The 72,089-nt window shown below is 43.9% G+C and overlaps 1 protein-coding gene across 7 annotated transcripts; it reads right to left on the bottom strand.

Annotated features, from left to right (window-relative positions):
* Window positions 1-24,382: 24,382 nt before the first annotated feature.
* LOC120394305 (butyrophilin subfamily 1 member A1-like) lies at window positions 24,383-59,813 on the bottom strand. 7 transcript variants are annotated; one of them, XM_039518556.1, is made up of 16 exons: window positions 59,700-59,813; window positions 49,096-49,128; window positions 48,480-48,563; window positions 47,086-47,187; window positions 43,103-43,219; window positions 39,129-39,149; window positions 38,385-38,420; window positions 37,771-37,854; window positions 35,820-35,840; window positions 34,660-34,773; window positions 32,753-32,773; window positions 32,324-32,344; window positions 30,528-30,548; window positions 30,061-30,081; window positions 27,126-27,152; window positions 24,383-25,449 (listed from the first exon to the last, which is right to left on the bottom strand). In XM_039518556.1, exons 2-16 carry the CDS (start codon window positions 49,097-49,099, stop codon window positions 24,920-24,922), a joined length of 1,224 nt encoding a protein of 407 aa, XP_039374490.1. In that variant the 5' UTR covers window positions 49,100-49,128; window positions 59,700-59,813; the 3' UTR covers window positions 24,383-24,919. The 7 variants fall into 7 exon arrangements, with proteins under 7 accessions (XP_039374490.1, XP_039374493.1, XP_039374492.1 ...); XM_039518559.1 differs by lacking the exon at window positions 27,126-27,152; XM_039518558.1 differs by lacking the exon at window positions 32,753-32,773.
* Between the last annotated feature and the right edge of the window lie 12,276 nt (window positions 59,814-72,089).

The following is a 72,089-nucleotide window of genomic DNA, read 5'->3' as shown; positions in this document are numbered from 1 at the left end:
TGCGGTCCGTTGTTGCTCACAAGTTGTTCTGGCAGACCAAAACGACTAAAGAGTCCTCGTAGTTTTTGGATAGTACTCTCTGCAGAAGTGGACTGCATTATAGAGACTTCTGGCCATTTAGAATGGGCATCTATTGCCACCAAGAACATGCTTCCTTCAAGGGGGCCAGCAAAGTCAACGTGAATACGTTGCCACGGGTTTTCAGGCCAGTCCCATGGGTGTAGGGGTGCCCACTGGGGTGCATTCCTCACACCCTGACATGACATACAAGCTTTTGCCTTCTCTTCAATAGCGCTGTCCAATCCAGGCCACCAAAAATAGCTTCGTGCAAATTCCTTCATGCGCACTATTCCACAGTGACCGGAATGTAGCTGTTCTAACATCTGTGATCTCAGCGGTGGTGGAATAATGACACGTCTCCCCCACAACAAACAACCAGATTGGACCGATAACTCCATCCGTTTGGACATGTAGGGAACAAGGTCGGATGAGACCGGAGAGGTTTGTCGAGATTTTCCATGCATCACCAGGTCCATAACTTGGGACAATACTGGGTCAACGCGAGTTGCCTTCTTTATCTGAGTAGCAGTGATGGGTGTATTCTCTACCTGTTCAAAGTAAAAGATTTCCTTTTGGGCACTATCTTGATGTTTGACCGGCAAAGGCAACCTTGAGAGGCCATCTGCATTGCCGTGCAGAGTGGATTTCCGATATTTGATTTCATATGTGTGTGCTGAAAGTAACAATGCCCAACGTTGCATATGACTAGCAGCTAATGGGGGAATGCCTGTGTAGGGTCCAAAAATTGACGTCAGAGGTCGATGGTCTGTAAGAAAAGTAAACTTTCGCCCAAAGAGGTACTGATGAAACTTCCGAATTCCAAAAACAATTCCTAATGCCTCACGTTCGATTTGGGCGTAGTTAGTTTCTGCTTTGCTTAGAGTGCGTGAAGCAAAAGCAATAGGTCTCTCTTCTCCCAAAGGCATAATGTGTGACACGACTGCTCCCACTCCATAAGGGGAGGCATCGCAGGCCAATTGCAGGGGTAAGTATGGATCAAAGTGCGTTAGAACTTCAAATTTAACAATGCATCCTTAGCTTTGTTAAATGCAACATCACAGGCTTCAGTCCACTTCCAGGCCTTGTTCTGCCCAAGGAGCTCGTGAAGTGGTTTTAGCAGTGTGGCTAACTGTGAGATGAACTTTCCATAATAGTTCAGTAGTCCTAGAAACGAGCGCAGCTGGCTTACATTTCGTGGTGGGGGAGCCTCCACAATAGCTTTAACTTTTGCAGGGGCCTTATGAAGACCTGCAGAATCGATGATGTGTCCCAAATATTCAACAGAGGGCTTGAAGAATTCACACTTGTCTTTGCGAACTCGTAGGCCATACTCTTCCAAACTTTGTAGGGTAGCCTCTAAATTCTTTAAGTGATCCTCTTCATTTCTTCCAGTGACCAGGATGTCATCCAGATAGCACTGAACTCCTGACAAGCCACACAAGATCTGGTCCATAGCTCTCTGGAACAGGGCGGGAGCCGATGTTATTCCGAAGGGTAGGCGGCAGTATCGATAAAGCCCCTTATGAGTCACAATAGTCAACAGCTCTTGGGACTTTTCATCGACGTGCATCTGTAAATATGCTTGACTCAGATCAATCTTACTGAACTTTTGTCCCCCAGCCAGGCCTGCGAAGAGGTCATCGATGCGGGGAAGCGGGTATTGCTCTGCACACAACACTGGGTTGACAGTGACTTTAAAATCCCCGCAAATCCGGAGAGAGCCATCTTTCTTCACTATTGGAACGATAGGAGTGGCCCATGAGCTATTGGTAACTGGTATTAGGACTCCATTGGTGACCAGGCGCTCCAGGTCTGCTTCAACCTTTGGCCTGATGGCATATGGCACAGTTCGGGCTTTCAGATATTTTGGTGGACTGCCAGGTTTAATGTTCAATGTCACAGTGATTCCCTTCATACTTCCCAAATCATCTCCAAAAACAGCAACATGTTTCCTTAGTATAGGGGTTAGACTGGTTTCTTCTTTAGTCATCCGGTGCACTTCTGCCCAGTTCAGTTGAATCTTCCCAAGCCAAGACCTACCCATTAAGGCTGGGTAGTTACCTCTCACCACAAACAGTGGCAATCTAGCGGCCTGTCCATTGAGCTCCACCTTAACATCAATAGTGCCCACCATGGGCACAGCTTCTCCCGTATACGTCTTCAGAACAGTTTTTGTTGCCTTAAGCGGAAGATGCTGTAGCTTTTCTTTATACACAGTCTCAGAGACCAGCGAGACAGCTGCACCGCTGTCCAGTTCCATGCGTATAGGTTTGCCCTCCAATAAGGGGGTTACCCAGTATTCATGTGAGCCCGCTGCCAAAGACAAAACATGCAGTGGCACTTCCTCTTGTGATGAGGTGTCTCCTTGATCATCCTGGGTCTGCTCTAGAGTATGCAAGGTTCCTCTTTTTGTCGGCCAGACCACAGGCCTCTTTTTCTTTTGTTTACAGGCACACTCAATGTGTCCCTTTTTGCCACAGTGTCGACACACCAGGTCCTTACACCAGCATTCTGATGCCTGGTGACCCAGCTTACCACAGCGGTAACATTCTTGACTCTGCACAGTTTTGTGGGTCGGTTCTTGTGACACTTTTTGCACCCCAGGGGGTGCACCGATGTATTGTGCCTCCCTTGTAGCCAGTTCCATGGAGACAGCAATATCAACAGCCTTCTGTAAGGTAAGCTGAGCCTCTGTCAGTAGGCGCTTCCGTATAGCTTCACTGTACAGGCCACACACTAACCTGTCACGCAGGGCATCATTTAACATTTCTTTAAATTCACAGTGTTCTGCTAGCTTTTTTAGAATGGCTACAAATTGTACAACTGTTTCATCTTCCTTTTGGCCTCTTTTGTGGAACCTATATCTTTCAGCAATTACCAGTGGTTTTGGGGAAAAATGGGACCCCAGGAGTTCCACAGTGTCACTGTAAGATTTAGTTGCTGGCTTAACAGGGTGTAGTAAGCTGTGTAGCAGGGAGTAGGTTTTAGCCCCTACAACACTTAAGAATATTGGCACCTTCTTCGCTTCTGTAATGTCATTTGCAATAAAAAAAGCTCGAAACGCTCAGTGTACACATGCCACTGCTCTATATTCTCATCAAAAGGCTCCAGGGGCCTGGTCAGAGTAGCCATGATTTTTAGTTTCACTTTCACAGTCAGTGCAAAGAAGCAGCTTTTTTTCTTTGTTTGGTCTTTACCTTGACTTCTACTTCCTTCTGTTACTGGAGCAGCACCAGGATCCCACCCTCGTCGCCAGTGTTATATCCTTGGGGCAGCCAGAGTAGGAAGCAATCACTTGAGGCCAGAGAGCAGACAGCTAACCAAAACCTCCATTTTATTTACAGATCATAATACTATAACTCAGTTGCCATAGCAGCAAAAACCATGACAACCAAATACACAACAGAGTTCAAATAATAGAGAATGTTGATTCACTTAGCTACTGAATGCTCTCAGTGTGCGTGTGCCAGCAAGACCCAAAATCCCTGATCTGCTTGCCCCAGCTGTCTGTTGTGCAGAGACGGAACCGGTAGACCAGTTCAGAGCAGGCCTACCAGATTGAGCCCCACAGCTGAGACAGAGTGAGTCTGAGAACTCACCAGGGCTTCAAGCAACTACTTAATTGTAACTCAGCAATAGAACTTAGGTAGCTTTGTACATACCTTCCAGCAGAAACCGAGGTACCCAGTGAACTTCAGTTGCCCGCAGAATTAGGTGGCAGTTGAACAGTGGTTTTGAGAATGTCAATGGCACCTAAATATGTAACATTTAGAGATACAAAGACTTATGACTAAGAATATGATTTGGTCACAGAGGTCATGAAGTCCTGGATTCCATGACTTTACCAGAAGTCTGTGATTTCTTCAGCTTTAGCTGTCAGCGGCTGCGGCCAGGGCCAACACTGGGGCTGTGTGCCTGTCCATGACTACAGATGGAGCCGGGGCTCTGCACCCCCTCATGCCTGCGGCTCCAGCTGGGGCAGTGCGCCTCCACAGCTGCAACTGGAGCCAGGGCTGTGCACCCTTGTCTGGTGGCTTTGGCCAGGACCGGAGCTGGGGCTGTGCGAGTCTGACCTGGGCTGGAGCCGGGGCTGTGTGCATCCCTGTTCTGTAGCTTTAGCTGGGGCTGTGTGCCCCCCCGTCCATGGCAGTGGGGGTCAGGCTGTCAGTCCCTCCTGCATAGGTCTCCAGCTGTCATTTCTCCCCGCCTCCCCCAGCCCTTCCCTCCTGGATATTTTTAGTAAAAGTCAGAGACAGGTTATGGGTTCCCATGAATTTTTGTTTATTGCCCATGACCCATCCAGGACTTTTACTAAAAAGAATTAAGACAAAATCTTAACTTTACTTATGACTAATCCCCATTGCTTATGGCATGTGACACAACTCAATATAATAGTTTCCATGCTTCCAAGGTCACACATCTGTTATACTTGCTGTCTAGTGAAATGCAGAAGAGAGTGCATTTCCTACATAGCTGACCTGTGCCCCCAATTGATGGGCCAGAGATAGGTGGCTGCCTCTGCTTGGGATTCTGAGCTAAGAATCCTTCCATGGAGTCAGGGCCTTTAAGCCAGGTCAGCCACTTAGGTGTCCAACTGGCTGATTTCCATCTTGTAATTTTGTTTTTCACATTTGTCTTCTGTATGTCAGTTTTGCATTGTAAACATCATTCTTCCAATCCCCTAAAATTTAAATATGGGGACTGTTAGTAACTTGAGTTGCCCCAGATATAAACTGGAAGTCAGTACAGACTGCAGAGCAAAAAATATAATACATAGGCACAGAAGGGGTGCTGCAGCACCCCCAGGCTTTGTGTGGGGTCCCGGCTGCAGGACCTACACCTGGGGCTCTGCACCTGGGCCTGAATGCAGGGTCCCTGTTGTGTATTTGGTTGTCGTGGTTTTTGTTGATGTAAGCAGAGTCAGGATGAGCTCTACCCTGACATCTGGTGGTGAATTATGGTGAGTGTGGAAAAGAACTTCAGGGGCTGATCTTGTTTGCATAGGCACACCCACCCCGCCTAGCATGAGCCCACGGCAGCCCAAAATGGTCACTTTGGCAGCTGTGGGATCCCCAGTTTCTCTGTTATTGGGGCAGGAGGAATAAAGTGTTGTTACCCTGATTATGTGAATCAAAGACAATGAAACTCTTCTATGACAGAGGGTCTCACTATCACCTAAGTAGCACTCGCTAGACAAGGGACATGGGTTTCAAAACCCAGTGAATTGAGAGAGGTGGAGAATAGATATGTATATCTGATGGTATGGAACTTTTTGAGGGCCTGGAACACCACTGTAACTGCTTCCTCTTTCCACTGTTGAATAGCAAAGCTACATTTGGCTTCATTAAGAATCTAGCTAGAGATTGCTGAGTTGAATTCTCTCTGAGCCAATGGTGCATTAGCACTGGGGCTCTCCTACTACAAGCTGAAATCACTAAAAGAGATAAAATTACTGAGCTGATATCACTGAGTGTTGTGTTAACTAGTGGGGGAGCCTGAAGATATTGCTAAGCAGCTGGCAGAGTGGAGCAGTTTGCAGGATGATTGGAGTGGAACGCGGAGCAGAGCAGAGCTGAACAGTTTGCAGGGACAGCTGGAGCGGTTCATGGGATGACTGGTGGAGTGGAGCAGCTGGCAGTGCGGAGCAGTTTGTGGGACGGTTGGAGTGGCACACGGAACAGCGAGCAGAGCGGAGCAGTTTGTGGGAGGAGCAGCTGGTAGAGTGAAGCCGTTCGTGGTGAAGGCTGCAGCAGAACTCCACGGAGAGGTGGGGCAGTCGACCCCCAGACCACATAAGGTGTCCCTTAACACCCCATGTGCCCCCCCCCCATTTCCACCCAGGCTGGGTGGGGGGAAAACTCTGCAGATAAACTTTTGAACTCTGGGGTGGCACTGACCAGAGACAGAGACTTTTGGGTTGTTGGACTTTGGGGTGATTGGACTTAAGACCCTGAGGGGAAAAGGACACTGCCAAATTTACTTGGGGGTGGGTCTTTTGCTCATGGTTTGTGTTATGAATCCTGTTTGTGGTATTTCCCCAACATAATGCCACATTGTTTCTCTTCCTTTATTAAAAGGATTTTGCTACACTCAGACTCCATGTTTGTCAGAGGGGAAGTATTGCCTCCTAGAGGTGCCCGGGGGGATGGTATGTAATTGTCCCAGGTCACTGGGTGGGGGCTCAAGCCAGTGTTGCATTGCGTTATTGAAATGGAACCCCTAGATACTGAACCCGGCCCTTGTTGCTGACAACTCAGAGGGGCAGAAGGGTTACATTCCTACAGCAACTAAGTTAAATTATTAGGGGATAGCCCAGCCAGCTTTGGCTGGTTAGGCCAGCTTTGTGTCTGTAAATAAATGGTTGCTTTGTTAGCTTGCTGCTCTCTGGCCTCAAGTAATTTGCTGCTCTCTGGCCTAAACCAGCAGGATTCTAGTGCTGCTCCAGCAACAAAAAAAAGTAAAGGTCAAGGTAAAAAAAACAAAAATGAACAAATAAACACTAACCATAAATCTAAAACTAAAACCATGGCTACACTAACAAGGCCACTGGAAACTTTTGATAAAAATATAGAGCAGTGGTATGTGTATTCTAAGCGTTTTAAGCTTTTTGTTATTGCAAATACCATTACAAAAACAAAAAAGGTGCCAATATTCTTAAGTGTTGCAGGTGCTAAAACCTACTCCCTGCTACGCAGCTTACTACACCATGTTAAGCCTAAAACCAAATCTTACAGTAACATTGTAAAAATCCTGGGGTCCCATTTTTCCTCAAACCACTAATAATTGCTAAAAAATATATAGGTTCCACAAAATAAATAAATAAATAAATAAAACAGTTGTACAATTTGTAGCAACTTTAAAAAAGCTTGCAAAACACTGTAAATTTAAAAAAATGTTAAATAATGCCCCGCATAACGGGTTAGTGTGGGGCCTGTACAGTAAAGCTATACAAAAAAGGCGCAATAATCGGTGCATACCCTAGGGTGCATAAAGTGTCACATAAAAACCTACCCACAAAACTGTGCAAAGTCAAAAATGTTACCGCTGTGGTAAGCCGGGTCACCAGGCATCAAAATGCTGGTGTAAAAACCTGGTGTGTCAACACTGTGGCCAAAAAAAAAAAAAACTACATCTAGTCTACCACCACTAAAATCACAAATGTTAAAACAGCTACATTCCAGTCACTGTAAAATAGTGCACATAAAAAAAATTGCACAGAGCTATTTTTGGTGGCCTGGATTGAACAGTGCTATTGAAGAGAAGGCAAAAGCTTGTATATCATGTCAGGGTATAAAAAATGCACTCCAGTGGGCATCCCTACACCCATGAAACTGGCCTAAAAACCTGTGGCAATGTATTCATATTGACTTCGCTGGCCCCCTTAAAGAAAACGGTCACTTTGGTGGTAGTAAATGCCCATTCTAAATGGCCAGAAGTCTCTCTAATGCAGTCCACTACTGCAAAAAGTACTATCCAACAACTACAGGGACTCTTTAGTCGTTTGGTCTGCCAAAACAACTTGTGAGTGACAATGGACCACAGTTCATTTCTCAAAAGTTTCAAAATTTTATAAAGGCAAATAAAATACACCATATCACTTCAGCACCATATCATCCATCCACCAATAAATTCGCTAAAAAAAATTGTGCAAACAATAAAGCCAGCTTTAAAATCAGCAAGGGGACAACACTCCATTCAAAAGCATCTAAATACCTTCTTACTTTCCTACAAAAACACACCTTATGCTACAGCCAAGGCATCCCCAGCCTTTCTAATAATGGAACGACAGCTGCACACTTGCTTTAATCTGCTAAAACCTGACAAATTGTGCAATGTCAGCAGCAACATCAAGTTATCAGATGGGCACCCAGAGCAAAAAAACTAACCTTTAGCTCGGGACAGCCAGTTTTATCTCAGAATTATACTTCTGGAACTAAATGAGTCCCTGCCACGATCATCACTTCCTACAGGACCTGTTTCCTACACCGTCTAGACTGCAGAGAATCTCACCTGGTGGCAACATGTAAATCAGCTGTTGCCAGGTCATGCCAGTCCTCAGGACACATCTTCAGTTGAGTTCTCTGACTTCACTTCTTCTGGCAAAACACGAAATCAAAAATCACCTGTTCCTAACTGTTCTCCTCCATTACTGCCGGTGGCTAAAATACCCCTTTGGCTGGCACAAGCTAATATCACCTCCTCACCCATTCATGCTGCGAACCCTAAGCCCATTGTTAGGCCTGTGCACATGGCACTTTCGGTGCAACAACACCAAAAGTTTGCTGTAATCCACTTAAAAACAGAAGACCTCCTCAATGGCTGAATCTTTAGCTAGGGCGAACCCACGGTCATGGGGCAAAATAATCCCCAGGGTTTAGCCAAAAATGAAGGCAGTCTACCCTCCTTCTCTAGTCTAGTGTGTGTTTTATTTAGGAAATGTTCTTATTAAGGGGGGAGGAATATGTTGTGTATTTGGTTGTCGTGGGTTTTATTCCTATGGCAACGAAGTTAAATTATTAGGGGATAGCCCAGCCAGCTTCACTGGTTAGGCCAGCTCCATGTCTGTAAATAAATGGTAGCTTTGTTAGCTTGCTGCTTTCTGGCCTCAAGTAATTTCTTCCTAAACCGGTGGCCCCCAAGAATATAAAAGTCCCGGCTGCCGGCCCCACACCTAGGGCTCTGCTCCTGCCTGCAGCTGTGGTCCCGGCCTCAGCCCCCTTACCCATCTGTGTCTCTCCTCCCTGTCCCCAGTCATGGCCTGGTCCTGGCCCCAGCTTTGGGGAGAGGAGGCACAGTGGTAGTGTGAGGTAAAAATTTTGGGGACCACTGGCTTTCAGCACCCAAACTTTAAAAGTGTTCCAGTGCCACTGATGTAATATGCTGCCAGTGGAAAACACCACTAGATAAGTTTCACAGATGTAGTTTATAATGTACAAAGCATTTAGTCCGATATAGTCAGATATAACCCTGTATGGAATGTATTACACAACTGAGTCTGTAGGTGACAAAGGGTAGGAAGACTGTGGTAAGGCTCCATATACGATAGGAAAAGTCACAAGTTCCTTACAAGCCCTAAATGAAAATAATCACTCTTACCTACTTGATCATAAAAAAGCAGAAGAGGTTCCATTAGGAGCCCAGATTATTTACCTTACTAACAAAATTGGGCAAAGCCTCTTTACAGCAGATCAGCCTCAATCCTGTTATCTCTTCCAGGTATTTTTCCCAGACAAATAGCATGACTGGCACGTTGCATGGATTGAGCTTCAGCGAGCTACACTAACCTTTGTGTGGAGCTGTAACTGTAAAAGCCTCTGGCAAGGGCTAGTTGGAACAGGTTGTAATGTTATGCAGAGGCTGATGTTACACATGCTGATCAGCTGGAACTCAGACCCTGAAAGAAGCTGATCTCCGTCAGACTCCTCAGTGCAGAGTGATCACTGAACACCATGGCCTTCATCCAAGTCCCAGTCTCAGGATATTTCTACACTGTACACTCCTTTCAGCAGTGGGTAGAGAACACACACAGCTTATCCCACTACCACAGGTATAAACTAGGTTTGCCAGTTTTGGCTGAATGTATTCCTGGCAGTTTCATCACATGATATAATCTTTAGCTAAAGATAAATTTTTAGTTCCTGGGGACTCCAGAGTAATCCTGGAGGGTTGGTAATCTATGTAGACAGTGAGACGTTGCTTAGGCGAGGGAAGACACTACTGCACCCTGTGGTTACGTACCTGGGTACATAACCTACAGGCCTCTCTACTTGCCCAAGCAGTGCCTCCCTGTCTACCCTGTTATTTTTAGCAGTGGAGGGTCCCGCAGCCTCCCCGCTGCTGGAGTCTTTCCTATGGCAGGGAAAGGCTACAGCAGCAGTGGGAAAAGACATTGGCAATGGGGAGGCAGCAGAAAAAGACTCCAACAGCTCCCCACAGCTGGAGCCTTTCCCTGCTACAGGGAAAGACTCCTGTAATGGGGAGCTGCCAGAGCCTTCTCCTACCAGAGGGAAAGACTCCTGCAACTGAGGGTGCCTGCAGCAGGGAAAGACTCTGGCAGGAAGGAGGCAGCAGGCAGAGTCTCCGGCACCTCCCTGTTGCCAACCCTTTCCCCGCTGCCTCCCACCTGCCAGAGCCTTTCATTGACACGTGTAGCTACATGCCACAGTGCGGCTGCAGCCTGCCTTTCACTGTCAAGGGCAGCCAGGGGCGGCTCTAGCTATTCCACTGCCCCAAGCATGGCAGGCAGGCTGCCTTCAGCGGCTTATCTGCAGGAGGTCCCCGGTCCCGCGGATTTGGCGGCACGCCTACGGGAGGTCCTCCGGTCCCACGGCTTCAGCATACCTGCCGCCAAATTGCCGCCGAAGCCACGGGACTGGCGGACATCCTGCAGGCATGCTGCTGAAGGCAGCCTGACTGCCGCCCTCGCAGGGACCGGCAGGGCGCCCCCCATGGCTTGCCGCTCCAGGCATGTGCTTGGAGTGCTGGTGCCTGGAGCCGCCACTGTGTGCAGCTACACTTACCCTACATGCTGCTGCCAAAGGTGTGCAGTGTAGATGTAGCCTCAGTCAACTCTGGCAAGCTGAGAATCCCCACACCACCCAGACTGGAAGAAAGGGGGATGTTTAACCAGCATATTGGTGGCACTACAGCCCAAACTTTCTTGCTGTGGGTCTGACCCAGCTCCCACTGACAGCATCAGCAGTGTCAATAGGAGTGGGACACACAACTGTCTTTTGTACTTTTGACAATCTCCCTCATATTGAATCAATGATAATTTACAAAATCAGATTTGTATGAAGATGATACCAAGAAAGCTGCTGTATTCTTGTTCTGCATAAACTAATTAAAATAGAAGGGTTTTGAGACTAAATAAATATACAGCATTGCAATATTATAAATAATGTGGAAAAAACTATATCAAGAAGGAGGGAAATAAAATGTTAATAATTAAATCTAAAATAAATGTCTTTCTTAATCAATGTGCAAAGTAAAGCATCTAATGGAAAGTGCTAAGTTTCATATATCAAAAACTTTAATAACGTTTATTAAAAATAAAGCTATATTTAGGGAAGCAGGATCCCAGGAAGTTCCACACAACTTTTGCAGTGTTAGGCCCCAGTTTTGCAAGCTCATTAACATACAACTATCTTCAAACATGTGAATAGTCCTATTGGCCCCCATTCTTCAAAACATTTACACCCACTGACTTAAGTCACAATGTGCAAGTGTAAGCTTGTACATAAATCTTTGCAGGATCAGAGTCTAATGCTGCAGCCATAAAGGCCAGATCCAATCAGTGGAAACTCTCTCACTGACTTTTATTAGGCCATAAAACTGTATAAGGAAATGGCCATCTCTTTGGCAGCAGATGCTCTGGAAAGAAAGAGTGGTAATATTCTTCAAAATGGCCGTCTCAGAGACCGTTTTTTCTTGCTAGAAAAGTAAAATAATTGCAAGCTTGAATTTGTTTTGTTTTGTTTTGACAAAAAATATGAAGAGAACATTCAGAGAAGATGGAGAAGGAAAGGATGCAAAGTACCAGATAGAAAAGCTGAAGAGAAGTGAATACTTTATCTCTAACATGCCTGTGATAAAATCTAAACTGAAATCTCCTTTCCAGAAAACATGTGATGCAGAGGCAATAACTAACTCTGGCCTGACATCTACTGGCAATGTGTGAAAATGCATTTATCATTATGTAAAAGCAGCAAAGAATCCTGTGGCACCTTATAGACTAACAGACGTTTTGCAGCATGAGCTTTCGTGGGTGAATGCCCACTTCGTCGGATGCAACACCCACGAAAGCTCATGCTGCAAAACGTCTGTTAGTCTATAAGGTGCCACAGGATTCTTTGCTGCTTTTACAGAACCAGACTAACACAGCTACCTCTCTGATACTTTATCATTATGTCATCAATTGATAAACTATTCTTATTTTATTCAGAAATATCTTATTCCACACTTCATCCCAGTATAGACACATCATGCAGTTGATAGGTGCTGACTGTAATAAAACTATTGGGGAACAATTGATCAAATTAGAAACCAAATCCCATGTTAACATGTTCATGTTTTCATGTTCATAAGTATTTATGCCTAAAGGAGGAAACTTTCAAAGGCACAAATGGCAGTTAGGCATCTAATTCTCACTGAAATTCTATGGGATTTAGGCGACTAATAGCCATTTGTGTCTTTGAAAATCTTCCCCAGCATGTTAACAAAATCTGACTTCTAGGTCTAGTTTTGTCTATGACTGCAGGATAGAACCTATGTTGGCACTGCTATGCCAGCATAACCCTGTAGTGCAGATGCAGAGTACACCAAAAGAAGCAGTTTTTTCTGCCGGTATGACACCACCACCTACCAAATGACTTTAGTTAAGCTGACAGTAACGCTGTTCTGCTGGCATAGCTGCATCCCCACTGGGGTTACTGTGGCATAGCTACGTAGGTCAGGAGTGTGGGATTTTTTTTCCACACCTGTGACCTATGTAGCTATGCCAGCATACGTTTTAAGTGTAGACTAAACCATCATCAACGGTCCCTTAAAACTAAAGCATAAATGGGCTATTCCCATTCAGCCATTTGCAGTTCCGTTGGCTTTGCATACATATTGAACAGGACCACTGTATACCAGCAATATATATTACTAAATAGTTTCAAGGATTCAAGTTGAAGAACTATTGTTCACTTTGTAGGGCTTACCTTATGTAACACACAAGAACTCCCTATCCTGAGTTTAATCATCATTAGATATTCAATTTCTCCCTTTTCCTTTGTTAATTAAAAGGCCCGTTGGGCTTTATTGCTTTAATCTCCAGGACCTTTGGACTAGCAAACATGTTAAGAGCCTGAACACCTATTCATACTCTTATAGAAAATGTAATGTGTTTTTATTGCTTTCTGTAATATATATTTTAATATATATTCTTTCACCCTTTTCTCCCCAGCAGGCCCCTTTACAAATTTTCTTCACAAAGAACAAAATGATGGAGAAATTTTAATAAACAGCTATGGTGTATTTAAAAATGTATTTGCAAAATACATTTCATTGGAACAAAATAATGATTGCCACAGAACCTGTATTTTAAATTCTAGTTGCTGGATATATTAGAGTTTTGCCATGCCTATATGTTACAAACAAAGTTAAGTGAGTAGTGACTTTTGGTGCTTCCGTTTTTGGGCACCCAATCTGAGACACTTTAAAGGGGCATGACTTTGAGAAAGTGTTTAGCACTCCCCACCTGAAAATCAGTGTCTCCTATTAGTCACTAAAAATCACTTTTAAGCCTTTATCTTTATATCAATTAAGGTATTAGGTGTTCCCTAAACTGAATCTGTTATAATGGTCAAAGAAAAAGTCTTTGAGGTTGAATGACTCAGTTGCCTTTTCAGAAGGAAAATATTAATAATAAATAAAATATATGAATAAAATGGCAGATGTCACTGCTTAACTCTTAAATGCCTCCTTAAATCGATCTGCCCAGCAGGGTTACACTGTAAAGTGTATCAGGTTAGCAACTATCAAAGATGGAGACAGAACATGTTTAAATTAATGACAGTTTATAATAATGAAAAGTACTGTAAGAAACCTGGACAGTCACATATCAAGGCTCTTTAAAAATGACCTTTCTACATAATTCTGAAATATCAAGGAGAGGGGAGCCTATGCTAGGCTGAACGTACCACAGACAGAAAATGGTCAGAGCAAAGGGCAGAAATGAAAGGAAACTGCCTGAAAATACTTTTTAAGCTGTAGTGCAACTCTCAGGTAGAAAATACATAGAACTTTAATATGAAACACAAAATTTTTGTTCAGACTTACATTTGCAGTTTGGAAGTTTTAGGATCTCCTGTTCTGTTTTGAAATCAAACAACCTTCTCTACCCTGTCTCTCCTTCCTAGAAAATTGTTTTCAGGTTTCCTGTAGTATCTAGTGAATAATTAACTATGGGTTAGATTATAGAGACAAGGTGGGTGAGGTAATATCTTTCATTGGCTCAACTTCTGTTGGTGAGCAAGACAAGCTTTCAGCTATACAGAGCACTTCTTCAGGTCTGGGAAATGTAGTCAGAATGTCACAGCTAAATACAAGGGGGAACAGATTGTTTATCAGAAGTAGTTAACACATATTTCAAGGGACCATTCAAGGTGAAATGACCCATTAACACCTCTCCTGTCATAGTGGGGAAAGGAAGGGAGGGGTGGGAAAGGCAGCTTGGGCATGTGTATTTGTTAGTGGGTTATACATTGTTGTAATAAGCCCTAGTAAAGTTATGAATTTAAGCCCCAGAATTGTCTTTTGAAAGTGTTGAGCAAGTCTCCTTTGAGAATGAAGTCTGTTAGGTCAGATACAGGGTGTTTTTGTCTTTTATCATTTTCCTGTGTGAGTTCTTTCAAGAATGTTGTGCTTGTCTTGTTTCACCCACATGTATTGGGCATTTAGTGCACATAAATTTTCTAGACACTGAAAATCATGGACTGAATGGAGACACTTTCAGGCAAGTTTGTTCTGGGCATGGCTGAACCATGCCTCCACTGCTGCTACCTGTGCAGCTACACAGCTATTTTTACTTGTGCTAACATGATAGTTAAAGAAAAGTGAGATACACCGATGACAAATTGCCAAATGGGTAATTTTTGAACTCTTTATTATTCTCTCTGAATCAATTTATTGTTCATCAAACCACCATAAAAGTGCAAATAATTCTGCTCAAAGTTTAAATTTGGGTTGTTGTTTCTTTGCCATTTTGATAAGATTTTTACAAAACAGGTTTAAAACTCTTGCTAAACTGAAAATGTCTGACTCAGACTTAACTCTGGAATTGTGATCAGCATGCCTTAATACAGGAGGAGATGAAGGTACAAATTTCACCAACAACAAACGAAATATGTAGGGTGCAAAGGTCATCAGAGCCATAATCCAGGTATAGATAATAATCGGTTATTAGATCCTGCTTTTCAAGTAAAAATTCACATTTTAGCTAAAACATATACAAAGTTCATCATTTTTGTGTGATAGCAGGCCATGATTTATTTCTGAAATTAAAATTAGACACTTCCAAGTACAAATACATAACAGATATATTACTCAAAAAGAAAGAGGAGTACTTGTCGCACCTTAGAGACTAACAAATTTATTTGAGCATAAGCTTTTGTGGGCTACAGCCCATTTCTTCGGATGCATAGCATGGAAGGAGATATATATACACATGCAGAGAACATGAAAAGGTGGGAGTTGCCCTACCAATTCTAAGAGGCTAATTAATTAAGATGAGCAATTATCAGCAGGAGAAAAAAAACTTTTGTAGTGATAATGACAAGAAGGTGTGAGGATACTTAACATGGTGTGATGGAGCAAGGCCGGACGGCTACAGGAAAGTACTGAAGAACAGGTATGTTAGCCCCAGGCTAAGCAAATCCCTAGTACCATGGGAAACCAAAATGGCAGTTGCTCCAGGATAATCAAGGCACCTGGGACCAATTAAGAACTTTCTAGAAGGCACAGGAGAGAGCTACATTGATTGGAGCACCTGCAGCCAATCAGGGCAGGCTAATCAAGGCACCTGGGAACAATTAAGAACTTTCTAGAAGGCACCGGAGAGAGCTACACTGATGGGAGCACCTGCAGCCAATCAGGGCAGACTAATCAGGGCACCTGGTATAAAAAGGGGAGCTCACTCCAGTCAGGGGAGGAGGAGCCAGTGGAAGGAAGTGTGAATGAGGAGGTAGGAGTCAGAGACACTAAGAACTGAGAGGGGGGTACTACTGGAGGATTGAGGAAACACCATACAATTAAGCCGTATCAGACACCAGGAGGATCTTATGGTGAGGATAAAGAAGGTGTTTGAAGGAGGTTATGGGGAAGTAGCCCAGGGAGCTGTAGCAGTCAATCAGCAGTTACAAGTACCACTTTAGAGACTGCTACAATTCACAGGGCCCTGGGCTGGAACCCGGAGTAGAGGGCGGGCCCGGGTTCCTCCCAAACCTCGCTACTCCTAATCAGATATAGGAGGAGTTGATCCAGACTGTGGGTTTCATCCAAGGGGAAGACCACGGAAGGAAAAGAAATCTGCCAATAAGCGCAGGACCTACTAGAGGAGAGGAGGAACTTTGCCACAATGGATAAATAGATTCAATGTGTGTAATGGCTCAACCATTCCCAGTCTCTATTCAAGCCTAAACTGATGGTATCTAGTTTGCATATTAATTCAAGTTCAGCAGTCTGAATTCAAGTTCAGCAGTCTGAACTCAGTCTGAATTCAAGTTCAGCAGTCTGTTTTTGAAGCTCTGCATATAGATAGATAGATATCCTTACTATATGTTCCATTCTATGCATCCGATGAAGTGGGCTGTAGCCCACAAACTTATGCTCAAATAAATGTGTTAGTCTCTAAGATGCCACAAATACTCCTGTTCTTTTTACAAGTACTCCATTACTGCTATTTCCTGGGAATAGTGAATTTGCTTTAAACAGTTTGTTCCACCAGGTTCCAAACATTAGTGTTGAGAAGGAAAGCCCTTATTCAGCAAAGCACTTAACTTTAAGCACATGAGTATTCCCATCGAAGGAAAAATGAAACTACTCACATGCTTAAAGTAAAGCATGTATTTAGCTATTCTGCTGAGTAGGGACAGGATAACACACATGCCGAAAGACAAGGAAATGCTTAATTGCTTTGTTAAATTGAAACCAAGGTGAAATAAATGTCATACAGAAGAAGGATGTTCTAGTAGTTATACACTAGCCTGGGACATGGGGATAATAGTACTTCCCAACCTTACAGGGGTGGTGTGAGAATAAATGCATCAGAGATTGGTGAGTATGCAATACAATGGAGGCCATATGATTAATTTAGAATGATAATGAAAGGATGTTGTTTCTGTATAGCAGATTCTCACAATTGTCTGTATATCTGACGTTTTCTCTGTCGGGTTGCCACCTGTCTGGGTTTTACACAGACAGTCCGTTTTTTGGCTTCGGGCTCTGGGTGCCATTTAGGGTTGCCGGATGCCTGTTTTTTTACCAGAAAGTCTGGTTGAAAAGAGGACCTGGCAGTGTCCAGTCAGATGTCCTGACTGGACAGCAAAAACTTGGTTATTGTGGGGCAGCGGGACTCCCCAGGACATTAACCCAGTCCAACCCCTGCTCAGGCTCCTCATAAGGCTGCAGCAGCTCCCAGCCCAGCTCTGGAGCAGAGGGAGCTCAGCTTGGAGGAGAAGGAGGTGTGTAGATGATCCAGCAAGCGACAGGGGGATGGAAGCAGAGGACCAAATGACAGGGGCAAGGCCTTGCGGGGAAGACGTGGCGCAGGGGTAGGGCCTAGGGGAGAAGAGGCGGGACAGGAGCAGGGCTTAAGGGTCCAGTTACCAGTAATTAGAAAGGTGGCAACCCTATTTCCCTAGTGAATATTAAATTTGTCCAAGATCTACTTGGGAGAGCAGTGAGAATTTAAAAAAATATATTGGCATAAATATTAAAAATATTACAATTTTTGAGTGCCAGCTTGAGACATCTTGCAGGGGTCTGATTTTCTGAAAGTGCTGAGTGCTTTCGGCATTCAAAATTGGAAGTATCCAAAATCAATAGTCAAATGTGAAAATTATCTACAGATGCACTGTGGTGCAGGGGTGCAAATTGCACAGGCAGTCTTAATACTAGAATTTCCTATCTTTTGAGTGCTTGATTTTGCAAACTTACTGTTCTTCTGATGTAGCTTTTTTGGATATTGTCCCTGCCAGCAGGTATATGGGATCTTGGGGAGCAATTACCACACGGGTTGGGTGCAAAATAAACTTTATTAATAAATGCAAAAACAGGGAAAATTCAATAGTGAGGGGTATGGGGTTTGTTAAGGTAGACAATTGGGGAGGGGTTTCTTTTTGGTGAACAGTAAGGGGGTTTCAATAGTGGGGTACAACACAGCAGGATACAATACAGTGGGTAACCAACTAACACTGAAATATAAATGTAACAGGTAGCTAGCGATTTCTATGTAAAAAGGTGTGTCACAGCAGCATATAACCAACTAATAGTTAAGGAAAAATATGTTAAATAACAAACAATTTTAGGTAAAATGTGTCACAGTGGTGTAAATGTAGAATGTGAGGTGTATCAGAGAGGAAAAAGTAACCAATGGGGTTTTGTGCTAGACTTCAGCAATACAATTGAGGTTTGGCAGTAGGAGCACAGAGACACAGACACACAGAGCAAACAGGCTAGGAAGAACAAACAGGCTGCAAGTTTTAAGCAGCAGAGAGAGTGTAACAAGGTAGAAGGACACAGAGAAGCTGGGGGGGGTGCAGTGGGAAGACAGACTTAATTACAATTATACAGAACACAACAAAATCTTATCTATGATCTAGCTTAACCAAGACTACACAAATTAGCAAGTAACAAAACACAATGCAACAATTCTCTAAGCCTAACTTACAAAGTATAATGCTAAACTTAACTTAATGGGTGTACCTTATGCTAAGGATAGTTCCAGAGGGCTGAGTGGTGTGTGTCCAGGACACAGCTCCAAAGAGGCGGAGGGGGGGTGACTGCAGCAGTGGATACAGCTGAAAACAGTCCAAGGCAAAGCCCACAGGAGCAGAACTTAGCAGCAGCACAAACTTATTTTCAGTGGCAGAGTGCCACGGGGTTTAAGAGAGAGGTTTTAAAACACAGACCAAGGTTTAGCTTGAGTCTGTGTGCTGGGGAGACAGAGCCAGCAGCCAGGATGGGGGGGTGGGTAAGAGAGGTTTTAGGACACAGACCAAGGTTTAGCTTGAGTCTGTGTGCTGGGGAGACAGAGCCAGCAGCTAAAATAATAAAATAAAAGTATAGAAAGTTTCACAGAGGGATTGTTACCATCCCACAAGGCAGCAGCAGAGGCAGAAGCAGCAAGAATATCAGAAGGCTCGGTACAGTCTTGATAATCAGGAGATCTCTCAGGCAGCAATTCGTTCTTCATGGGGGGGGTTAAAAAACGGGGGTACGCTCAAAAATAAAACGAGAGCGGAGAAAGGACCCCCAGAACCCCTGGCTGATCAGACCAGGCAGCAATGCAAGAACCTTTCTGAAGTCTGTTCAAAAAATGTCTGTTTATAAAGGCAAATCCTGGCAGCTTCCCGCCAGTAACTCTGATTGGCTCCCCCTCTTACAGGTAGGAGAGAAGGCAGAGAAAAAAAAACTGCAGGCAGCCACCAAGACATGTTTGGACTAGTCCTGAGCCCAGAGGTATGACTCATGCCCAGGATCTTAAAAACACAATAGGTCTTGCAGCTCTGGTCAGAGCTTACCCTACACCAAGCCCAGGTTTTAACAAGGTGATAACAGGACTAACCCTTTGAACAGGGCAGTGGTCCCACTTAGCATAAGTGGCCATCCCTTTGAGAAGGGCAATGGCTTTTGTTAAACAACTTAGGGGGCCCTCCCTTTGAGAAGGGCAGAGGCCCTGGTAAACAACTTAACAGCCAGGGACGGGCGGCCACAGAGGAGAACAAGAACAAAATGGAGTAAGGGGGCAGCTTTAAGAAACAAAATGTAGCTGTAACAGACAGATATAATAAGTAATAATTACTTACCATGTGTCACTTGATTTTCCTTTTATTTTCTTTTGTTTTTTCTTCCATGTTTTCTCTTTCTTTTTCTCTCTGCCTGTCTGTCTATTCATTATCATTATATATTCTTAAAATTTGTCTTTCTTCCTTTCTCTGCTCATGACCACTCCCCTGGGATCTGCCTTCTTGCAGAACCCCTTCTTATAACCCATTTGAATCTCACCTCTCTCTTCCTCCTTTCCCCTGCTGGGATTTTTCTCTTTAATCATCCACTTTACTGCCTCCCACTTAGCTGTCTACTCCTCATTTGGTCTCCACCCTTACTCCCTCTTAGAATAGCTCTTTCCCTCCTCCTTCTGGATATCTCCTCCAAACAGGAGGGTGAAGTGGTATCCATCTCTCTCCTGTGTCTCTGCAGTTGCTATCTCTTCACCTTGGGGACTGTTTTTCTACCCCTTTTCCCTGATTCAGGGGTCCCTCTTCCCCACTGTGGGGTGTGGTGAATTTCTTTCTGTGATGGGTTGGTTCACAGAACACCCCATGGGAACTGCCAACTGACAGAACAAGGAGTAATGGTCTCAAGTTGCAGAGGGGGAGGTTTAGGTTGGACATTAGGAAAAACTTTTTCACTAGTAGGGTGGTGAAGAACTGGAATGGGTTACCTAGGGAGGTAGTGGAATCTCCTTCCTTAGAGGTTTTTAAGGTCAGGCTTGACAGAGCCCTGGCTGGGATGATTTAGTTGGGTTTGGTCCTGCTTTGAGCAGGGGGTTGGACTAGATGACCTCCTGAGGTCCCTTCCAACCCTGAGATTCTATGTGCCAAGACTACTACTGCCCTTGCTTTCTCTGCCCTCCTGGGACACCAACACCCTGTCTTGTTGAGCCAGACTCCAACACACACCCAGGGTCCAAACCACATGCCCCAAAACTGCAGGCTTAGCTGAAGGCAGATTACAGAAGTGTTCCTGTCTTTAACACTCAGATGCCCAATTCCCAATGGGGTCCAAACCACAAATAAAGCTTATACAGGGTAAACTCATAAATTGTTTGCCCTCCATAACACTGATAGAGAGAGATGCACAGCTGTTTCCCCCCACCCCCACAGGTACTAATGCATACTCTAGGTTAATTAATAAGTAAAAAGTGATTTCATTAAATACAGAAAGTAGGATTTAAGTGGTTCTAAGTAGTAACACACAGAACAAAGTGAATTACCAAGTAAAATAAAATAGAACACGCAAGTCTATGTCTAAGAAAACTGAATACAAATAAAACCTCACCAGTTCCAGTAAGCTTCCTTTTACAGGCTAGTCTCCTTCTAGTCTGGGTCCAGTAATCACTCAAGCCCCCTGTAGTTACTGTCTTTGTTCCAGTTTCTTTCAGGTATCCTTGGGGGTGGAAAGGCTTTCTCTTTAGCCAGCTGAAGACAAAATGGAAGGGTCTCCCACAGGCTTAAATAGACTTTCCCTTGTGGGGGGAGACCCCCTCCTCTCTCCTATGCAAAGACCAGCTCCAAGATGGAGTTTCGGAATCACATGGGCAAGTCACATGTCCATGCATGACTGAGTTTCTTACCAGCCAAGCCACATTCCTGGGAAAGCCCCAATGTGGATTGGCATCTTTGAGTTCATTGTTGGCTTAAGTGGTTCTTGATTGGGCATTTAATTTGCACATTCCTTTCTCAATAGAAACCAAGCAACTACACAGCCAATATTCCTAACTTCAAGTACAAAAATGATACATGCATACAAATAGGATTAATAGATACAGTAGATCATAACCTTTGCAGAGATGTTACCTGGTATATGTAGCAGAAAACATATTCTAGTTATAACATATATACATTCATAAGCATATTCCATAAAGCCTTATGGGGGGCACCGTCACACTCTCCACTGTCTCAGTACTACGGTCACCCTCTTCCTCTATTTCCCTAAGAGTGTCTGTAATTCCTCACCTGAAATCTAATTTCCCACCCTGCCTTAGAGTCCATTGTTTCTCTTATTAGGAAGCTCTTTAACCATTCCCAAGAAGTGAGTGGGTGGGATTTCTAAGTTTTACCCCTTCCCCTCAGGACTCTCTAGTTTCCCCTTCAAAAGGACTCTGACTTCACTTATGTTCCCATCAGAAACCTCCAGCTCCCCCTTTATTCCTTGTCCCCACTGACTGGGTGGGGGTCTCTCCCCCATCCCAGTCTCACTGTTGCTGAGACATGAAAGGAGCCATGCTGGATGGTGCCAGCTGTATCTCTGCTCTGCCCTACAGTGAGTCACTCAAAGCAGAGGAGACAAGCAGCAGGAAAGTCAGGGGGAGCAGCCCCACAGCCTGTTCTTCCAGCTGGGATATCAGAAGGGTCCCTGCTTGTTGCTAGGATTAGGGCCAGGCAGATAGGGAGGTGATGCCCCTACAGCTACCCAATAGCAAGAGGGCTGACTCCCCCCGGGTCTTATCTTTCCAGGCAGGGCTCCCCCAGCTCAGGATTTGCATCTCTTTGTGGCTCCAGCAGTTAACCTGAGCCCCTCCCCAACACTGCCCCCAATTGCAGCTGTCTCAGATCCTGCCCCTCCCTCACCCCACCAGCCACTGGACCAGGCTCTGATCACTTTACGTCTCTGAGTTTTTACTCCCTATTTCCCCTCATTGCGTATGTGGGGATTCACTCCTTCACCCAATTCCCTATTACTTGCAGCATCGCTCCGGGTGCTCCCATCTCCCTCTTGCTGAGCATGGGGCTGCCACTGTTCAGGTTTCCCAGGATCGTCCCTTTGCTGAGATGGTTGCCCTGGCAAACTTCAGGGTACTAGGCACACACTGCCAGCTGGCCAGTGTTAAGGGCTCAAGATACTTCCTAGATGGGCATTGCTGGCTCCCCCAGGAGCTCGCACCCCGCCTGGCCCTCAGAACCTCCTGCTTCTGTAAGGTCTCACTTTTGCTCCTTGATCTCTCCCTACCCCCATTTCTGTCCTCCTGTACATGGGGTCCTAATTCTACCCTATTTCTCTGCTGTGGATCCTCACAGGATCTTTCTTCTTTTAAGGTCTCACCACAAGCTGCTCTCATCCAACTGGATCCCATCCCTCTCATCCTCCAGGGGTATCTCTCTCCCTCTGATCAACTGCTTGGGAATCTCTCCTTCCCATTTGGTCTCTCCTATAGTTACTCTCCTCTTCCCGGTGGGTCTCTCCATTCCTGATTCCCACCACGTGGTCTCTCTCACCTATTCCACTTTAGGCAGCACTTTGCAGTTGTTCTCTTTTTCCTTCAGGGAGTATCTTTCCCTGTCCATCCCCCCACCACCTGGGGGATCGCTCTTCACTGCCTCCATACCCAAGTATCCCTGTATTTGCGGGTGGCGTCTCCTCCCTCCATTACAATCAGGGCCGGCCTTAGGCATGGGCAAATGGGGTGAAAGCTCAGGGCACCATTACAAAGGGGGCGCCTCCAGAGCAGGGGTATCCCTCCCGCTGCTGACATCAGCAGCCCCACGGCTCCTGCCCCCTGCCTTGGAGATGCCCTTGCCCAGCTGCTCCTGGGAGCTTCCTGTTTGCTGTAAGGAGGGAGGAGAGGCTCGGCTGTCAGGCTGTCCCCTCCCCCACCCGCCACCCATGTACCCCACCCCTCAGAGCGGGGGGGTTGTGTGTGTGAGGACAGGGCTCACCAAGAGATGGACAGAGCTGCTGGTGGCTGCTGCTGTGTCTGATGGAGCTTTCCTTCAGACTGCTGAGTGCCACTCTCTGAAAGGGGCAGCGCGCGGACTCTCACACACTCCCCCAGCTCACACACTCACACATACTTCGACTTCAGCTATGTGAATAACGTAGCTGAAGTCGAAGTATCTTAGATCGAATTACCTACCGTCCTCACGGCGCAAGATCGATGTCCGCGGCTCCCCATGTCGACTCCGCTAACGACAGGAGCGCGATACAGCGGGTAGTCTGGACGTACCCTCAGAAAGCCTATGTCACTGTCCCTGCTCGCTGGTTTATTTTGGCAGATCCCCTGGACCCCTGGTTGAGTACCACTGCTGTAGAGAGCTGTGCAGGGTATGTACTCAGGTATATACCTGCACCCTTCAGGTGTGTCTTTACTCCATGTACCTAAGCCATGCTTCACTATCAATGTTATTATTTATTGCCATCCTAGGGGGATTATGTGTATATGTGTACACTACATGCTGTAGAAATAAGTGTGCAGTGTAGATGCATCCATAAGAAGAACATCCTCTGTAGCAGAAGGGGAACAGGGTGGCTACCCACCTTCTCTGAACTGCATTTACCTGTGAAGGGTGAAATTGCTTTTAAAGGCTCCTCACTGGTGCTGATGGTAGCTGAGCTTCTGTGAGCCCTGATGGTGGGGAGGCATGTGCCGAGAGACTTATTCAGTTGAATATAGACCCAGATTATAATTATTAGTCAGACATGAATCTGGTCTAATTATTGTACAGAAATATGCTGACATTAAATTAGCAATAATATTGATGTCATTTTGTTTCCAAGGCCAATGTCAAGCAATGTTATGAAACGGTGCTGCATTTTCCACAGTAAAATTCTCACATTTCTGTGTCAGAAATGTCATGTTCTTAAAAGGTTGCGCAGATATCAGTAATTGCTAAGAGGCTGAACACTTATTTTATGGAAATTATACAGATAAGATGGCATCACAAAAGTAAACAACTCTTCTTTTTTTTGTTCCACAAAGATGCATCAGTATAAATTGTTATAGGTTTGGTATAAATTAATATAATGAGATATCAAATAACTAGGCTCAATCAATCAGCTTTTATTAATGAAAAATATTAAGCAAAAATTAACACAGCATAATACAGAATGGAAAAGTCAATATGCTACCAACCAATCCTGAAGACAGCAGAGCAGCTGGTCAATATTTCTCAAGATTGTGTGATTACCCCATTTGTATTTATACCTGACTCAAAGACTGGTTATACAATTTAGCACAGACTCATTAGTATAACATAGGATATTATTTCCTTACTTTTAGCTGCTAATATACTTTCTCCAGATAAACTAGTAGTTAGCAATGAAAATAAATTACATTTCTAGTTAATAGCTCTGTTTGTGAGAGCTCAGTTTTAATTCCGGTGCAGTCCCATTCCTTATATGGGGAGCCACCACCCCTGCAGCATTAGCAATGTATGTAACTATAATTTCATAGCCAATGGTTTTTCAGATCACCTTTCTTTTGGCTGAAAAGCATTCTGTTACTTTGGTTGAGTTTGGTCAACAGTGCCATGACACATCAAGGAGCTTTGGCTTAGTTTAGTCAACAACACAGAGCCTCACAGCCATTTTAAATTTATTCCTCTTCTTTAATTGAAGAAATTCTCATTGTTGTCCCTTTGTGGGAATTTTTAAAGAAGGGATAAACCTCTCCTGAGAATGAACAGTCATTAAATGTGAACAACACAGACATGTCAGTTACACTGAAAAAGGTCACCTGCCTATCTTGGTAACCAAGGTAAACTCCAATTTTCTTGGGCTTTTTCTGCACCATGATCCGGGTCCATGGATCTGTTTTTGCCCAATAATCTCCCCCATTCAGACTCAGAGCCCAGAATCCCTGTTTAGGGGACAAAGAAAGTTTCCCTTTTCTCTCTATGGATTTTCTGGCCACCCCCAGGTCCCAGTAAGTGCTGCTCCCAACATCCACTTCCCAATAGTGCTTTCCAGAGGAGAATCCTTCAGAGCCCAACACACAGACAGTCGAATCGAACCTCTCTGGATGTGGTGGAACTTTCTGAGGCTGGGCTTCATATTTCAAACTCTTCTTATCCCCAGCAATGCAGAGGTTGGGGTGGGCTGTTCCTGCATCAAGAGTGATGTCATCTGCAAAGAGAGACTGGGTTTTCCAAAGCACTGGTCTAATGTCAGTCTGAGCTGGGTTATGAGAAGTTTGCAGGGTAGACCCCATCCTGCACTATTTTGTTAGGTGGGAATTTTGCCTGATTGAAGCCTGCTTGACAATGTTTTTTGTTGTACTGAAATATTTCAAATATATGAGAGTTGCTTGAGATTCACATGAAACTGAAAGTGAATTGAATTATTTGAGTGGCATTCACAAGGGGGATATAGCCATATATATCCAGCATTTAGGTGACACTGGCATTCACAAAACCCTTGCCCAGCTGCTGCCTAACCCTGCAGGCACATAAATTTCCTAAGCACCTAGATTTCCACCATTAAAGTTCCCATGGTTCCTAAACTTTGGCAACTGGGTGTAAACTCAGCCACCTGAGTCCTGCCATTGCCAAGCAATTTTGCACCTAACTCATGCCCGAGTCCTATCAGGATTGACGAAGTAGGTCACTCCCTGAATACCCTGCCTTTGGGGCCTGATCCAATAGATGTGAGAGAGACAAGGTGTGTAAGGCAATATCTTTTATTGGACCAACTTCTCTAGGTGAGAAAGACAAGCTTTCAAGCCACACAGAGCTCTTCTTTTCACTAATAGAAGTTGGTCCAATAAAAGATCACCTTACCCAGCTTGTCCCTCTGATATCTGGGGACTGACATGGCTATACACCAGGAGTTGTGCTCAGATGAGGAGGTGCCACCCTTATATATGCTTAAAGTTTAGCCTTTGCTTACATACCCTGATGAACTGGGGCCTTGTAAAAATGTTAATCTCTAAACACCCAAGCAGATGGCAGAGAAGAAAATTATTGCACCGATTATATTAGATCACTGGATTTCCCTATTGTCTTTATTATTTTCTCCCGAGTTCTATTCCCTTCTTTGACACTGACTCAAGTGAGCTTGTTCGAATGTCATAAGCAGTCTCTGTGAACTGTATATAATACCATCTACACTGAGCGAGAGATCCAGCTGGACTGACATTTGCAAAGAGCTTTGAGATAACAGAAGAAAACTGCAACAAAATGCAAATTACTGTCACCACAGTCATAAATCACCATAATTACAGCTGTCGTTCATCATCCCCTTAATGATCGTTACTCAGTACCATATTCATTTTTCCTATCACCATAATCAGCATCAATCTCAAACCAACACCACCTCTCCCAGAGCTAACTTTTCACCACTGTTTTCATCAATACCAAATGCCATCATAATCTCACCCATTTTATTCTTTGCCACAACTACCCAGAATCATAACCTGTCATCATTACTCTTATTACTACAACCACTGCAATCACCATTACTGCCGCCACCTCGTCTGTGCTTTTACTCTGCTCCAAATCCTGAGGCCCTGACTTAGTGTTTCCTCAGATAAAACATTTTGGGCAGATTCTGACCTCACATCAGTGAAAATAAGAAGTGACTCCACATAAATCCATGAAATTACACTGGTGTGAAATTGATATGAAGTCAGCATCAGGTCCTTACATAAATGTGATATTTTTCCCCAAGTAAACACTGTGTAAAAACTGAGCATGGCTCTCAGGATTTGCTTTCAGGATAGCAGCATTTTCTGTTATGTTTCTCGTTTGGTTGCTGTATTAACACAATGATTTCTTCATCCTGGAAGAAATGTTTTCTGTTACCTTTTTTATTGCGAGCCCTTCTCCATTCTGAAATCAAGTAAGAAATAACAGACATTGAATTAAAAGAGGCCCATACTAAAGATTTTCCTGTTTCTGGCAATGGGATGTTCCAGACTGAGAAAGCATTAAATGGCTATTTAATTGTTCAGAAGGAAGAAATGTTGATATTAATATGCACAAACATGTGCTTAGAATGCACACACAGGTATACTACACCTGTCTTACCTACATGTGGGCTCCTCTGAACTCCTGTGATTAGAACCTGAGCAGGGTGTTGGTCTGCCTAAGAACTGCTTTGTCTGTCTTGACCTCAAGCCAATGCCTCATCTCATCATGTAACCTGCTCATTTTTGGGTAGTATGATTTCAGCTTTTTCTCTTACATTGATCAAACTCCCTCACACTTCCCCCTCATCCTTACATACTGTTTCAGACCACCGCAGACTCTGTTAACAGCAATTCAGACCCCACTACTATTATTTACTTTGGGAGTGTGGCAGTGGCAGTACCTCCCAAATGTGACAGGGGTTAGGGATCAAAGCCAAAAAGGGACTTGAGTGTTGAAATACTCAGCATGTCAACATCTAACTGTTAGGCTTCTAGCCACCCAATGAAATTTGCAAGGCCTGAGTTAGGTGCCCAGGCATGGGTGTAGATTGTAATTAATAAATTAATCTATTATAAGAGCTGGATATAAGAAACTAATATCTGGTAGGTTATGGGTAAAAAAACAGCTTAAGGTTTAAACTGAAATGCAAGAAACCTACAGGCTTAAGTGTGTTAGCTTAGCCAAATTAGGTGTTAGGATTTAGATAAATTGTCCATATTATAAAGCTTACTTACTCATGCTAACTTAATAATAAATCTGCTCAGCTTGTGTCTATGTTTCTATGCTGCTGTTTTGAAAAGCAATTGAGTCTGGATAATAATGTATATAAGAGGTAGAAACTATAAGATGACTGTTGGTAACCAGGGTGAAATGTTAGAGACTTCCTTAAGAAGTAGATTGCATGCTACTATGGTGATAAGGTGATGTGAATGTGAATAAATTAAAGAATTATCCAAGTTGCCTATGAGATTAAGAGTCCCCCGTTATTACCGGGTGCTCTCAAAGATGGACATGCATATTAATGAGCTTTGGTGGATATGTGCAAAACTTATTATAAATGGGCCTGACAGATGGCTGGAGGTCATCACTTCCTGGAGGTCATCATCTCTTGATCCTCAACAAGAGCCCGACACCTCCAGTCTCCTTCATAATTCCATGTGGATATGTGAGTATGGAAGAATTCAAAATACTGGTGTTGGACACTTTGTTTTTTTTCTACCCATTGAAATTTATGCAACAGTTATAGTAACTGGGGTATTCTATGTGAGAAGACTTTTAATAAAGTCACAGCTGATTAAATGTGATCATTGTTTCTTGCATGCACCTCAATTCTCCAACAATGATGCTAGCTGACATGGTGGAGAGATAGGTGCTTTAAAAAAAATGGGCTCTACAAAAGGCAGCACACTGGACAGGATGACACCTAATTTAGCCAATGGGAGAGGCTAAGCCCTGCCCCTTCAGAGAGTTCATCACCTCAGTCTGGGCTGGAGGAAGGTGCCTATCTCCACTTGGGATTCTCAGCCATGAACTGTCTCCTGGAGTCAGCTGCCTAAGCCATATCTTACATGAAAAGCAGCAATGTGTGCCCAATGCCACACAAAATTTCTGGGGAAGAGGAGAACCTCTCTTTCAACCATTATCCAAGTTGTTATGGCACTCACCCAGGATGTGGGAGACTTACTTCTCACTTTCTGCCCTAATCACTGGGATGAAAGCTATAAGAGAGGTCCAGAGCTGTGGCTAATGAACACTCAAAGAAGCTCAGTGTGAGCTGGGGAGGAGAAGTGATGAAAGGTTCTATTTGCATCCTACCTTCCAGTTCTGAGCTGGCTCTGCAGTGAGATGTTCACACTGTGCAGAACAGAGCAGCTTGAAGGATGCTCTAAACTGTTGTGGTAACAACAGATCCCTGGCTATTGCAGATAATGTGGATGCTGAGCTATGCCCCCTTTTTCCTGCCACACCATTTACACTGGGCCAGAGGGAGGGTGAAATAATAGCTGTACATGCTACAAAGATTCCCCAGTGCAAGAGGAATCCCCTAGCGCTCTGGTCCATTGTTTTTGGAGAAGTTTGTGTAGTCAAAACACCATGAAGATGCTGCAATGTGGCTGAGAATCTGAAAGAAAACTTTGTTTTTAATTCAAAGCGCTACTATTCCACAGTGCTACACAACACGTAAAAGCAATATAATTTTCATCTTCTCAAAATGATTTTCCCAATTACTAACATATCATAAAAAATTACATGATGAAAAAATAAACACCATAGAAAACTTATGCTAGCCTCCTGCACACACTCAAAGATAAAGTTAACAGAAGCGGAGTCATGATATTATTGAATGTCTATACTGTACAGTGATTCTTAAATCAGTCTTTCATTTTAGATGAAAGAAAAGAAGTACAAATATTCTAGGGTAATCAATCAATATCTCTTTTCACTTAAAAACAATCTTCTGAACGCTAGTAGCAGCTGAGAAATCAAAAAGAACCTCCCCAGTCAGCAACTGCCAGTCTTCTCATTCATTGTCTTTCTTACACACCACACTTAACACATCATTCAGACTCAGTCACAGCTCCGAATCTTGCACTCCACAACTAAATAAAATGAAGGCGCTGTGTTCTCACACAACTGAAGACCTAGTTCTCACCCCACTGACTCCTGTTTACAAATGTCCTTCTCCCACCATAGATTACCACAGCTACCTTACTGACAATGGTTTGAAACCTCAGTTTGTTCAAGTACCTCTAGTGATTCTAAGAAAATATGAATAAATTGTGCTCAGTCTGATTCACAATAATTCCAAAAATTGAAGCAAGCCTACCATTCTCTTTCTGAAGCTCTTCTGAAAAACATAAAATTAAAATTCATTTGAAAAAAAAATTACAATCCTTTAAATATTCAATATGTTCTGTAGTATCCAAATGTAAAGTAATGTACAAATTCCATGCACTGCTGTACTTCCTTTGTGTATATCTACATAGACATGTACCAAGGAGGTTGCTCACCATTCTACTTGGGTGGCTAGCCTGAGCCTCTGACTCTGCTACTGTGTCCACAATGCTATCTGTAGTGCACTAGCATAAGTAAGAAAAATAACTAGATACATGCATTCTCATCCTAGGTTGTGTGAGGTTTTCTTCCGCCAGTTTAGGGAGAGAGAAAGGCATCCAAATCAAGGCCTTTTTTTTTTTTTGAGGACAGTGAGATGAATACATCGATGATTCCTAGTCTCAGCATAGAACCTGCTTGTCTATGAGTGAAATTGTTCACAAACCAAAATCAACTTACTCATTTTCTCCTGGAGATTATCTATGGGACAAGAACAAATATTAGAATCACAGCAGCCATGCTTCAAAATTCAGCTGAAAGTGACTAGCCCCGCTTTTTATTTATATTTTATTTTCTTGCATTTTATTTTTTTCCCTTTGAAATTCCCAGACAATTCCCTACATACTAATACATTTTTCTTTGGTATTTTTGGAAAAGAAAATCAGCATTTAAGGATTCACAAAATTGGCTGAACTCTCCCTTGGATAAGTATAAAAAGCTTAGGGGGTTATAAAGGAATGGGCAGGCTAATGAATGTTCTTGCATTGATGGAAGGCAAGGAAATGAAAATAAATATCTGTTTTCAATTAAAAACATTCTTCTTAAGGACAGTAGCAGCTGAGAAATCAAACAGAAGTGTTTGAAATATGAGACAGGACAAAGTACATCAAGGATCTGACCTGGTTGGGAGGGAGATAGATATCGTGTCTTGTTTTGAAAACAGACATTACCTAGATTTTTGTGCTTCATTCATAATTATGTAATCTCATAGGATGAGAAATAAAAGGACTAAAACAGAGACCAGGAGAGAGAGAGAGAGACAGAGAGAGAGAGAGAGAGAGAGAACATGCCACATAGATAAAAAGATTGAAGAGGAAGGATGAAGAAAAAATTGAAATGTGAGAAAAAAGTAAAATATGTTCTTTTGGGGAAAAAAAACAGAATTATGACCACTAAGTAAAATGAGAAGGTCTATTCAGAGAGTCTAAGCTGAGCTCCCTTCTGCAACTGCACATCTTGGACTTAAACTTTCAATAGCAGCCACTGGTTTTCAGCGTGTAATTAGAGACCTCTTGAGTCCAGGGCAATTGTACATTCTGTTGATTTAATTTGGAGCTGTGTGTGCTCAGTAGCTTTGAAAATCATACCCAAACTCTGTGACACTGGAGATGCAATATCAATGGCAAGTGTAACCAAAAAAAAAATCGGATCCCTAGGGAGTAAAAGACATTTCTGAGCTGAGGGAGGCAGAAGACAAAGTTCAAGAAATAAAATATATTTTTCTATTATACAGGTTTTCTCTCCCCCCCCCCCCCGCCCTCTTTCTTTCTCTGGATATTGCACAAGGCAGGTAGTAGGGTTGCCATGCTCCCTTTTTCTTGGCCACACCTCTTGCACTGGGCCAGAAGGAGGAGGATATAGGAGCATGTTTAGTAGCTGTACACATACAAAGTTTCCCAGTCCAAAGGGAATCCCATATTGCTCAGATCCATTTTTTTATTATTATTATTACTATTTATTATTATTTTTTGGTTGTCATTTGTGAAGTTTGCATAGTCAGAGCAGCATGAACAAGCTGCTGTGTGGTTGAGCATCTGAAACAAGCATTTTTTTTAATTAAAAGAGTTACTAAAACAGTAGTGTGCAACATTTAAAACAGATATAATTATCATCTTCTCAAAATGATTTTCCTAATTAATAATACACAGCATATCCTGAAAATAAATTACTTCATGAAAAAATAAATATTATAGAAAACTTATGCTAGGCTCCTGTATACTCTCAAAGATAAAATGAAGAGAAGAGGAGGCAAGGCATTAATGATGAAAGAAAAGAAGTACAAATATTCTAGGGTAACCAACCAACTTTCTGTGGGAGAAAGTCATTACAGTTCTCTTATGGAGTTAAAAAGAATTCTGCTGGCTAATGAACTCTCCTTGGATTGAAGAAAGACAATAAAATGAAGAAATATCTCTTTTCACTTAAGAACGTTCTTCTGAAGGACAGTAGCAGGTGAGAAATCAAAGTGAACTTACCAAGTTCATTCCGGAATTTGTCTGCAAAAGAACAGTGTAATTTCAATTAGAAATTGAGTGTACAGGTTTTACCTTACCTCACTGAAGGAGCTGTCCCTCGCCAATCACCAGCTGCCAGTCTTCTCATTTATCTTCTTTCTTACACACCATACCTGACACATCACCCAGATTCAGTCACAGCTCAGAATCTTGCATTCCATAACTAGATAAAATCAAGGCCCTGTGTTCTCACAGAACTGGAAACCCAACCCTCACCCCACTGACTCCTGTTTACATATGTCCCTCTCACAGCCACCCTTCACCACAGATATCTTATGGGCAATGACTTGAACCCTCAGTCTGTTGAACAACCTATAGTGACACCCACAATCTACAAGTAATTTGTCTCAGTGTGAATAAATATAAACTCCAAAATCAGAGTAAACCTACCATTTTCTTTCTTAAGCTTGTCTGAAAAACATAGAAGTAAAATTTAATTCAGAATAATACAAGTCTTTCAATATGCACTGTAGCATCCCAATTTAATGTAATGGATAGATTCCCCGCTTGGCTTCACTTCCTTTTTGACTTGCAGGGTATTTCTGCATAACGGCTGTAATGTGTGAGTCTCAGATTGGGTTCATGTGTCAGCTTTGTTTGAGCTAGTACCTAAAAACAGCAAGGTGGCCACAGCAGCGCAGGCAGTGGCTTGGGCTATATGCCCAGAGGGTCAGGTGGTATCATACTTCAGTACTAGCCCAAACTGATGCCTTTGCCACTGTGTCCACCCTGTTATTTTTAGTTTCAGCACAAAACCTGCTTCTGTGTGAGTGAAGTGGTTCACAAACTTTTTTTTTTTCCTGAAGATCACCTATGGGCATGGCGTCTTTTAAGACAAAATAGGAACACATAGCCACTTTGCATTTAAACATCATAGTAAGTTACCACCCACTGTACAGAATACATAGTTCAAAGGCAGGGATGTCACAGGCCTGTTTCTCCAGGTCAGTTTGGGTAGAGACATAATAGGATGCTGACACTCCCCATATTTCAAGGGGCACTAGACTACCTCCATCTGATGCCATGAAAGTACAGCACATGTGCAAACAGCCACTAGCTGGCTGACCATATGCCTGTCTCAGCTTTTCTTCTCTCCTCCTCCCCCATGACCACAAGTTCAGCTCATTGGTGTCTGTGTCTCACCAACTGGTCCTCTTCAGCCCCAGACAAAGGTTGTTTAGTCCAGACCCCGGTGCTGAGGCAGGACCAGGTAAACTTAGACCATTCCTGACAGGTGTCTAGACTAGATGATCTCTTGAGACCCCTTCCAGCTCTACATTTCTCTGAGTCTATCCTGTGCATCAGCCTCTTAGCATATTATTTGCACATATACCTCAAAGCCTCTTAAATCAAGTGTTTGCCAATAATTCATATTTTCCCTCCACTTCCACAAATGAATTTGTCAGCCTCTCAACAATCCACTAACCTAATCAGTTTCTCCTCAGGCCTCTGAGTAACTTAACTGCCTCCACAAAACATTTGTACAATTCCACAATCTACCTTCTGCCGTCATTTCTATTGCATCCTCAGCCCACTCCCTTCACTGACATCAGTCCATCCTAACATATGAATCCCATCAATCCATTTTCTGTCTCTAATCAATAAACTTTACACATGCTCACAGTGTATACATTTTCACCATCACCACCACAAACCTCAATCCTGGCACCTCTCCTCTAAATTTATTGTCACGCTTCCTAATCCCCCTAATGCAGCCCCTCCTGTAAAGCCCCTAGGAACCCACAGAAGCACTCCATCCATCCTCTGTCCCCAAGGCATCTGAAATTTGAACTGAAGGAAACATTTTCAATTCAGCTTGTTTCTGTCTGAAAATCCCGTTATTTCAAAACTGAAATATTTCACAAATACGTATTTTGTCAGAAATTTTTCTGAGATCTAAAGTGAAATTTCTGGTAAAAACCAAAGTAGGCCCAAACTTAAAATAGCTAACAGTGCAGGGGTGTGTGGGGTGTGCTCCACAGTGGTGTGCAAAACCCAATTTAAGTCCCTGTTCTGCCTAATGAAGAGCAAGGACCTGAATGTGGGTCACCCATTTACCAGGGAGATCTCCTCACCCCCCTGGCTATGCGATCAATCTCTTCTCTTAGAGCTGCACCACTTTGTAAAAATAATTAAATATTTCTGTTTGGGGAAGGAGAAAGGTAGTAGATTTTGCTTTTCTCCTCTTCCAGGCACAAGAGCGGCAATCCTTGTCACTTCAATTCACCCTTGCTGACTCCTTTCATACCTGCAAAATCTCCATCCCCTCCCCCTAAGTAAAAGTTCCCACTCCTCACCAAAAGGATTTAGGGTTTGGATCATATTCTTGCACAGCTGCATGGGCCGACTCCCAAGAGCCAAAATATTTGCAATAATTCCTTTGTGTTCACTGACTTCTGCTTTCTCATTATCTGAAAAAAGGGATATGTTGAGATTAGATCAATAGATAGACATTTACAGGCTGGAAACTTTTTAGTCAGAAGCGGACTGTCAGGTGACTTTCCATCTAAATATCATTCTAATTTATGAGACACTGTTTCTGAGGAAACTCAGAATTAGAAATATATATATACAAAAATGTTTCTTTAGATAAGCTTGTTTTAGACATACTAGTCTGCTGTCTAAATTGCCATACACCAAGATGTAGTGTCATCATTCAATAAGCAGGCCCAGCACATGTGCAAGTGGCCACTAGCTAGCTACCCATACACCTCCCTCATCTTTCCTTCTTTTCTCTGCTCTTGTGGCCACATCACTCAGATCACCAATTGGTCTCCTCCATCTGCCAGCCCATAGAGGAAGGAAAGAGATCTCCCTTCTCCAGAGAATCCCAGTAATTTGGTTTGACTCCAGAGAATCTGTAACTGTGCATGCACTGGGGGAATGAAAGCCTAGGATAGATGAGGATGTGAAGAGTGGTTACAGAAATAGAGGTTAATAAGAGTAATGTGGGTGGGTGCCTAATGGGTAATTACCAGGGGAGGGGAGAACTATCAGGACTGCATTAAGCACTAGGCTGCTCTATGTGGTTGAGCTGAACAGCCTCTTGTAATTGGAAAAGCTGCAGGTCTGGTACTTAAGCCTAAAGACAGATGAAAACTAACCCTAACCCTGGTAGAACTGAGCACAGAAGGTCATGTCCCCTTTCACAAGGCTTTGTCCCCAAATTCAGCCAGAACTACTGAGCTAGCTCTGATAGATATAGTGCCCATTAGTGTATGGAGTAAGGCAGAAAGAAGAACTCCTAGAATAACTTTACAGTACTATCACAACGTGCTCCTGACTTGGGTGGGACATGTAGACACAAACAGCATAGGTGTATACACAAATAGACTTACATTTCAGACTTCAGGCAGGAGTTAAACAAAATTAATGCTAAAAAGTGGAGTACATTTGGACCTTTGAACTGTAAATTCAGGAAGGATATTTCACCACTCCGATATCAAAGTAGACTTACCATTGCTCAATAGGGCTTTTTCTGTAAGAGAAAAAGAAATGGACAAAATAAGCATTATTTTAAAAATATATTTTTTTATTTTGTTGAAAATTTTCATAGATTTAAAATCAGAAATTTTAGAAGATAGTGAGTAATTTTCTGCTTCAGCCTTTCACCAAATTCAGGATCAGAGCATCTTTTTTTCAGTCTCTGAAAGTGACAATCTGTCTAGACATCTGGATATTTCAAGTTTGCTAATTTGAAAGTCAGCAATATCAGTTATAGATTTATTGTGTCTACTGTATTTTTCCAGAATTATTTGCTGAGTTGGGGGGAAAAACGCTTATCTTTATAAAAGATCACTTAATTGAACTTCATTAGATGAAAGGTGTAAGAATTCCAGGGGGAGTGTCTTATTCTTATTCATGGAAGTACTCCAAAGGTGGAGTTCAGGGGAAAGATGAGGCATGACCATACACTTTTAGAAGTGGAGGAGATGGGAGTGGCCTGTGTGGAGCATTCTGGGACAGCTGCTGGAGGCCAGTAATGATTGACATAAGTTACACTGTGTCTACACTTGCTTGGTGTTGGCCTATTTACATTGACCTTGGCTCTGCACCACTCGGGGAGGTGGTGTTATCAAGTCAACATAAAGGGACAATTACATCAGCAGGAACTTCTTGCTTGATCATTGAAACTGCTTACTTAACAAGGTTTCTTTAAGGGACATGTCATTCTATTACTATTGTATAAATAAGAGGGAAAAGCTTGAGATAGTTGGACTCGTTCTGGGACTCTTTTAGACTCTTTTTGAACTCTCCATCTGGATACATCTTGCGGTTCCCTCCAGCAGACTGAAGATTTGGCCACCGGAAGCCTGATGCTGTTTCACTCGAAAGCCACACTCAGCTCTGGTAATAATCAAGGGTTGGAGGTGTTTCACTAATCTGTTGTGGATGTGTGTAAGTGCTTGACACTATGTAAAGTTTAGCTTTAAGTGAAAGCACTCTTGCGTTGTCCTGTTTGTGCCGGCCTGTTTGTGCCAGCTGTGTCTCCCATGATTTATTTAATGACACCACCTCACATAGAGTAGAAGTAACCAAGAGCTTTGGGTTGAAAGAACCCTGGGTAACAGTTTCTCCAATCCAGTCTCTGCAGTCTATATTTTTTGGTTTTGCATAGCCAGTGAATACTCCAGCACCTTAACTCTTACTCTGCCCGTCAGACCCCATTGCCATCAATCCACCCTCTGAGCTCCACTCCATTAATACATCCGCTTATTATTTGTATTATCATAGTGCTCAAGAGCCCCAGTCATAGCCCAAGATCCCAGTGTGCTAGGTGCTGTACAAAGACAGAGCAAAAAACAGTCTCTTCCCAAAACAACTGACAATCTAATTATGAGACAAGAGACAACGGATGAAGGTGGATGGGGAGTATGAAAAAAGAATTATGTTCCCTTCTCATTGGCTGCCCTCCCACACCCTGCTTCCACTCATATCTTTTATGCCCAATACATCAGCCTCAACAATATATGGTTTGATCGCCATCCATCTTATGCTTTTCCTTCATACCCTATACCTAAACTTTGCCTGTTTATTTATACTCATCCTCCTATCTTCAGCCCATCCTCTATTGCAGAACCCCACACACCACATAAATACATATTTCATTTCTTTTTCCTCCCTGTCTTACCCAATAACCTGCATGATCCTCTGCAGCCCCAGTACCCAGCAATCCCTACTCTGCCCTCATACCCTCTCCTATTCAGTTGATCTTTTGTACCTATCACCACACTAATTTACTGCTCCTTGCCATCACCACTCAATGTTCTCCTCACTTATCTTATAACCTGCTTCTCGGGCTTTCTTCCTCTAGTTATAGGCCCGTCCACAGTAGACTGTATGATGGACTTTGCTGATCATCTCCCAGGTATAAGAAAATTAACACTTGAGATTCCAATCAACCCTACCTCGCAAGATGAACATTTTTTGTGGTAGGAAGCTCAAGAGTGCAAAAATCCTGAAGGGTAGACTTTTTTCTGTGTTAATACTCTCTGAAAACAAAAACAAAAAATTTACAGAAATAGAAATTATATATATTTAGGTTGGCACAGTCTTGTTTTATTACAAGTTAAACAAAAGAATGTAAAATCGCTTTGCATCTAAATATCTTGATAAATTATCAAAACTGTACATCATCAGAAATCAAAGTCAGAAAAATCACACTTTATCATTACCATAATTACTGTACACCACAGACCAAGCATCACAACCTTAGTTCTACCTCCTAGGAATGCCAGACTTTCAGCCTTTACCCATCCTTCCATACAAATCCCTTTACCAAGCAACGTCCTTCCAACAGAACAAACTACTCAAAGAGAGTGAGAAAGAGCAACAAATTCTAGAAATTCATTACTAGCAATTCTTGGTGCCTAACAATTGTTCTGCTATGCTGCTGCAGAGCCAGTAACAAATATTTGTGTGAAGGGAAGATACACTTATTTGAAGAAATATGTTGTCCACCTCTCCTTTTGTGAGAACTTTTGTGTTTCCATTAAAGTGTTGAAAATCAGTTCAGACTTACCTATTTCTTTACTGTGTTCTGTTATGCTGGCTCCTCCTATAAAAGAAAAAAAAATCCCCAAATGTATCTACATTCAGTCCCATATTCTGTACATGGACAAAACTTCTATTGCCAGAGCCCTAGGTCCAAGACCATTATGCAGCTATTTCATTCTTCGGAACGGAGTCCATATATTGTGTACATTTAATCAACTAAAGATTGTTAAATTAGAAGATAAATTGACAAAAATAAAATACAAGATTTTTTTATCAGACTATATCACTTTAATAAATTTGGGCTTTCCCTGTCCTTTTATAAAGACTCATCCTCCAATGCATCCTGAATTATTTGGTGTCTCAGGAGCATCTAATACCAACAAGGTTTTGAAGTAAGGCACTTACCACAACATCATCCAGGTCTTTACTATCTAGCACAAGGTGCACCTGATGTGTCTGGGATCAGTAGACACAAACACTGAAAACACTATATAGAAATAGACTTCCACTGTATAGAAATATAACTTCACTTGGGAGTTATATGACATGTCTGCTAAATAATATACTATATTTGGAAAGAGGGACTGTGACTTCAAAAAAGTATGGTGCCAGTTTCCGGCACAGAGTATTCATAACTTTGATTACATATCTAAGCAAAGTTAACACTCTGAGCTAGCTTTCTCATACATAGATAGATAGATGGATAGATTCCTTTGATTATAGAACTCCTTTGTGTGAGGTTGCATTTCAGAAAGCAATGTAAACTCACCATTTCCTTCCTGGATTTGGTCTGGAAAAAAATATATTTTTAATATATTGAATTACCTAGGTCTACTAATGTTACTGTTATTCCTAAATATTTTCTAGGTCTAATTCTTAGTTCAAACTGAGTCATGGTTCCCAGATGAATTAAGGGGATGGGGATTAATTGTGACTGCATTATCTTGGTACCGCATACATTTTGGGGCCTCTCAGGGATAGGAGCTGTCCTCTGTGTATTCTACAAGGAATTGCCCAGATTAGTTGGAGGGGACTAAACTCCTGCCATAGCCCATCATGTCCTCAAAATACTCTCAGCCATGCCCCAACAATACCTTAACACCAGTGGCTCTGAGGGGCATGGAATAGGGTCATTCTACCAAAGCCAGGACACCAAGGAATGCCTCTACACCTGGGCTACCACTGGGTGACCAGTTTTTGATTGTTGAATGACTCTAAAGGGACCACCAGACACTCAAAATAAGATCCTTTTTCTTCACTCAACCTCTTTTCTTTCCCTTCCTGTCTCTCTTTTCCCTCACCCTGTTTTCCCTACAAATAACTTTCTTTCTCCCCATTCCACCTGCAAATCTCTCCGTCCATGCTTGTCCATCACAGTTTTCCCTCTTCTACCTATCTTCCCATCACATTCAACTCTGCCCTTAAATTCCCCATATGTTTTTAGTCCTTTTCGTCACTTTTTGTCCCTTTCATGTTGTTACTTATTTTTCAATGTTCTCTTTCCTGCTTACCCCCCCATCTTCTAGTCACCCCATGCCCTTTTTCTGTCCCATTTCTGTGTTCCCCTCCTCACACCCATCTTATATGCAGTTCTGCATCCCAAAGGTTCCCTAAGATTTCTCTCTCTTTGTCTGTCCTTAGTGCTCCCTCAGCTCTCATAGAATCATAGAATCTCAGGGTTGGAAGGGACCTCAGGAGGTCATCTAGTCCAACCCCCTGCTCAAAGCAGGACCAATTCTCCTGTTTTCTCCCTCCATTTCTTTTTCAATGTCTCTCAACTACTTAAATTTATCCTCTGCCTTCAACCATCCTTTACTAAAAAAGTTTAATTGTGACAAGATACTTAACATAATTAATATAAACAAAGAGAGAGAAGGAACACAAGCCAGAATAGGGAAAGAACAGGTTAAAGAATATTTAGAGAAGTTAGATGTATTCAAGTCAGTGGGGCCTGATGAAATTCATCTTAGGAACTAGCTGAAGCAATCTCAGAGTTCTTAGTGATTATCTTACAGATCTCCTGGAAGACAGATGAGGTACCAGAGGACTAGAGAAGGGCAAACACAGAAACTCTCCTTAAAAAGGTGAACAAAGAGGGTCTGATCATCTTAACTGTGACACTGGAACAAATAATTAAGCAATCAATCTTTAAACACCTAGAGGATTATAGGGAGGTAAATAACAGCCAACACGGATTTATTAAGAACACAAACCAACCAATTTCCTTCTTTGACTGGGTTTCTAGTGTACTGAATGGGGGAAAGCTGTAGACATGAAGTTGACTTTAGTAAGGCTTTTAACAGAGTCCTACATAACATTCTCATACCCAAACTTGGGAAATTTAGTCCAGATGAAGTTGCTATAATGTGGACACAAAACTGCTTGAAAGACCATACTCTAAAAAAGTAGGTATCAATGGTTCACTGTCACACTAGGAGTTTAAATCTAGTGGGGTTCTTCAGGAGTCAGTCCTGGGTCCAATACTGTCCAAAAGTTTCATAAATGACTTGGATAATGGAGTGAAATATACAGGGGTGAAAGTAACACAGATGACTTACTGGTCCACGGGCCTAACTCTGGGCCCTGGAAGGGATGGGGCCTTGGGCAGAAGGGGCGGGTCTGGGGGTCAGCTTCCCCCAGCCAGCTCATCTGTGCTTTGTGGCCTGCACCACCCAGGGTTCTGGCAGTGATTTAAAAGGGCCCAGGGCTCCGGCTAAGATCCCCGGGCCCTCTGAAATCACTGGACCCTGGGGCAGCAGCCCCTTTTACTCCTCCCACCCTGTCGGTGGCCTTGCCAGTAGGGTCCCTAGATAGACATGTACAGCCTGGAGTCCTCTAAGTAGGAAGAGGAATGTCAGATCACTTTGGTTCTACACATCCTCCTAACATATGGGACTCTGTACAATGGAGGTAAGTTAGAATCAGAAATTCATCAGAAATGTTTGTTTTGATAAGCTTGCTTTAGATAGAGACATAATAGGATGCTGTCTAATTTTCAATATACCAAGAGGTATTATCATCATTTAATAAGCAGGCCCAGCACATGTGCATGTGGCCACCAGCTGGCTGCCTGTACATCATCTCTTCTCTGCTCCTGTGGCAACCTCCACTCAGCTCACCAGTTGGTCTTCTCCATCTGCCAGCCCATGGAGGAAGGAAAGAGATCTCCCTTCTCCAGAGAATACCAGTAATTTGGTTTGACTCCAGGGAACTTCTAAGTGATCATGCATTGGGGGAATTGAAGCCTAGGACAGATGGGTATGTGATGAGTAGTTAGAGAGGTAGGGGTAAATAAGGGTAATGTGGGTGAAGGCATAATTGTTATTTGGACAAGCAGCAGGTCTGGTACTTCAGCCTAAGGACAGACCAAAGTTAATCCTAACCCTGGTAGAACTGAGCAAAGAAGGTCATGCCCCTTCTCTGTCCTTTTACTGGGCTTCATTCGCAAATGCTCTCTGAATTACTTGGCTACCTCAGATAGACCTAGAACCCATTAGTGTATGGAATAAGACAGAAACACGAACACCTAGAATGACATTACAGTACCTAGCACAACATGTCCCTGACATTGCTGGGACATGTAGACACAAATGCCATAGGAGTATAACACAAATAGACTTACACTTCAGAAAAACTAATGCTAAACAGTAGACTATCTTTGGAGTGAAGGACCGTAACTTCAGGATAAATGTGGTGCCAGTTTTCATAGTGGGAATTTCATCACTTGGATATCACAGTAAACTTACCATTCTCTTCCAGTTCTATGATTCTATGATTCTATGACCATCCATCTTTAGAAGTAGAGGCAGAAGTTGACTTAGTGTCTCTGCCCCTGTTGTTGCAGCTCTAAAAGCCATGTGACAAAAGCCATGTGACTTTAAGTAAGGCTTATGCTTCCTGTTCTAGAGACTGGCCATTGACTGGGTGATGGACCCCAACAATAAAGACTTCACATAGATAAGTCTGTTAGTATTCAAGGACCAGATCCACAAAGGGAATTAGGTGTCTATGTCCCAGTTTTGGTGCTATTGTAAGCCACAAAACTCCAGTTTAGCTGCCACCTAAACTCAGTGCCTACATTTTTAGGGTAAAAGACACCTACAGGCCGATATTTCTGCCCCCTGAGCATGCATACTGTTGCCTCTCTCTAACAAATGGATTCTTTTCCCATGCAGCCACTTGGCAGTCTGCCTTCCCCGGCCAACAGATGCGCTGCATCTTTGCTTCTCTTACCATCTGGTCATCTGCTGCACATGACAATGATTTCCTGGCTTCCTGACCCAGCTCAAGTGGAAGTCTGCCACTCCTCTCCTGACTGTGGTTTGGTAATTGAGCTGTGCACACAGGCAGCCCATGGACCAGCCATGACAACTGGCCAGATTAAAATTCCCACATCCCCTTTCTGCCTTCATTCCTAACACATTCACTGCCCACCATTCACTGACATCCACACCACTCTAGTTGTACTTTATGTTCAGCCACAGCAAACTGATCCTCTCCCCATCCCAGTCAGCTGCCTGCCTGCCTTCCCACACCCAACAGATCCTTTCCCTCCTCCCTGCTGCCCTTTTGCTCCCACTTCCCATGCTAACACAGATGTTGTTACTGGAGTTGTGAATGGACTTTGCTCTTCTCCTCCTCTATTCAGATGGCCAGAAACACTCAGCATTGCAGTTTACCCTAGCTGACCTTTTCTGCACCTCCCACCTCATTGTTCCTTGATAAAACACTTCTATCCCTCACCTTTGTTAACCCAAGGGAATCGTATGAAATTCTCCAACATTTGAAAAGGCTGGCTCCCGAGTTCAAAAATCTTTGCAATAATCCCTGTGGATTGATTATCTTCTGTTTGCTCAGTACCTGAAAAAGTGATAGATGTATAATTAGAAATGTATAGCCTGTTGTATTTTCATGAACAAAAGGAAAGTAAGGTCACTTTACATGTAAACCTCAATAATTTGTCAGATGCTGGGCAAGATTCACAAAGGTACTTAGGCACCTAAACCCCAGACTTTGATGACTATTCTTTATCCACAGCGGGACAGCTTCAGTAGGAGACATTGAGGGATTTCCTACTTCAAAATACCCCATAGAACAGTGGCTACAGTGCTCACCTGAGAAGAAAGAGAGGCCTTTTCAAATCCTTTCTCTCCATCAGACAGAAAAGGAAAATGAACTTGGGTCTCCCACATACCAGGTGAGTGCTCTAATCACTGGGCTAAAACTTAGCAAGTGGGGTTTGTTTACCTGATGCGTCCGCAGATTCAGCCGATTGCGGCTCCCAGTGGCTACAGTTCACTGCTTCAGGCCAATGGGAGCAGCTGGAAGTGGCACAGACTGAGGGACATACTGGCTGCCGGTTCCAGCAGCTCTCATTGCAGATAGGCTACAAGGGTGTCATGTGAAGTCTTGAATAAAAGTCTGTCACTCCAACCATCAAAATCATTGTGAAATATATGTACAAATACTATGTGAGGAGTTATGGATATATACTTCAAAATATGTCCTTAAAGTCTGTAGGGACTGGTCATCAGCAAAGGTGACAAAAAGATTTTCTCTCAGACAGAGAGATGTTTGTTCATCTATCAGTTCACATGTAAATTTAGTATTGTCTTATTCACAATGAGATTCCTCTCATCAGTCTGAAGTGAACAAGGATAATTTCAGAGAGAGGAACTGAGAGAAACAGTGAGGGAGGAAGAATCTTATCTGGAGGTGCCCTTCAAAGTTTTGCTTGATTATATATGTGGGGCAGAGATGACGCCCAGGCACCCTTCATTGAGGATGCAAAAAGACAGCAGCCTTTCCTCATGAAAAAGAGTTATCAGACAGGCTTTCTTGAAAATGCTGAATAGAACTTTGAGTGAGACAAAAATTTCTTCAGTCTGGAGGATAATCTGGCAGTTAAATTTGGTTTCTAGAAAGCATATTTTGGTTTTGGTAACCATTTGTTTCCAATATTTTTAACTTACTATTCCTTGAATTTCTAATCTTTGATAATAAACTTATACTTGTTTTCACTATAAATATATCTCAGTGCAGTGGTGTTAAGCAAAAGGCTGGTTTTGAGTTGCATTTTACAAACTGGGGTATACTGTTCCTTTGGGAAGAGTAGGCCTTGTAATTATATAAGCCTTCAGTGGACCAGGGACTAGATACTGCAGGAAACACTCCCTCCAGTGGTTGATGTGCACCCATCTCTACCTCTACAGATAGAGCGAATCGTGAGGGGGCTTGGAAGGCTGTGCTTGATTTCCCAGAGCCTGATGGATACAGGAAGGCACAGACAAGACTTCCTTGTACTAAGGACAGGTGGGGCCTCATGCCTCAAAGCTCTGGTACCCTTGGAGAATGTCATGGAATGTCTTTTGCCTTCCCACAACCTGAAAAATTATTATATGACTATATACATACACTAGACATGTATAGCCTGGTGCCTTTTATGACAAAAGAGGAATGTAGAGGCCACTTTGCATTTAAACATCGTAGTAAATCATCACACACTGTACAGAACACAGAATTTAATCATGGAGATGTCACAGAGCTGTTTTTCCAGGTCAGTTTGAATACAGACGTAGAAGGATGCCAACAAGTGCCATATTCCCAGGGGGACTGTATCACCTCCATCAGTTTCCATGTAGTCACAGCACATGTGAAAGTTCTACCTGGCTGCCCAGTCACCTCTACCAGCTTTTCTTCTCTCTTCTGTCCCCATGGCCACCTCACTCAGCTCACTGGTCTTTGTGTCTCACCAATTGGTCTTCTCCATCTGCCAACCCATGGAGGAAGAAAACAGTTCTCTCTTCTCCAGAGAAGCCCAGTAATTTGGCTGGACTGTAGGGAAGTTCTCAGTGTGCATGCATTGGGGGAATGAAAGTCTGGGACAAATGGGAAGGTGAGTGAGGGGTGAAGAAGGACAAATGGGCAAGGGCATGAAGGGGGAATTATTGGGGAGGAGAGGGAAAATCATCAAGGCTGCATTAAACATTGGCCTACTCTGTGTGCCTGACCTGAAGAACCTCCTTTATTTTGGAGAAGCAGCAGGTCTGGGATGTGTGAGGCTGAAGACACACCATAGCTGGCCTAATCCCTGGCAATATGAAACATTGCAGACCATGTCCCTTTCAAAAGCCCTGTCCCCAAATGCATCCTGAATTTTTTGGTGTCTCAGGTGGATCTAATACCAATTAGTGTTTGAATTAAAGCACTCACAGCAACATCCTCCCTGTCTTTACTACTTAGCACAAGGTGCACCTGATGTGTCTATCTGGGACCAGTACACACAAACACTGAAAACACTATATAGAAATAGACTTCCACCACATAGTTCAGTTGGGAGTTATATGAAATGTCTGCTAAATAATGTTCTATATTTGGAAAGAGGGACTGTGACTTCAAAAGAGTATGGTGCCAGTTTTCAGTACAGAGTTTTCATCACTTTGATTAGATATCTAAGCAAAGTTAACTCTCTGAACTATTTTCCACTTGGGATACCCCAATGTTTGATAGATAGATGGATAGACAGACAGACACCTTTGATTATAGAACTCCTTTGTGTGAGGTTGCATTTCAGAAAGCAGTGTAAACTCACCATTTCCTTCCTGGATTTGGTCTGGAAAAAATTATATTTTTAATATATTGAATTACCTAGGTCTACTTATCTTATTGTTCTCCCTAAATCTGTTCCAGGTCTAATTCTTAGTTCAAGCTGAGTCATGGTTCCCAGATGAATTAAGGGAATGGGGATTAATGGTGTGTAGCATGGTGGTCATCCCCCTCCTGCCCTGCAGGGCCTAAAGCAGCCCTGGGAGAGAGCTGTGGAGAAGGGGAAAGCTAGGTTGGTTGGGGGAAGCAGCCACAGCTAGGGCCACGCCCCAATCAGACCACAGCTGACCTTATAAGAGGGCTGAGGGCCAGAGGCTGAGACAGACACTCTCTCTAGTGTCTTTGAGAGAGAAGGACCTGGCTGCCTGGGAATCTGAGCAAGGTACATGAGGTGGAGCAGTGCTGGGGAAGGGCAGAGGGAGCTGGGGAGCTCCAGCCTAGCAGAATCCCAGGCTGCAGGCCAAGTTAAGGGCCCACAAAGGGTACTGGGGCTGTATAGGGGCAGCCCAGGTATAGGCAGAGGAAGCAGGTCCAACCCATCTTGCCAATGATGAGTGGTTTATAGACTGCAGTCTGCCCCAGTGAGCGGGGGCTAGATAATGACTGGCAGTAGCCACTGAGGCAAGGTGCGGATAGGAGGTCAGGGTTTCCCCTGGACGGGGAGACCCAGACAGTGGGTTACTGTGGGGGCAGAACCATGACATAGAAGGGCACCGGAGTCCGGTGAGACACTGGCCTGCAGAGGGCACTCCGGAATGGAAAGAGCTAATTCCCAGGACAACCAGCAGGAGGCTCGTGCCAGTGAGTTGTTGCCCTGCCACATGGTGACTGAATTATCTTGGTACCTCATAGATTCTGGGGCCTCTCAGGGATAGGAACAGTCCTCGGTATATGCTACAAGGAATTGCGAGATTAGTTGGAGGGGACTGAACTCCTGTTTTGACAATGCAGTTTTGAGTGTCCCTCCAAAAGCTTGGTGAGATGCATTAATCCTTGGAGAGTGCACAAGTCTCCTCAATAGTGTGTTTCCATTGTATTTGTTGAATAGAGTTCACAGTTACAAAACTGGAGAGCACCACTGATCATGTGGATCCATGACTTCGGGTACCTACACCACTTACCTCCAGGGTTTCTGGCGCAAGTGTCATGACTACTGACTCTGATTAATTTCTGTGCCACTGGAGTGCAGGATCTGGGCAAAGACACCTTTTTGCGAAGTTCCTCTGCAACACAGAAGAGCCTTCTGAGACTGCTAGAGTTTGTCAAGCTTGTTTGTTAGACTGGAAGGAACCTTCAATCATCCACAAGGGAGAGACTGTGATCTGCCTTTTTGTGAATGTGCCAGGGAGTGGGATTAGCTGTGGCATGTCAGAGCACTCCAGACCTTTGTGCAGCTTAATCAGCGCTTGTGCAGTGATCGTGTCTACCAAGGACTGTTGGTAACAGCAGTATCTGTCAGCAGGGACAGCCCTTGGGATTTGAATTCTTCTCCTTTCCTTTCCCATTCTCCCCTAACTCCAACAGTCCATCCTCTGATATCAGTCCATTGAACCATATTTCCCCAATCCACTCTCTGCAGTCCATTGTTTTTGGCTCTGCATACCCAGTGAGTACTCGAGCACCTGAAGACTTCTCTGCCCCTCAGACCCCATTGCCATCTAATCCACCCTCTGAGCTCCACTCCATTAATACATCCTCTTATTATTTGTATTATCATAGTGCTCAAGAGCCCCACTCATAGAATATATGGGTTGGAAGAGACCTCAGGAGATCATCTAATCCAACCCCCTGCTCAAAGCAGGGCAAATTCCCAGACTTTTTTTTTTAAACCCAGTTCCCTAAATGGCACCCTCAAGGATTGAACTCACAACCATGGGTTTAGCAGGCCAATGCTCAAACCACTGAACTATCCCTCCCCCATAGCCCAAGACCTCAGTGTGCTAGGTGCTGTACAAAGACAGAGCAAAAAACAAACAGTCTCTTCCCCAAACAGCTGACAATCTAATTATAAGACAAGAGACAACTGATGAAGGTGGACGGAGAGTAAGAGAAAAGAATTCTGTTCCCTTCCCACACCCTGCTTCCACCTTATTCCATCTTATGCTTTCCCTTCATATCCCATACCTGAACTCTGCCTGTTTATTTATACTCATCCTCCTGCCTTCAGCCCATCCTCTACTGCTGCGCCCCACACACCACATAAATACATATTTCATTTCTTTTTCCTCCCTGTCTTACCCAATAACCTGCATGATCCTCTGCAGCCCCAGTACCCAGCAATCCCTACTCTGCCCTCATACCCTCTCCTATTCAGTTGATCTTTTGTACCTATCACCACACTAATTTACTGCTCCTTGCCATCACCACTCAATGTTCTCCTCACTTCTCCTATAACCTGCGTCTCTGGCTTTCTTCCTCTAGTTACAGGCCCGTCCACAGTAGACTGTATGATGGACTTTGCTGATCATCTCCCAGGTATAAGAAAATTAACACTTGAGATTCCAATTAACCCTACCTTGCAAGATGAACATTTTTTGTGGTAGGAAGCTCAAGAGTGCAAAAATCCTGAAGGGTAGACTTTTTTCTGCGTTAACACTCTCTGAAAACAAAAACAAAAAATTTACAGAAATAGAAATTATATATATTTAGGTTGGCACAGCGTTGTTTTATTAGAAGTTAAACAAAAGAATGTAAAATTGATTTGCATCTAAATATCTTGATAAATTATCAAAACTGTACATCATCAGAAATCAAAGTCAGAAAAATCACACTTTATCATTACCATAATTACTGTACACCACAGACCAAGCATCACAACCTTAGTTCTACCTCCTAGGAATGCCAGACTTTCAGCCTTTACCCATCCTTCCATACAAATCCCTTTACCAAGCAATGCCCTTCCAACAGAACAAACTACTCAAAGAGAGTGAGAAAGAGCAACAAATTCTAGAAATTCATTACTAGCAATTCTTGGTGCCTAACAATTGTTCTGCTATGCTGCTGCAGAGCCAGTAACAAATATTTATGTGTGAAGGGAAGATACACTTATTTGAAGAAATATGTTGTTCACCTCTCCTTTTGTGAGAACTTTTGTGTTTCCGTTAAAGTGTTGAAAATCAGTTCAGACTTACCCATTTCTTTCCTGCGTTTTGTTATGCTGGCTCCTATAAAAGAAAAAAAATCTTCACATTTATCTGTGTTAATTATTCAGTCCCATATTCTGTACATGGGCAAAACTTCTATTGCCAGAGCCTAGGTCCAAGACCATTATTCAGCTACTTCATTCTTCAGATCAGACGTCATACAATGTATACATTTAATCAACTAAAGATTATTAAACTGTAAAGCGGGGGAGGGATAGCTCAGTAGTTTGAGCACTGGCCTGTTGAACTCAGGGTTGTGAGTTTAATCCTTAAGGGGGCCATTTGAGGATTGGTTCTGCTTTGAGTAGGGGGTTGGACTAGATGATCTCTTGAGGTTCCTTCCAACCCTAATATTCTATGAAATTAGAAGATAAATTAACAAAAATAAAAAACAAGATTTTTTTATCAGACTATATCACTTTAATACATTTAACAATAAAATTCAGATATGAACTCCATCCTGTAGACTTTTATGCCTTACGAAAGGATAAATAAATCTTTTTAGTTACTCCTTTTTCTTGTAACTAATTTACTTGTCTAAAGTTCCACATGGAGTTCTTAAAACAAACAAAACAAAAAAAACCCAACATCGTTAACTATAACAGACAATCTATCGAGGGTTTATTGACACCAAGTAATATAAAGTACAATAAAATTCAGTGCAGTGAAGTTTTTGGAAATCAGTGCATAATTATCTATTGTTTTCTTTTTTGTTGTTTTTTTTTCTAAAAGAGAAGTTTTTTTCAAAGTATACATGTTTTAAACTCATAACCAGGAGGCTTATTTAAGCAACAAAAATGCCAAGAGATGGTAGGGAGATCCATTATTCTATGCTCATGTTGATGTTATGATTTACTGTTTTAAATTATTATTTTTTGTTACAGAGATTACTAATATGTCATTAGAATCACCACACCAATGACCTAAAAGGTAAGGTTGTCTAACACTTCCATAATAAATCCCTGTTTACACTACTGACACATACCTAATAAATAAAGCACAGCACCTAGTACAATACGGTCCTGTTTACGACTTGGGCACCTAGGTGCTACCATAATATGCCTGATAAATAATGTACAGTGCCTAGCACAATGATATTCTTGTCCATGACAGGGGCTTCCAAGTACTACCACAAGACACCTAATAAATAATGTACAGTGCCTAGCACAATGGGATCTGTGACAGAGTGCAGGAGGTGAACAGCAAGCCTGCACTCTGACAACTCAGATGTTAATTAGTTCCCACTGAGAAAGCTGATGGAGGTAATTAGACAATCAGGTTGGTCAGCTGGGTGGGATAAGGACCCAACTGCCCCATCAGCCCAAAGCTGACAAAGAGGCAGGATTTTCCTCCAAAGGAGAAGAGAAAGGGAACCAGTTACATGGAGATTGGCGGAAGCCCTGGAGGTTTTTCGCCTTCCTCTGCAGCATGGGGCATGGGTCACTTGATGGAGGATTCTCTGCAGCTTGAGGTCTTCAAACCGCAATTTGGGGACTTCAATAACTCAGACATAGGCTAGGGGTTTGTTATAGAAGTGGATTGGTGAGATTCTGTGGCCTGCGTTGTGCAGGAGATCAGACTAGATGATCATAATCAGGGGCGGCTCTAGGCACCAGCTAAACAAGCTGGTGCCTAGGGCGGCAAAATGTAGGGGGCGGCATAAGGCTGAGGACCCATCTCATCCTGCCGCTGCCAGCTGAGGAGCGGCCCGTCCTCTGCAGCCGGGGCAGGGCCGTGCTACCGGCTCCGCTTGGGGAAGAGGGATGGCCCCTTACCGGTAGCGCGGCCCCGCCGGGCTGCAGAAGACCGGCCGCTCCTCCTCCGCTTGTTCGCGCCATGGCCGCCATCCCCCCGGCACCTCAGCGCATCCTAAACAGCGCTGCAGCCGCGTGGCTCTGGGGGGGGGGCTGAGCTCCGGGCCGAGCGGCTCCTCCCTTGACCACGCGGCTCTGAGCGGGGAAGAGCTCAGCCCCCTCCGGAGCCACGCGGCTGCAGCGCTGGGCAGGGCCGCTCCTCGAGGCGTGCGGTGAGCCGGGGGTAAGCAGCTGGGGCCGGGGGGTTGGCTAAGGGGCAGGGAGTCCCAGGGATACTCGGGGGCAGGGAGGGGGCACAGATTCTGTGTGGGGGGGCGGTCAGGGGCCAGGGAAGGGGGGTTGGATGGGGGGGGTCTCAGGGAGGTGGTTGTCAGGCACCCCCCGACCCCATTACCCCCCAGGCCCAGCCCTGACCCCCAGCTCCAAGCCCAGCCCCTCTGAGGTGGGCACCCCCCCAAACCCATCCTCCCCACCAGGGCCGGCTCTAGGTTTTTTGCCGCCCCAAGCAAAAAATTTTTGGCTGCCCCCTCTGCCCCCCCCGTAGTCGCGCCACCACCTGGAAGTACTCCCGCTCTGCGCCGCCCAGCAGCTCCACCCGCATGGGGACAAAGTCGCAGCTGGGCCAGGGCTCGGCTGCAGTGTGCTGGTAGCGGATCCCACATTTGGGGGGGAGCCCAGTGCTGGGGCAACAGGGGGTGTGAGTGGGGGGCACTGGTGGGTGGGGGGGGCTCATGTCTGGGGGCGGGGGGGGCAGCCAAAAATTTTTTTGCTTGGGGCGGCAAAAAACCTAGAGCCGGCCCTGATCATAATGGTCCCTTCTGACCTTAAAGTCTATGAGTCTATGAGGCCTCAGGGGAGGGAGATCTCTGCTCCCCTCAGGGCTTGGGGAGAGGGCCAAAATACACTGTCAGTGTTGTAAATAGCATGGGGATTGTGTGTGGAATTGGGAGGCAACTTCAATAAAAGGGTATGGTGAAGGCACAACTACTGGAGTTTGCTCAGTTTCTGCTCAGAGAAAGGTTGCAGAGAAGCCACACCCAGTGACAGGATCCTATTCAATTACTGGGGCACTTAGGCACTACTGTAACACCCTTAGTAAATAATATACAGCACCTCACACAGTGGAGTCCTGGTTCAGGGATGTGGCTCCTACAAATAATAACAAGCCTCACCTGTGAAAGTTAGTCAGGCACCTATTGCTGCTCAGGATTCACAGCTGTCAACCCTCTCATGGAGTTAGTCACTTGAGCTCAGTCAGCCCTTTCTCATAGAAAAAGCAAGATTGTGTGGCCAAGGCTATCCAAATGTCTGCTGATTGGTGTACTGACCCTGGAAGTCGAAGAATGAGGGTCACAAACCCACATTGCCTAATTTGGAGCAGGGACTTGCACTCAGGTTGGTCCCTTTCCCCACTGAGTGCCCTAAACACTGGCCCATAGGCTATTCTAGTGTGATTTATTTTTTCCAGTCTGTCCTGCCAAAACAGTTCAACTGTTTATAAAATATGTAAAAATTCACTGGAATTAAAATGTACCTTTCTCCTCTCCCAGGACATGGCCCGAATACTGGGCTATGGAGTCAAATTCTCTTTCTTCCTTTCTCTGACCTAAGTAAGTATTCCATTAGGTAATACAATGTGGAACAGCTTTAACAAGACAGACGGACAAACCTGCACCCTGCAATGCCTGATGGCCTTGTGGTTACAGCACTCAGCAGGGAAGTAAAAGACGGGGTCCCGTTCCTACTCTAAATTAGGCATAGTGGGTGTTTAAACCTCACTCTCTCATATCCTGGGTGAGCGTTCAAACCACTGGGCTGTTGGCTATAAGACGAGAAGCATCATCACCACCACCATGATACACACTGGGTCAGGACCCACAGGGGAATATCAGATTTGTGGATCCCATCAGGAATAAGGCAGTTTTATTTATGTCCACCAGAGGACGTTTAGGGGCCTAGTGAACTATACTCGTGCAAATTTAGCTGCCAACTGAGTTAGGTGCCCAATTGCCACTTTAGGCACTCAAGTGCAACATTTAGATCTTCCAAATCCCTACTTAGCTGCCACCTCAGTCCTTTTGTAGATCTAGCCCTGGCTGAATAGGATCTTTATGGGGTGGGTTTTTCCCCCAAATTTTCTTTTACTTTTTTCTTTTAATCCATGCAAAAGAAGAAAAGAAGACAGCAAATGAAAACACTAAAAATTTAGTAAATGCTACATTTAAGATTGCCCATGCAACCTTAATGCTGCCTTCTTGTTCCTCTGCCTTTATGATTCAAGCTCTCATTATGTGATCACATCATGTTTTTTCCAGCCTCATTCTCAGAAAAGGATAGATATTTTTTGCTGAAACTTTCCAAAATTAATATAACCCCAAGGAGAGACCAAGCACAGATTTATTTCATCCCGAACAATTAAAATTGGCTAAATTTTTAAGCAACTGAAAACAGAAGGGGTTAGTAGAAAGTGTTAGTCAACTTTAAAGCTATCATTGCGAGCTATAGCTCTAATTAAGATTAAATAGTTACTTTGAAAAAATTGTTGCCTAAAACATTTTCTCTTGCGATATAAGTAGATGGGAAGTTTTAGATCTACATTTAATGCAAGGCAGGGTGCAAGCTTTCAGCATCCTGTTTTCCTTAACTGCTAATGCAAAAAAAAAAACATACAAAGGTGTGGGAGGTTTAGGCTTGGATTTTCAAAGAAGCCTAAGGGAGTTAGGCACATACTTCCCATTGAAAGTCAGTGGGATTTGCATACCTGCTTCCATTTGTGTCTTTGAATATTTGCCATTTAAGCTGGCAGATTTTCAAAAAACTTTTTAACAAGCAAAAGAAACCCCTAGGACAGGGATCAGCAACCTTTGGCACTCAGCTCACTAGGGTAAGCCCCCTGGCGGGCCTGGCCGGTTTGTTTACCCGCCGCATCCGCAGGTTTGGCCGATAACAGCTCCCACTGACCACGGTTCGCTGCTCCAGGCCAATGAGGGCTGCGGGAAGTGGCAGCCAGCACACCCCTCGACCCGTGCTGCTTCCTGCAGCCCCCATTGGTCTGGAACGGCGAACCGCAGCCAGTAGGAGCCACGATCGGCTGAACCTGCAGACGCGGCAGGTAAACAAAGCGGCCCAGCACGCCAGGGTGCTTCCCTAATGAGCTGTGTGCCAAAGGTTGCTGATCCCTGCCCGAGGACATTTAAACAATAAAGCCAGCTATGCAATAAATTCCCAGCTGATAAGGGCACAGTCCAGGTGAAATGATGACGTTCAGGGTTCACAGGATAAGTGACAAAACACCCAAGTGCAGCAATACTCTCACTGGGACAAAGTTTTTCTGATCTACTGTAGTAACGGAGGCCTTACCTACTGGGCTGGGGACCAGAACCAGAAGCCTATGAGCAGCACAACTAAAAAGAACCGCAGATCACAGTCATTAAGGAAATGCCCCACTAGGAAATGAGCTTCTGTGCAAACCCCCAAAAAGCAGGAGCTGTGAGCTCCAAGTTGTGAATTAGGAGAATGCTGAGGGGGGATGTGATGAAGTGGGAATGTTTTTAATGTCTTCTCTGATTACAGTGTGTGCGCCTCAGTTTCCCCTATGTGTTACTCAAGTATTTAGGTGGTGGAATAAGAGTGTGTGATTATTACAGTGACCCCTAGAGAGCAGGTGTGACTGCTGCCTTGGTCCTGGGACAGAGAACAGCCAACACTCTATAGCCTGACAACTGATGGTTGGGCCCCCACCTCTGCAAGAATCAGCCAGAGGTGTTGATACAGACCAAGTGACCTGCTGGCCCGGGAAAGAGACAAAGGAACAAGGAGGGGGAACAGTTGTGTCTGGGGTCCCAAAGCTGGAACCGGTCAGTCTCCTGTTTGGGATTCGGGGAAGTTTAGGGCACTGGATCCCCCCAAGATGGACTTTGCTGAAAGCTCTGTTCTGTGCTGTGTTTCTGTTGACTAATAAACCTTCTGTTTTACAATGCTGGCTGAGAGTCACTGCTGACTGCAAAAGTGGAGTGTATGGCACTTTGGGGAGTGCAAGGCTTCCCCAGGCATTCCACGCAGGTGGACTTGCTGCAGGGATCTCACAGTGTGAACAGGAGGTGCTGAATGCTTTGAGATTAGATCCAGGAATACCAAAGCTGAGGAGGCTTCTTGCCCTGGACAGCGTACCCTAAGGGGAGTCATGCTGCATCAGAGTCCTGGCTAAGCTTCTTCTAGAGCAGTTTCAGAGCTCCCAGACTGTGATGCCCATTAGGGTCCAGAGCAAGTGGACTCCCTGAGGGGCCCACGGCAGAGACAGGCATACTGGAGGCTCAGAGAGGTGCTGTTCCAGGAGGGGTGGAGCCCAGGGCTTAACCCCCAGAGAGAGAGTGGAATCCTCAAAAGGAAGTCATACTGAAGGGGGTTCCTCCCAGTGACCATATGGAGCAGAAAGAGCACAGGGCCTGTGAATCCATGACATGGGGTAATGGCTTGATCCTGGGTATCCACACCCTCAGCTGTGAACGCCGTCTCTGTGTCACACACATCTATAATAGCCATCTCCTACTTATCCAGGCTATGCTGTCTCCCCTTGGCTCCTTCTGGGAATGTCAGTGGTGCCTGCAGTTTTCAGTGCCAAGGAGAATTTCTCTCTTGCTCCTAATCGCTGTACACTGTGGTGTTGGGGCTGCCTGTCTCTAGAGAAAGTGATAGGTCTGTGAACCTGTGGATCAGAGGAGTTAGGAAACCTCCAAGCCTCAGAGATGCAGCAGAGTGTCCACTCTCTGTAGAGTCCTGATGGTCCTTTCCAAGTCCCTTGTGACAGGGATGCAGTGCAGACCCTGAGCAGCAGGGATAAGGCAAGGCTCCTCCAGCTCAGTCTATTAGCTTGCCCTTTCAGTGCTTCAGAGGGATAACATTAGGGTGAGCCTGAATCTCTGTATAGCCAGTAGTTAGTGCGCCAGGAATGGGATTTTGGCTCCTTCATGGGAATCCTTCATTCCCTTTTGAAAATGAGATTTAGGCTCCTAAGTCATTTAGACTTGCAACACTGTGTGCCACAACTCCTAGATACTTTTACAAATCTGGTCCTTAGTGCTTTTGATCCTCAGGCTCCAGGGGTGGCTCTAGTCACCAGCAAAGCAAGCACGTGCTTGGGGCAGCCCATTTGCAGGGGCGGCATGGGAGCTGAGAACCAACAGGGGGCTCTGGGAGCTGTAGTTCTTTGGTTAGCTCCCTGCCGATAGAGCCAGCCCTGGAGCAGAGAAAGAATTACATTTCCCAGCTTTCCCTTCACCACTACCAACTGGAAAGGAAGGAGGGGGACCTCATGCGGCAGTGTGCTGTGAGTGCTGTGAATGGGAGGGAGACCATATTTTAACATTCAAAAAACAGGACACTCCAGGGGTAGGGTAGCCCCACCCTGCCACCACCCACTCCCTCTGACTGCCCCCCACAGAAACCCCAACCCATCCAACTCCCCACCTGCTCCCTGTCCCCTGATTGCCCCATCTTGGGACCCCTGCCCCTAACTGCCCCCCAGGACCCCACCCCCTATCTAAGCACCGCTGGTCCTTGTCCCCTGATTGCCTCCTCCTGGGACCCCTGCCCCTAACTGCCCCCCAGGACCCCATCCCCTACCTCTTCCCTGACAAACCCCTGACAAACTCCCATGCATATCCAACTGCTGCCTGTGCCCTGACTGCCCCCCCCTTACCGTGCCACTCAGATCAATGTGTCTGGCTCCGCGCAGCTCCAGACACGCTGCTGCATACATGCTGCCGTGCTCCCCCACGGAGCCCACAGCCCCCGCCACCCCCATCCCACCCCCACACACACCCAGCACCTGCCTTCCAGATTTGAACACCTCATAATTCAGGAGTGCTCAAGCTCAGTTTGGGCAGCTGTTACTTCATTTCTCCCAAATCAAATCTACTGATCCACTGTAACTTGCTGTAGAAAAAGTAGGATAAAATTGAGCAATAAATGCTTCCCAGTGGTTATTAGGATTGGAATTGCTATTTTCAACAGCCATTGCCTTTTTTTGTTTCTTTGTTTAAAAGGAAGACAGACAGTGATATCGCATTGGCAAATTCCCCATAGGAACAAAGAATGGAACAAAAGAATAATAAAGGCACCTCAACTTTTCCTCATTTATGGAGGACAGTCTTATAATATGCATGCAGATATCCTCCAATCACACAAGCTGAAAATTGTTCTGCTTTACTGCAGCTCTGTAACCATATGGGAACCAATCCTGTCTGTGTTTTGTGCACATCCAAAATTCCTGCTGAATGACCCGCCCTGGGAACGAGTTACCAGTGACCAGGGCTGGGGCGGCAGGAGGTGTGGGGGGGGCACTGGTGAGGGAGAGCGCAGGGGTGGGGTGGCAGCGGGGTTGGGGGAGGGCACTGGTGGAGGGGAAAGGGGGAAGCCCAGCATGGGGCAGCAGGGTGTGTGTGTGAGGGGGGGAGAGCCCGCTGCCCAGGGCTGGGTCAGCAGGAGGGTATGGGGGGAGCCCAGGGCTGAGGCAGGGGGCAGCCAAAATTTTTTTTTTGCTTGGGGCGGCAAAAAAACCTAGAGCCGGCTCTGTCAGGCTCCTTCCATGAAAGGGGGGTAAATAGCCTTCCCTGACTCACAGGGGTATTGTGAGGTGCTTAGATACTGAGGTGATCAGGGCCACATAAGTACTGTAGATAGACATAGACTATGAATAAAGTCCTCTGAGGCACTAGACCATGTTGAGGGTTGAAGGGGCTTCAGCCTCCCCTCCCTGACACTTATGATGCCTTGTACTGTATAGAGCCAGTCAGATGACACCCTGCAACATCGACCTGCTGCCTCCCATGCTCCTAGGCTGTCGTCTATGTGCCCCTAGCCTTCCCTTTCCTTTTCCTGTCCTCTGAAAAAAATCCCGGCCCTCTTCCTTCCATGTACTGATCTTATTAACCCTCACTAAATGCTGTCTGTCTCTGATGCTTACACTATCCGTTTGTCACTCAGGCACGTGTGGGTCATTACCCCAGTGCTGTCTGTTTTCAGGGTGCACAGTAGCCAATAAGAGGTGTCTTACACTTTGCCTCCAGCTTTAGAAGGGCCTCTCACCCGACTCACTCATGGATATATGGGGTCACCCTTGAACCCCAAAGGGTCCTTCTAAAACATCCTGTTTGGGCCCTTGTGCCCCAAACGTCACTCCCCTGTCCTGCACCATTGGAGAGCTCTAGACAAATGATGCTCAGATAACTTGGGTGTGGCCAGACACTAGCTGGAGCGATACTGTATTTAGAACTTAATAAGAAAATTTAGGTTGAATCCAGAAGAGGATGGGTCTCAAAGGTAACTTTAAGCCTCCTTTCACATCCTACTCCACTTTGGCGGTTAGTGGTGAGAGAGGCTCCAATAAGTTGCACTGGCCGTTAACGCCCCCACTGGACTGCTCCGTCAACCCATGATCTTGAACGTATGGTAGGGGTTCAGCCAGGCACCCTTCCCTGGCCACACTCCTGACTTGCACTCTACACCAAAGATTAAGAGAAGGTGACATGGGGTCATACTGGGAGAATCCCCAGCTCACCAGTTAATCCAGCTTTCTCCATGCTTTGTGCTGGTGAAACACAGCAATTCATGTAAAATAGGGAGGAAGAATCAGGCTCTTGATTTAAACTTACAGTCATACCATATACGAGACAAGCAAAGGACGCAAAGTTGATGACATACCAAACATTTTTTTTACTTTATAAAAACCACAGACATTTACATTTAGATATTCAAAGAATCAGAAAATAATTATTCAACACACATTATTAAACTATATACTGCATTTGTACAATCATAAGAAGTTCTGTAACAAAGTAATAGGTATACAGTACAGGCTCACAAACTATTTAAAGGGACACTACACAATTCCTATACACAGGGTTAGAATTTGAGGTTTTCAGTTCTTTAATGTGTAATAATGTTGAAATGGAATGGAGTGTGTATGAAGCTTGTTGGTGTGATGGAGCGTGATGACTATATTGAGCTACTACTTGGCAATTGGTTCTGATGGGCATGACATAGCCTCAACTTCTGATTTCTCTGTCATTGCTTGTGGTGTTAATTAATATACTTGAAGCAGACTTAAATAAGCACATTCCTAAATAGTATTGCTACAAATCCTTTCTAAAGAAATAATTAGATTAATTATTTTTCAACCAATTTTCACCAAAAATATCAGCAAAAACCCTTGCATGTTCCTTCAACTGAGGAGGTTAAAATGGGCAATAAAAGTCATCAGTTTTTGTGTTACCTTTTCTGAAGGAAAGAACGAAGGGAAGCGTACAGTATTCCTCCACCTTGGTACCAGCATGACATTGTAATGGGCGACTTACTTTCTAGTTACTCTGGATGAACAAAGATTAGGTACTGGAGAATCAGTAACAGTTTAGTTTAAATTCTCTTTGTAGAGCTATAACTCAGTCCCCCTCAGAATAGTCTTTTGGCTTCTCTTATTTCTGTAAAGTGTCAGGCAAACTTGTAGCACTAGTATCACTAAAAAAATAATAAACAGATTTCCTTTTTAATGACTTTTTTTGTTCTAATATTTAGATGTTTTGGAATATCAGTGATGGGGGATGATGCTAGTCAAATAATGTGACCAACAAACCTTTATATAGAGGAAAGTGAAATTAAGCAAAGAGATGAAGAAAAATGATTGAAAAATCATAATTTGACTAGAGTTTCAATCCATTGCATTCACAATACAATCAAACAGAAGATGTTTTTATTCTCAATAGTGCTCATGTTCAGACTTACGTTTGCTCTTTGAAGGGAATCCGGTCTCTGTGTCTGCCTTTTAACTTCCAGCTGAGAAAGGGACCTAGTTCACACTATTTCTCTTTTTATCTGTCACTTTCAGACAGAAAACAGTTTTCCTGTTGGACAATGAAAGTACATGTTACATCAACATTAAGTCAACATGACAAGGTTCAAAGATCATTAGAGACGAAAGCAAACTACAGAAGATAAAGGTGAACTTTGATCTCACTCTTTGAATACCTGGGGTGTGATTCACTACTTCATTATAGAATTTTATGCTGATGTGACTACAGTGGTTTAATTGGACCATCAAGGCAAAATAGATGTAACAACATGGTGGTTCAGGCCCAGTATCTTAAATGATATTGTGAAGTGGTGGCAAATACTCCATGGTTAAGGTTGCCAGATTCCAGGGGCCAGATTTGACACTGTGCTGGGTGTACGGCTGCTTTCTAGTCATAGTGTACTGGTGAACATGGCCCTACATTTCAGTTACAAACCCTACTGACCTACCAGTTGGGAGGTTAGATCTGAAGGACAGTAGAATTTTTCTACAAAGTTTGAACTTAATCAGACACGAGTTTCCTGAATCTTGACACCCTAAATTAAAGGAGTTAATCAGAGTTCAAAAAGGTTTTCAACTCCCCCCCCACTCTCCCCCCCACACACACTTTGTAGGGAAGAAGCAAAAAGAAAGAGATATAATGTAGTTTACTTGATGTGGCTATTTGCCATCTGTTACAGAGGCCCAAAAGTTAATTGGTTAAATTTTTGTAATTCTAATTTTAAAACTTGTTCCTCGACAAAAACAAATAAGCTTCTTATAGTAAAGTTAAGGATGTAGTCATGTATCAGTGACATATATATATGTGTGTGTGTTAGCTTTCAAGAATGATAGCATGTTTAAAAAGTTAGAAACCCTTAAAATTCAAATCTAAGGTTGCACTTACGAGAAATCCAAACATGTGAAAATATGGAAATGCACAGATAAGGTACCCAAAGCAGCTTAAATCCATCCCCACATAGACGCTATCCTATTTTGTCTCCATTTAAGGCTAATAGAAAACAAGTACCACAGAGCATTATGACATTAAAGGGGTGAAATATTTTGTTTCAACTTTTTGATTCAAACTGTTCTTTTTTTACTTTAATTTTGGCCAGTTTAAAACAAAACAAAAAAAACAAAAATTTGAAAAAAAACCCACCAAAATGGCCAAATTGATTAAAAAAAAACCACAAGAGACAAAAGCACTTTGCGATGACTGAAGCATTTCAGTTGATTCAAAATGATTATTTTTTTTAGTTCTTCCTTTTTTATGTCTTGCTGGGAATAATTAAGAAAAGGATAGATAATAGGACAGAAAATATCATATTGCCTCTATATAAATCCATGGTATTCCCACATCTTGAATACTGTGTACAGATATGGTCACCCCATCTCAAAAAAGATATACTGGAATTGGAAAAGGTTCAGAAAAGGGCAACAAAAATGATTAGGGGTATGGAACGGCTTCTGTATGAGGAGAGATTAATAAGACTGGGACTTTTCAGCTTGGAAAAGAGACAGCTAAGAGAAGATATGATTGAGGTCTATAAAATCATGACTGGTATAGAGAAAGTAGATAAGGAAGTGTTGTTTACTACTTCTCATAACACATGAACTACGGGTCACCAAATTAAATTAATAGGCAGCAGGTTTAAAACAAATAAATGGAAGTATTTCTTCACACAACGCACAGTCAACCTGTGGAACTCATTGCCAGAGGATGTTGTGAAGGCCAAGACCATAACAGGGTTCAAAAAAGAACTAGATCATTCATGGAGTATAGGTCCATCAATGGCTATTAGCCAGGATGGGCAGGGATGGTGTCCCTAGCCTCTGTTTGCCAGAAGCTGGGAATGAGCGACAGGGAATGGATCATTTGATGATTCCCTGTTCTGTTCATTCCCTCTGGGGCACCTGGCACTGGCCACTGTCGGAAGACAGGATATTGGGCTAGATGGACCCTTGTTCTGACCCAGTAGAGCCATTCTTATTTTCTTATGTTCCATTCAGTGCACTATTTAGAAAAAAAATGTTCAGAGGCTGAATAAAAAAATCCCACCAATAATCTGATGCATTTGAAGAAGTGTTTTTTTAACCCACAAAAGCTTACGCCCAAATAAATCTTTAAGGTGCCACCAGACTCATAAGAACATAAGAATGGCCGTACTGCGTCAGACCAAAGGTCCATCTAGCCCAGTATCCTGTCTACCAACAGTGGCCAGTGCCAGGTGCTCTAGAGGGAGTGAACCCAACAGGTAATGATCAAGTGATCTCTTTCCTGCCATCCTTCTCCACCCTCTGACAAACAGAGGCTAGGGACACCATTCCTTACCCATCCTGGCTAATAGCCATTAACGGACTTAACCTCCATGAATTTATCCAGTTCTCTTTTAAATGCTGTTATACTCCTAGCCTTCATAGCCTCCTCAGGCAAGGAGTTCCACAAGTTGCCTGTGCACTGTGTGAAGAACTTCCTTTTATTTGTTTTAAATCTGTTGCCCATTAATTTCATTTGGTGGTCCCTAGTTCTTGTATTATGGGAACAAATAAGTAACTTTTCCTTATTTACTTTCTCTACATGACTCATGATTTTATATACTTCTATCATATCCCCCCTTAGTCTCCTCTTTTCCAAGCTGAAAAGTCCTAACCTCTTTAATCTCTCCTCATATGGGACCTGTTTCAAACTCCTAATCATTTTAGTTGCCCTTCTCTGAACCTTTTCTAATACCAATATATCTTTTTTGAGATGAGGAGACCAGATCTGTACAAAGTATTCAAGATGTGGGCATACCATCGATTTATATAAGGGCAATAATATATTCTCCGTCTTATTTTCTATCCCCTTTTAATGATTCCTGACATCCTGTTTGCTTTTTTGACTGCCACTGCACACTGCGTGGACATCTTCAGAGAACTATCCACGATGACTCCAAGATCTTTTTCCTGACTCGTTGTAGCTATATTACCCTTCATCATATTATATGTATAGTTGGGGTAATTTTTTCCAATGTGCATTACTTCACATTCATCCACATTACATTTCATTTGCCATTTTGTTGCCCAATCACTTAGCTTTGTGAGATCTTTTTGAAGTTCTTCACAGTCTGCTTTGGTCCTAACTATCTTGAACAGTTTAGTATCATCTGCAAACTTTGCCACCTCACTTTTTATCCCTTTCTCCAGATCATTTATGAATAAGTTGAATAGGATTGGTCCTAGGACTGATCCTTGGGGGACACCACTTGTTACCCCTCTCCATTCTGAAAATTTATCATTTATTCCTACCCTTTGTTCCCTGTCTTTTAACCAGTTCTCAATCCATGAAAGGACCTTCCCTCTTATCCCATGACAATTTAATTTACGTAAGAGCCTTTGGTGAGGGACCTTGTCAAAGGCTTTCTGGAAATCTAAGTACACTATGTCCACTGGATCCCCCTTGTCCACATGTTTGTTGACCCCTTCAAAGAACTCTAATATATTAGTAAGACATGGTTTCCCTTTACAGAAACCATGTTGACTTTTTCCAAACAATTTATGTTCTTCTATGTGTCTGATAATTTTATTGTTTACTGTTGTTTCAACTAATTTGCCTAGTTCTGATGTTAGACTTATCAGTCTGTAATTGCCAGGATCACCTATAGAGCTCTTTTTTAATATTGGCATTACATTAGCAATCTTCCAGTCACTGGGTACAGAAGTAGATTTAAAGGACAGGTTACAAACAATAGTTAAGAGTTCCGCAACTTCACATTTGAGTTCTTTCAGAACTCTTGGGTGAATGCCATCTGGTCCCGGTGACTTGTTAATGTTGAGTTTATCAATTAATTCCAAAATCTCCTCTAGTGACACTTCAATCTGTGACAGTTCCTCAGATTGTCACCTACAAAAGCCGGCTCAGGTTTGGGAATCTCCCTAACATCCTCAGCCATGAAGACTGAAGCATATAATCTACTTAGTTTCTCCACAATGACTTTATTGTCTTTATGTGCTCCTTTTGTATCTCGATCATCCAGGGGCCCCACTGGTTGTTTAGCAGGCTTCCTGCTTCTGATGTACTTAAAAAACATTTTGTTATTATCTTTTGAGTTTTTTGCTAGCCATGCTTTAAACTCCTCTTTGGCTTTTCTTATTACATTTTTACACTTAATTAGGTAGGGTTTATGTTCCTTTCTATTTACCTCACTAGGATTTGACTTCCAATGCTTCTTTTACATGGTTATTAAGCCACGGTGGCTCTTTTTTAGTTCTTTTATTGTGTTTTTTAATTTGGGGCATACATTGAAGTTGCCTCTCCCCTTGTGGATTCCCATACCAGCTGCTCCAAGAAGCAGTCATTTAAAGTATTGAGAAATTTGAGGTCGCTGTCCAAATACTCCTTCTATTCTCACAATAAATTCACTTCTTATCCCATCCTCCCATTTTGATAGGAAAACTGCAAACATGCAGTTATTTAGTCTTGCTTCTCAGGGCCTAAGATTTTCCTAGCTATGTGATGTTTGTTTTTCATCTGGCTGTAGCTGACTATTCAAAATTGCTGACTGCAGTACTGTCAAATTCTGGGGTACATTCAGAAATGTCAAATTATGGGGTAACACAGGTGTTAGCTAACATCAAGTAAGCACATTTCTGACCAGAGAGCATGGTACAAAACCACACCAATCTCTTACGTAACTACATAAACACATTTCTAAGCCCTGGTCTACATGGGTACATGTGGAGAGGACCTAAGATACGCAACTTTGGCATACCTTAGGTCAACTTCCCTGTCCGTGAGGATGGCAGCGAGTCGACTGCTGCCACTCCCCTGTTGACTCTGCTTCCACCTCTTGTGAGCTGGAGTTCCGGAGTTGATGGGGAGCGCGTTCGGGGATTGATTTATTGCATCTAGATGAGGTGCGATAAATCAATCCCCAATAGATTGATTACTAGCCACCGATCCAACGGCTAGTGAAGACCTGACCTTAGAGATGGTACTTGTTATATCCTTGGGGGCAGCTGGTTTAGGAAGAAATCACTTGAGGCCAGACAGCAGACAGCTAACAAAACTACCATTTTATTTACATACAGAGAGCTCGCCTAACCGGCCGAAGCTGGCTGGGCTATCCCCTAATAATCTAACTCAGTTGCCATAGGAACAAAAACCATGACAACCAAATACACAACATATTCCTCCCCCCCTAATAAGAACATCCCCTAAATAAAACACACACTAGACTAGAGAAGGAGGGTAGACTGCCTCCATTCCCAGCTAAACCCTGGGGATTATTTTGCCCCATAACCGTGGGTTCGCCCTAGCTAAAGATCCAGCCGATGAGGAGGCCTTCTGTCTCTAGGTGGATTACGGTGAACTTCTGGTGTTGTTGCACCCGAAAGTACCATGGGCTCAGGGTCCGCAGCACGAACAGGTGAGGAGGTGGTATCAGCTCATGCTGGGCAAAGGGGTATCTCAGCCACCGGCAGTAACGGAGGAGAACAGTCAGGAACAGGTGATTCATGATTCAGTGTCTCACCAGAAGAAGTGAAGTCAGACCACTCAACTGCAGATGTGTCCTGAGGACTGGCATGACCTGGCAACAGCTGATCTACATGTCGCCACCAGGTAAAATTCTCTGCAGTCCAGACTGTGTAGGAAACAGGTCCTGTTTGAATGATGATCGTGGCAGTGACCCATTTAGCTCCGGAAGTATAATTCCAAGCCAAAACTGGCTGTCCTGGGCTAAAGGTTCGGTCTTTTGCTCTGGGTGCCCATCTGATGATTTGATATTGCTGCTGATGTTGCACAATTTGTTGGGGTTCAGAAGGTTTCAGCAGATCAAAGCAAGTGTGCAGCTGTCGTCCCATCATTAGAAAGGCTGGGGATGCCTGGGTCGTAGCATGAGGTGTGTTTCTGTAGGAAAGTAAGAAGGTATCCAGACGCTTTTGAATGGAGTGTTGTCCCCTTGCTGATTTCAAAGTGTGTTTCATTGTCTGCACAAATCTTTCAGCTAATCCATTGGTGGATGGATGATATGATGCTGACGTGATGTGGTGTATCCCATTTGCCTTCATAAACTTTTGAAACTCCTGAGAGACGAACTGCGGTCCATTGTCACTCACAAGTTGTTCTGGCAGACCAAAATGACTAAAGAGTCCTCATAGTTTTTGGATAGTACTCTCTGCAGTAGTGGACTGCATTATAGAGACTTCTGGCCATTTAGAATGGGCATCTACTGCCATCAAGAACATGCTTCCTTCAAGGGGGCCAGCGAAGTCAATGTGAATACGTTGCCACGGGTTTTCAGGCCAGTCCAATGGGTGTAGGGGTGCCCACTGGGGTGCATTCCTCACACCCTGACATAACATACAAGCTTTTGCCTTCTCTTCAAAAGCACTATCCAATCCAGGCCACCAAAAATAGCTTCATGCAATTTCCTTCATGCGCACTATTCCACAGAATGTAGCTGTTCTAACATCTGTGATCTCAGTGGTGGTGGAATAATGACACGTCTCCCCCACAACAAACAACCAGATTGGACCGATAACTCCGTCCTCCTGGACATGTAGATAACAAGGTCGGGTGAGACCGGAGAGGTTTGTTGAGCTTTTCCATGCATCACCAGGTCCATACTTGGGACAATACTGGGTCAACGCGAGTTGCCTTCTTTATCTGAGTAGCAGTGATGGGTGTATTCTCTACCTGTTCAAAGTAGAAGATTTCCTTTTGGGCACTATCTTGATGCTTGACCGGCAAAGGCAACTTTGAGAGGCCATCTGCATTGCCGTGCAGAGTGGATTTCCGATATTTGATTTCATATGTGTGTGCTGAAAGTAACAATGCCCAACGTTGCATACGACGAGCAGCTAATGGGGGAATGCCTGTGTAGGGTCCAAAAATTGACGTCAGAGGTCGATGGTTTGTGAGAAGAGTAAACTTCTGCCCAAACAGGTACTGATGAAACTTCCGAATTCCAAAAACAATTCCTAATGCCTCACGTTCGATTTGGGCATTAGGAGTGCATGAGTGCATGAAGCAAAAGCAATAGGTCTCTCTTCTCCCGAAGGTATAATGTGTGACACGACTGCTCCCACTCCATAAGGGGAGGCATCGCAGGCCAATTGTAGGGGTAAGGATGGCTCAAAGTGCGTCAGAACTTCAGAATTTAGCAATGCATCCTTAGCTTTGTTAAATGCAACATCACAGGCTTCAGTCCACTTCCAGGCCTTGTTCTGCCCAAGGAGCTCATGAAGTGGTTTTAGCAGTGTGGCTAACTGTGAGATGAACTTTCCATAATAGTTCAGTAGTCCTAGAAACGAGCACAGCTGACTTACATTTCGAGGTTGGGGAGCCTCCACAATAGCTTTAACTTTTGCAGGGGACTTATGAAGACCGGCAGAATCAATGATGTGTCCCAATATTCAACAGAGGGCTTGAAGAATTCACACTTGTCTTTGCGAACTCGCAGACACAGAGCTCGCCCAACCGGCCAAAGCTGGCTGGGCTATCCCCTAATAATCTAACTCAGTTGGCATAGGAACAAAAACCATGACAACCAAATACACAACAGTACAGAACACACTGACTCCTCACAAGATAAGAATGGGATGATAGGATAATGGAAAAGGATGTTTTGTTCAACTAGTAGGTACAGGGATAAGGGTAGGGTAATATGTAACTTCTCCTTTGACTAGTGTCCCTATGGGTGCTTCATGGTAGGTGTATGTGCGCCCCTGCGCCACTGATTAGATATTTTTGATAGCAGTGTCCGTTGAGCCCACACATGTGCCCTCCATCCCTTGTGGTCTGCCTCGAGGCTATTTAGCACTGCATGGGCGAACCCCCCTCACTTCCTTCTCTACCGTCTTTGGCCTCAGATGAAATGAGCAGCCGTCCCTTCCTTATGTATCATTAGCATAAGCAGTGTTTGTTTTATTAACTTTGTTCTCCTTAAAAGTAGTTAGGCTGGTGATTTTTTATTTTATTTTATTCCTTTGGGTTAGAGAGAGAGAGAGGAAAAGAACTTCAGTTTCCTGCCCTGTCTGAGGGCATTCTCCCCTCCCGCCCAGCATCTAATAGACTCATAATTGTTTTTTCCACTTTTTCCACTTTGAGGCTCTTTTTACGATGTTCACGTAAAGGTTGTGGGGCTTTGGAAAACACCCCCTCACCTAGGTCTGACAGCCTGGATTGCCAAACTTTCAGAGCATTCTTCAGGACTCTAAAATGTGTTGACAGGTTATCAGAGTGAAGGAGTGCAATTTTTATCTGATTTTGTACTTTGAAATAATTGGCAGCGCTCTCACAGCTTGCATATGGGCATGTTGTGCTGCTTGAAATGGAGAAAAAAGAAATACATTATTTTCAAATATTTTCTACCTTTCTGAGAGAGACAAGGTGGGTGAGGTAATATTTTTTATTGGACCAACTTCTGTTTGTGAAAGAAACAAGCTTTCAAGCTTAAACAGAGCTCTTTTGCAGGTACCTTTCCCAGACCGGAAGAAGAGCTCGGTGTAAGCTTGAAAGCTTGTCTCTCGCATCAACAAAAATTGGTCGAATGAAACTTATTACCTCACCTACCTTGTCTCTTTAATATCCTGGGACCAACACAGCTACAATAACAACTGCTCCCTTTCTTATCGGTTTGCATAGTAGAGTATATAAATCAGTGTAAACATCTCTCTTTCCCTCTTCTGTTTATCATTTTTGGTAAAAAAAAATTGGAGGGGGAGAGAGTTGGGCTAGGGGTTTATTAGCTGTGATTATTAAAAAAAAGATTTAAGAAAAATTGAGTTTTCAAAAAAAAAAGCGGGGGGCTTATTTGTCCAACTCTGTTATTGTTACAGTTACAGCGGGGATGGATTTGAACACAGCTATGCTGTGGATTGTCCTGTGATGGAGCAGTGCTATGGTCAACAACTATAAAGCACATATGCTCCACCCCTTTCTGCTTGTGTGGAAAGCTACATAAAACACGTCAAACTAACTCATTTCCTTCCATACTGGGTCCGAAAAGGAATGACATACATTTAAGTAATGGCAACGTTTTTGTCCTTTTCTGTAAACAAATTTTTTTCTGTGCAAGGGTGTTTATTATGAGGGAGTTTTAGAAAGACTGCAGGAAATGTGTAATGATTTCAGGATTTGGAGTAATCAATGGAAAAGCACCAGATTAAAAATGGATTCCTGTTCAGGTGACATCATCATATGTCACTGTAAGACTTCATTACCCACTTGCCAGCACACACGTATACAGGAAGACTTACAAGTAAAACAGAGCCATCTACAGTCAATTGTCCTGGATAATGGGAGACAACAAGATTCCAAACCACACTTTGCAAAATTACAATAGGCCCTTAGAGTTATATTTCATATTTCTAGTTTCTGATACAAAAGTGATACATTTATATAAATAGGAAGACCAGACTCACTAGAATATAAACTTTGTAATGATACCTTACAAGAGACTTTTTTCATGAAGCATATTTTAGTCACATTATGTTCACACTAATCAGCATACTTTTAAAAAAATCATATAGAGTGCAACATCACAGGCAGGATCTCTGGAAGAGATCAATTCATTGCAAAATGTATTTCTCCAAACATTTCAGCAAGACATGATACAGAGCAGAGTCTCTATAATTCCTTATCCTCTTAGCATTGACGGTAATAATTCCTTTGAAGCAGTCTTGCTATAACTTACATGTAACACCTTCCTAACCTAAATCATCCTCTGGAAAAAAAATTTTTTTTTACAGAATATGGTAAATAAAGATACTCAGTGAAAAGTTTCCCATTCAATCATGCAGGGAAAATAGCTATGTTTCTATACATGTATATGCAGCCTTATTCTCAAACAGAGACAGAAGATAAGATGGAATTGTGTGTGCTGTGCATTTGTTGACTAGAATCTCTACCACTCAAAATAATTCCCTACACAGAAATTGGCAAATCCATCCCTGATGTGAACTATTGTGACTCCAGTAAAATCAAACTAGTTCCACTAGGTGCAATTACAGTTGTCTAGTGCTGCGGTACACTGACCTTCCAAGGTACCAGCAACACACCAGGTGTATCAGGGCTCAGGTGCTTCAGCTACTAGTCCTTGAAGGCAGTAGCCTTGGTGGGATCTAGTAATAATTCAGGCACCTGGTTAAGTGCAAGGGCATTTTACTGCAGCTGGCAGGAAAGGAAAAGGTTGCAAATGTTACCCAGGGTTCTTTCAACCAGGGCCAGTTCTACAGTTTTTCCCGCCCCAAGCAGTGCGCCGAATTGCCACCCCAGACGGCAGGGGCAGTCCGTGTGCCCTTAGGGTGGCAGGCGCATTTCCGTGGCGGCAATTGGGTGGCAGCTTCTATGTTTAACTGAAGCCGCCGCGGACAGCTAAACATAGAAGCTGCCGCTGAATTGCCACCACTGCAGAAATGTGCCTGCTGCCCTAAGGGCATACAGACTGCCCCCACCATCTGCGGTAGCAATTCGGCGTGCTGCTTGGGGGCAAAACAACAGGGACTTCCACCCCTTGAAGATTGCCGCCCCAAGCACCAGCTTGGAATGCTGGTGCCTGGATCCGGACTTGCTTTCAACCCAAAGCTCTTGGTAACTTTACTCTGTGTGAGGAGGTGTCAGGAAATAAATCAGGGGAGACACGGCCATCCGACCAATAGATGGCTGGCACAAACAGGACAACACAAGAGTGCTTTCACTTAAAGCTAAACTTTACAAGTCTCAAGCACTTACACACATCCACAACAAGATTAGTAAAACACCCTCAACCCTTGATAATTACCAAAGCTGAGTGTGACACTCGAATGGCACAGTGGCAGCCAGTCTGCCAGTGGGGAACACAAGATGCATCCAGAGGGAGAGAACAGTCCCAAAGAGTTCCCAAATGAGTATTTATACATTAATAATAGAATGACATGTCCCTTAAAGAAACCTTGTTAGGTAAGCAGTTTTAATGATCAAGAAAGAGGCCGCTTCTGATTATTGAATAACCAGGTGTGGGGTTTTCCAGAACTTGCAGACTTGAGACCTCAGTAGACATTCCTGGGGCATACTCTTTTAAAACTCATGTATCAGCAACTTCAACACAATTCTTATCAGGAAGGATACGGAGTCAAGCTGCCCTTTCCCTGGCACCCAAAAACCCCCTCCTCTCCTGCCTTGGTCAAGCTGAGACTTGCTTTTAACAACTTGCTGACTAGGCTGTCTTTAACAATAAGCCATAGTGGTTTCAGGCACTTTACTGGTTTGCCAAAGTCTCCCCGTACAGCAAATATCATAGGTACAGAGGCTTAAAGTTACAGCTCAAAGTGAACAATAGTTGTTCTTGTCTGGGGCCCTGGGGCAGGGCCAGATGAACTCTTCTGTGGGCCTAGGGCTATTGGATTTTGTGTGGCCCGTTAAGCTGTAGGGTGGGGTAAAAATTAGAGGTTCAGTATGCAGGAGGGGGGCTTTGGATTGAGGCAGAAGGGTGGGTGCAGGAGGGCATGAGGGCTCCAATGGAGGGTTCAGGATCTGGGGTTTAGAGTGCGGGAGGGGGATCAGGGCAGGAGGTTGGAGTGGGGAGTATGGGCAGGAGTTAGGGTGCAGGAGGGGGCTTAGAGCGGGGGATGGTGTTGGGGGGAATGGAACACTGACCTGGGGCAGATCCCATTTGATGTGTGGGGGACAGGTGGCTCCACTGTGATTCCTGGCCAATGGGAGTTTCAGGGGGCAGAGTCTGCAGGTGAAGGCAGTGTACAATCAGAGCTTCCTGGAGCTCACTGCAGCCACATGGCTCCAGCCGGGGGAGAGGGGAAGGAAAGAATAACAGCATGTGGAGCCGTTTCCCCCACCCTAGTAGGAAGGGCTGGAATGCAGGGGCTTTTAAGGGCTGCAGCCCCTAAAGCCCCCCTTTTAATCCAGCCTTGCCCTAGGGCAGTCCAATTGAAAGTCTGGACTCTTCTGGACTATTGCTTGTCGTGCCCTCTCCAATGCAGGCTTCTATTCTAAGCATATAGGATATTGGAGGTTTCCAGGCTAGGATTAGTTAGTGGAGTGCCTCTCATTGGGGCATCTCTGCACTGGCTACCTGTCTAATGACTGCAGCTTCACACATAGACCTGCACACAGCTCTGATGGCTGGTACTTAAACTCTGTTCTACTCACATTTCCACAGCATCTGCTACAGCCTGCTCTATCCATCAATCCTTGGGGTTTTTCTTTGTGCATCCAACTTCCTGCAACTCCTGGCTAGCCATGCCACCAAACTTCCACAAGAAGTACCAAGTCATTTCCTGGGTCAGAGTCTTAGACTTTCTGTCCCGTCCTCCTCCTTGGCCAAAGGAAGGGGATGTGCAGTGGAGATGGGTTGATGGGA

Source organism: Mauremys reevesii, unplaced genomic scaffold, assembly GCF_016161935.1.
Source record: "Mauremys reevesii isolate NIE-2019 unplaced genomic scaffold, ASM1616193v1 Contig5, whole genome shotgun sequence".
Lineage (NCBI taxonomy): Eukaryota > Metazoa > Chordata > Testudines > Geoemydidae > Mauremys > Mauremys reevesii.
This window is presented reverse-complemented; position numbering and strand designations above follow the sequence as displayed.

Coding starts and splice junctions, on each gene's coding strand:
- LOC120394305 (XM_039518556.1), bottom strand. Junction 35,841..37,770: donor AAAAATGTTCATCTTGCGAG/GTAGGGTTGATT, acceptor TTTCTCTTACAG/AAAAAGCCCTATTGAGCAAT. Junction 27,153..30,060: donor AGAGCTTCAGAAAGAGAATG/GTAGGCTTGCTT, acceptor ACTTGATTTCAG/AATGGAGAAGGGCTCGCAAT.